Source organism: Paramisgurnus dabryanus, chromosome 15 (assembly GCF_030506205.2).
Source record: "Paramisgurnus dabryanus chromosome 15, PD_genome_1.1, whole genome shotgun sequence".
NCBI classification, from domain to species: Eukaryota; Metazoa; Chordata; class Actinopteri; order Cypriniformes; family Cobitidae; genus Paramisgurnus; species Paramisgurnus dabryanus.
The window spans coordinates 5,600,709-5,655,631 of NC_133351.1; the positions used below are offsets into that span (position 1 = coordinate 5,600,709).

Genomic DNA, 54,923 nt, shown 5'->3' on the forward strand with positions numbered 1-54,923 from the left:
TGTCTGCGCACCGAGGTAAAAATGTTCTTCCGCCATACAATATAGTTCTCATTTTTTATCCGCTTAAAAAATCCCCACGTTTTATTTTAAGCGCCCATACTTACTTGTGTAACTACTCATGTAACAGTCTTTAAATAGGGAAAACATGGAAGTGTTTGGTGGCTTTTAAATTTATCCCTGTTTGGATCCCTGTAAGGAATGAATGGGGCTAGGCTATGTGCATCACACGTTTTGTCAAAATACGTGGTTGCTGCAGACGCTTTAAAGGTGTTTATAATAAAAAAGACTCTCATGTTTGCTAAATACTCGTTTAATCTCATGTGTAATAAGAGTTTATGTTAAGTTATTGTCTTGTGATTATTTTGTAAACGTGAGCATCTCTTTTATCATACATCCTTTCGAAGCGTGTGCAGCTGGAAGGTATTTTGACATGACGCATGATGCACATACAGCGGGGAAAACAAGTATTTGACACATCAGCATTTTTATCAGTAAGGGGATTTCTAAGTGGGCTACTGACACAACACTTTCACCAGATGTAGCCATTAAGCCAAATATTGAATTCATACAAAGAAATCAGAACATTTAAGTATACAAGTTGAGTCATAATAAATAAAGTGAAATGTTGTATGAATTCAATATTTGGCTTGATGGCTACATCTGGTAAAAATTTTGTGTCAATAGCCCACTTAGAAATTCCCTAACTGATAAAATACTTCAAATACTTATTTTCCCCACTGTAGGTTCACATGATGCAAGGAAAACACATTTTGACATGAAGAGCCACACACGACACTCCGAACACATGATTACCGAACAACTTCCTAAAAAAACATTCCTCTTTTGAAGCACACTTACAACAAAAAGAAAATTGCCAAAATACTTCATGCATTGACCTTTTGTTTTAAAAAGTGAGTTTATTATTCTATCCAATACATAAAGGATGGCGCAAAAAAATCCTGCAGAGTAGGAATGACCCATTATGGGTCACCATGACAATAAAAACAAGACTTACTTCTGGCCTCCTGGTAGATGCAGAGAGCTTCAGGATTGACCCGTACACGACCCACAGCATCGGAATCAGGCTCATCCCACGGGACCAGCCATGGGTCAGCGCCGTGATCCAGCAGCAAGCTTACAAATGCAGGTTCGCAGCCGTGTCTCAGGACCGCATCCAGAAGACACGAGGCCAGGCCTCTGGTCAGCACCTCTCTGCTCACGGGGCCGGTGTAGTTATAGTCTGGGTTGGCACCAGCCTGTAGAAGCATCCGGAAACAATGGAGGTGGTGATACGCAGCGCTGATGTACAGCGGACAGACCACCAGAGTTGTCAGAATGCGGGCACTGAACAAGGGTCTGGGGCCGAGCTGGTGGTCTACATCGACATCAGCATTAAACCTGTGTGGCACATAGCAGCTAATGAACCATAGTGATACCCAAGTAAATACAAAAAAATGTGAGTTTTGCATTAACAGGAATAAGGTGTTATTATAGATTTTTCCCACCTGATCAGTTCTTGTAGGATGTCCACCCGACCCACGCGTGCAGCGTGGTATAAAGGGGTACTTCGGTGATGTCTGCTGCCATTCGGATCAGCGCCAGCTTCCAGAAGGATTTTCACACAGTCCAAATGGCCATTAACCACAGCCACATACATAGCGGTCTGCCCCTTCACGTCTACTAAATCTACTTCGGCTCCCTGGGAGATCAGGAAATGCACACATTCGCTGTGACCGGCCGTGGCAGCGATACGCAGGGGTGTGCAGGGCAGCCACCCGCAGCACCATACTGACTTTTCATTGATCCGCCTAAAACACAATTCAGTGTGATTTACACAAGCCAGTACACTAAAGAGAGGTCAATCAATGGAGAACACAACAAAAAAGACTGGCGCATATTTTATGCATATTATGCATATAGAAGATGCTTTTATCCAAAGCAACTTATAAAAATGTATCATAGGGAGGCAAATTTTACATACCCTCAAGCCATCCTAGGTGTATATGATTTTCAGCCAAGCACAGTCAAAGTTATATCAAACAATATCCCGCCTGGCTTTTTCCGTTTTGTAATGGCATTGAATAGTGCCCCATTTTTAAAGTCATATCCATCCATGCATCAAAAAAAAAACAAATCCATACAGTTATTAAATGTCGTCTGACCTCAGCTCTCTCATGATCACTACAGTTTATAAAGTTTAAAATATAAATGCTTCCTTACAAAAACCCATCGCTTCGCCTCTGAAGACATTTAAAGGGACACTCCACTTTTTTTGAAAATAATATGCTAATTTTCCAGCTCCCCTAGATTTAAACATTTGATTTTTAAACAATTGATTTTTACTTTTTTGGAATCCATTCAGTTGATCTTCGGGTCTAGTGGTACCACTTTTAGCATAGCTTAGCACAATCCATTGAATCTGATTAGACCATTAGCATCTCGCTAAAAAATAACCAAAGACTTTTGATATTTTTCCTATTTAAAACTTGACTCTTCTGTAGTTACATAGTGTACTAAGACCGACGGAAAATTAAAAGTTGTGATTTTCTAGGTCGATATGACTAGGAGCTATACTCTCATTCTGACGTAATAATCAAGGACTTAACTCTTTCCCCGCCAGCGTTTTTTTAAAAAGTTGCCAGCCAGCGCCAGCGTTTTTCATGATTTTCACCAAAGTTCAATGCCTTCTAGAAAATGTTCTTCTTTAAATATATAAACATACAATATATCAAATGAAAGAAAAGAACCTCTGCATTAAAAAAAAACTTTTAATCCCATCTTCATTAGTTCTTTTTTTATCATCCTTTAAATTATGGGTAGGTTTCTTCAAAAATACCACATTCTAACTGTTTGCCCTACCTGGTGGATAATAGCGGAAATACAGATTGCTGGAAAAACTCGTCATCGGCATGGAAGGGTTTTCACTTAATTGGCAAGTTAGCTCATCAAAGGTGGGGAAAGAGTTAATATAACTCTGTGTTCAGCTAAAATTAAGAAAGTCATATAGAAGGATGGCTTAAGGGTGAGTAATATATGGGCTAAATTTTATTTTGAGGCGAAATATTTCTTTAATCACACTGAAGTCTCACTGTTTAAAGCTGTCTTCTCGCAGGAGAGTCCTTATAGTCTCCAAATCTCCCACATAGGCAGCGTTATGTAGACGCATGTCCTCACACTGTTCCAAGGGTTTATCACAGAACTGCTCCTGGAGCCATTCCTTCAGGTTACGCCCTGAGATCACATCAGATCAGATACATAAGCTACATCAGTACAATACAATACATAGGTACGTGTCAATTTGGTTCCTCTCGACGAAACTTCGAATTACCTCAAGCGACGTGCGGAGTAAAACCATTCTTGAAATTGTAACTTACATTTAGTTTAATTGCTAAATTACAAGTGAACGAAATTTCAATGAATTTGAACAACGGCGCAAGGGTTGTTTTACCACCCGCAAAATGAAAAACAATGGGACAAAATAAGGTGATGATTTTCGAGTTTCAAATGGCCGGTAGTTTGTTATTCTCTTGAACCTATAGACATGGTCTTGGTGTCATCGTAAAGGTTTTTTCAAGCTCTTTCTATCTGAACAACTAGTTTTAGCATTTATGTTTTAAATTTTTGTCACATACCTACAATACATCAAGCTTTGGAGAAATGCTTCATATTTCTACACTAATGCAATGTGCATTGTATATAAAAACCCTACTGAGAAATCCAGCTAAGACCACCATAAGCTGAAAGCTGGTTTAGCTAGTTTAAGGTGGCAGTTGCTGATCCTTCAGCCTGGCAAAGCAGGTGGGTCAGCTGGTCCAGCTAGAACATCTTAAATAGTACCCAAAACACATCTAGACCAGCTTTCTACACCAGCAAAACCAGCTAAAACCAGATCACCAGCTTATGTTTTATTGTTTTAGTAGGGAAAGAAAAATTAACACTGATAAACGAGGCTGAAAAGCTGTGAATACTCTGCTTACTTTTCATAATATTATGTTGATTCTGCTAATAGTGACATACCAGCTTCAGTAGTGTTTGGGAGATGTGACACAGTCACCAGTGGGCAGCTCATACTGGGTGGATCATCAACATCTTCTCCAGCATCAGCCATTATCTGCTCCTCAAATTTCTTCTCAGTGTGACATAAACTACAATAAAACACCAAAATTAAACACGAGGAAAGACCTAAACTACCGCGACTGTCAACACAGAACTGTCATCGTGATATTTTTAGCAGCATCATCAAGTACCTGCGGAATTGCGTTATGTTTGGGCTCCTCTGATTGGACCTGAGGGCTACGGCTCTGTTTGGTCTGCTCTGATTGGACCTGAGGTCTACGGCTCTGTTTGGGCTGCTCTGATTGGATTATTTTGCTCTTCCTGGTTAAGGCTCGTCTGCTCTTAAAGCGATAGCAGCATCAATACCGAAAGATGATAGATTTGTCATTTTTTGCGGGAACTACCCGTTTAATTGTGTATAGAATTTTATTATAGTAATACAGTATTTTTATGATCATTTTTAATGATTTTTATGATTATTATGTTTATGTTAAAATTCTGTAATACAATGTTTTTTCCAATTTCAATATACAGAGGCAGTAAACTTTACACTGCAATAATGCATGCATATACTTCGTTATGCATTATTATGGCAAGGATGATCCCTAAATGTAATTAACCTTTTGCACAGGAACCCTTAAAATACATATAATTTATATACTTTGTTCTGTTGAATCAAGACACTTTTTAACTCTGTTAGATAAATAGTAATTTGTGATATTACAAAAATATCTTATTGTTTCCAAACTTAAATATTTTTTATTACAAATTTTGAAAACAACTGCTACATCCAACCAACTGTATGCAGACTATCCCGCTTAGTACACATCTTCTTAACTACATAATTGGACAGAAAGTACTGATCATTTCATTTGTAACAAATTTAAACTTTGAAAAACGTGAAAAAAGAGATTGTGGAGCGATACATTAAATTAGGGCTGTCAAAAGATTAATTGCGATTAATCGCATACAAAATAAAAGTTTGTTTTTGCATAATATGTCTGTGTGTGTGTTGTGTGTAATTATTATGTATATATAAATACAAACATACATGTATAAATTTAAGGAAAAGTATATAATATAAGTATATAATATAAATAAATAATATAAAAAATATCAAAATCTAAATAAATAAATATATGCATGTAAATGTTTCTCAAAATAATTACATACAGTGGGTGCGCACACATATATTATGCAAAAAATAATAATTATTATTTTGTATGCGATTAAAGGCGGAGTCCATGATGTTTGAAAGCCAATGTTGATATTTGAAATCACCTAAACAAACACGCCCCTACCCCAATAAAATCTGGACCTTCTGTTGATAGACCCGCCCCACACATACGCAACCCGGCATTTGATTTGATTTGATTGGCTATAAGTGTGTTTTGGTAGTCGGCCCGTCTCCTTTTCCAAACCGTTTTCAAACATCGTGGACTCCGCCTTTAATCGCGATTAATCTTTTGACAGCCCTTCATTAAATATATATTTTATATAAACTTTAAATATGCAATTTGTACTAAAAATATATTAGCTACATAATGGATGCTTCAACAATTATTAACCATGAAAAAGTAGGCTATTTCAGAGAGCTGGGTAATAAAATTTCAATATTACACTGTAAAAAGTAAAAAGTTGGATCAACTTTTAAAATTACCTCAATTGGTAATACTTTAAAAACCCTAAAGTGAAATTTTAAATTCTTTAAGTGTTACTAATTCAAGTAAAGTTGATGCAACTTTTCACTTTCTTTTTTCAAGTTTTTTGTGTCGCAGTAATGAGAATATAGGCTATAAACATATTTTCTGTATACATTTATGCTTTTGGCAGACACTTTTATCCGAACTGACTTACAGTGTATTACAAGGTGTAACATTTTTTTTTTTATCATCACAGGTGTGTTCCCTAGGTTTGAACCCATGATCTTTTGAGCTACTAGTGCTAACACAAAACAGTCAAGAGCAAAGTCATGAAACATTCAATTTGGCGTGCACCCTTGGTGGCAAGATGTGTTTCATTGGCATGAAAATAACATTACAATACAAAATATCACAACGCCATAGGCCTTTTTAAAGCAAAATTAACTCTTTTTTGTGGTGAAAATGATCATAACAAATTCCTGAAAATGTTACCCATATAGTGCTTGAGATATACTGATCCTGTTGCTTTAATAACCAGACACAAGGAGACCTGAAACCGGCCCCTCAAGAGCTCAGCCCAGCATCATGTGAAGTTTGTGGTTATACGCAAAGCTCGATTCTCTTTAACTGTGGTAGGTGACTTGAGTTCTGTCATTGTTGAAAGTTTATTTCGAAGAGCCGCAGACGCATGCCTTATTGCTGCGTGACGACAGCTGAACCATGCACCCTGGGCTACGGGCTCGTGTTAAAATAAACAGGGGACCTGACAGCCCCATGTGTCTCTGGAGAGAACTGGACTATAGGGAGCTAAAATGCACAACTTTCTAAACACAACTTACTCTACACAGGAAAATGGGAGACATCAGTCAGACACCGGCCTCATTCGGCAAAAGCCATTCAGTTATTTGGTTTAACTATTACTTTGGCCTGAAAAAAGTCTCTTCACACTAAAGCAACAATAGATTTTTAACTAGGAAATTCATGTGTGTAAGTGAGAGAGAGAAAAAAAAGAGAGGTTATAGACATTAACATTTTTAATAAAAAACTAGATAGTAAAGTTTGAAGACAAACTTTATGTTGGCTTGAGAAAGCGTAGCCTGAACGTTTAAAACGGTTTGACATAAGTTTAGTTTAGTAGGCTATCTGGCTGTTAGTATGTTTAAGTATGAAGGTAGCATGATTTACCATGAAGCTAGCATGATGTTAGCATGATTAGCATGATGCTAGCATGATTAGCATGAAGCTAGCATGATTCGCATGAAGCTAGCATGATTAGCATGAAGCTAGCATGATGTTAGCATGATTAGCATGAAGCTAGCATGATGCTAGCATGATTAGCATGAAGTTAGCATGATTAGCATGAAGCTAGCATGATGCTAGCATGATTAGCATGAAGCTAGCATGATGCTAGCATGATTTGCATGAAGCTAGCATGATGCTAGCATGATTTGCATGAAGCTAGCATGATGTTAACATGATTAGCATGAAGCTAACATGATGTTAGCATGATTAACATGAAGCTAGCATGATGCTAACATGATTAGCATGAAGCTAGCAAGATGCTAGCATGATTAGCATGAAGCTAGCATGATGCTAACATGATTAGCATGAAGCTAGCATGATGCTAGCATGATTAGCATGAAGCTAGCATGATGTTAGCATGATTAGCATGAAGCTAGCATGATGTTAGCATGATAAGCATGAAGCTAGCATGATGTTAGCATGATTAGCATGAAGCTAGCATGATGCTAGCATGATTAGCATGAAGCTAGCATGAAGCTAGCATGATTATCATGAAGCTAGCATGAAGCTAGCATGATGCTAGCATGATTAGCATGAAGCTAGCATGATGGTAGCATGATTAGCATGAAGCTAGCATGATGCTAGCATGATTAGCATGAAGCTAGCATGATGCTAGCATGATTAACATGAAGCTAGCATGATGCTAGCATGATTAGCATGAAGCTAGCATGATTTTAGCATGATTAGCATAAAGCTAGCATGATGCTAGCATGATTAGCATGAAGCTAGCATGATGCTAGCATGATTAGCATGAAGCTAGCATGATGCTAACATGATTAGCATGAAGCTAGCATGAAGCTAGCATGATGAGCATGAAGTTAGCATGAAGCTAGCATGATGCTAGCATGATTAGCATGAAGTTAGCATGATTAGCATGAAGCTAGCATGAAGTTAGCATGATTAGCATGAAGCTAGCATGAAGTTAGCATGATTATATAAGGCTTTGTTTATTCCGTTGCTAGGGTACTAAGTTTGGTTGCTAGGGAGAACATTGGCATCCCATAATGATTACACTTCAAGCCACAAGTAAAACGGTCCAACCCCTGTGTCTCTACGATGTTCAGATCCAGAGATATAGACCCTTTTACTGTTTGTACACAATGATGACGTGGCAGCGTATGCGCGCGCATTTAGGCAACGGAAGTATCGTAAGAATCAGCAGTGAAGCAACACAAACAGTAAGTTATTTTAAAAAAGTTGACTTTATCAACATTTTCAACACAGCTACCAGATCCGTGTACTATAGTGTATTGGATAGAAGACGTTAGCAGATGGCCAAAAATAAAGTTGCCAGATACATATATACGTATATTAGTATATTATATTTGAGCAACCAAACGCAACAACCAGACAATTTGATGCTGGGAAACCGTTTTAATAAACGTTCTGAGTTGCTACCACGTTAGAACCAATGGGGAATAACACTTCTTCCGTTGCCCAAATGCGCGCGCAGGCTATTTGATCACGTGAGCTGTAAAAGGGTCTATAAGGCTTTGTTTATTATGTTGCTAGGGTCTTCATATTTTGTTGCTAGGGGCGTGGCTTAATACCTCAATAAGAATCCTAAGAGACTGATTGGATGCCTGAGTAAAATGAGCCCACCCCTATGTCTCTATGACACTCTGGTGCAAAGATATCCATCTGGGCTTTTTATAATGGTAGTCTATGGGAGATGTTGCTAGGGTACCCAAAATTGTTGCTAGGGGCGTGGCTTAATAGCTCTGGGGTGATCCTAAGAGACTGATTGGATGCTTGAGTAAAATGAGCCCACCCCCATGTCTCTAAGACCCTCTAAAGTGAAGATATTCCATCTGGGACGCTTTTATTCCCTTTTATGGGCATGTTTCCTGCCCCATTATAAGTCAATGGGAAAGTTTGGGGGCCTCTTACACCCCAGGGGTACAGCTTACACCCCATTGTGAGGTATGTTCTTACACAGCCTGTCAGCCTCCTTAAATGTGGTAAGCCACAAGTTTCTACAAGTTTCTCACTCGCAGCTTTGACCCGTCAAAGTTTGTCTCAATGTTAAGTCAATGGAAATTTTGGGGTGTTTCAGCGCCCCGTTTAGGAATTCGGAAGGTCCCATCAGTTAGAAAAGATATAGCACACCTCGTCAGATCAGACCGAAAGTCTGTCCAAAGTTTGATGGCTGTAGCTTGAAAGCTCTAGGACGAGTTAGAGTTAGAAATTTTAGTCTCAGAAGAAAAGAAGAGGGAATAATAATAACTAGATAGTAAAGTTTGAAGACAAACTTTATGTTGGCTTGAGAAAGCGTAGCCTGAACGTTTAAAATGGTTTGACATAAGTTTAGTTTAGTAGGCTATCTGGCTGTTAGTATGTTTAAGTATGAAGGTAGCATGATTAGCATGAAGCTAGCATGATGCTAGCATGATTAGCATGAAGCTAGCTTGATGCTAGCATGATTAGCATGAAGCTAGCATGATTAGCATGAAGCTAGCATGATGCTAGCATGATTAGCATGAAGCTAGCATGATGCTAGCATGATTAGCATGAAGCTAGCATGATGCTAGCATGATTAGCATGAAGCTAGCTTGATGCTAGCATGATTAGCATGAAGCTAGCATGATGCTAGCATGATTAGCATGAAGCTAGCATGATGTTAGCATGATTAGCATGAAGCTAGCATGATGCTAGCATGATTAGCATGAAGCTAGCATGATGCTAGCATGATTAGCATGAAGCTAGCATGATGCTAGCATGATTAGCATGAAGCTAGCATGATGCTAGCATGATTAGCTAGCATGATTAGCATGAAGCTAGCATGATGCTAGCATGATTATCATGAAGCTAGCATGATGCTAGCATGATTAGCATGAAGCTAGCATGATGCTAGCATGATTAGCATGAAGCTAGCATGATGCTAGCATGATTAGCATGAAGCTAGCATGATGGTAGCATGATTAGCATGAAGCTAGCATGATTAGCATGAAGCTAGCATGATGCTAGCATGATTAGCATGAAGCTAGCATGATGGTAGCATGATTAGCATGAAGCTAGCATGATGCTAGCATGATTAGCATGAAGCTAGCATGATGCTAGCATGATTAGCATGAAGCTAGCATGATGCTAGCATGATTAGCATGAAGCTAGCATGAAGTTAGCATGATTAGCATGAAGCTAGCATGATGTTAGCATGAAGCTAGCATGATTAGCAGGAAGCTAGCATGAAGCCAACATTTATTGCGTTGCTAGGGTACTAAGTTTGGTTGCTAGGGAGAAAATTGGCATCCCATAATGATCACCCTTCAAGCCACAAGTAAAACGGTCCAACCCCCGTGTCTCTACAATGTTCTGATGCGGAGATATAAGGCTTTGTTTATTCCGTTGCTAGGGTACTAAGTTTGGTTGCTAGGGAGAAAATTGGCATCCCATAATGATCACACTTCAAGCCACAAGTAAAACGGTCCAACCCCCGTGTCTCTATGATGTTCTGAAGCGGAGATATAAGGCTTTGTTTATTCCGTTGCTAGGGTACTAAGTTTGGTTGCTAGGGAGAAAATTGGCATCCCATAATGATTACACTTCAAGCCACAAGTAAAACGGTCCAACCCCTGTGTCTCTACGATGTTCAGATCCAGAGATATAAGGCTTTGTTTATTATGTTGCTAGGGTCTTCATATTTTGTTGCTAGGGGCGTGGCTTAATACCTCAATAAGAATCCTAAGAGACTGATTGGATGCCTGAGTAAAATGAGCCCACCCCTATGTCTCTATGACACTCTGGTGCAAAGATATCCATCTGGGCTTTTTATAATGGTAGTCTATGGGAGATGTTGCTAGGGTACCCAAAATGGTTGCTAGGGGCGTGGCTTAATAGCTCTGGGGTGATCCTAAGAGACTGATTGGATGCTTGAGTAAAATGAGCCCACCCCCATGTCTCTAAGACACTCTAAAGTGAAGATATTCCATTTGGGACGCTTTTATTCCCTTTTATGGGCATGTTTCCTGCCCCATTATAAGTCAATGGGAAATTTTGGGGGCCTCTTACACCCCAGGGGTACAGCTTACACCCCATTGTGAGGTATGTTCTTACACAGCCTGTCAGCCTCCTTAAATGTGGTAAGCCACAAGTTTCTACAAGTTTCTCACTCGCAGCTTTGACCCGTCAAAGTTTGTCTCAATGTTAAGTCAATGGAAATTTTGGGGTGTTTCAGCGCCCCGTTTAGGAATTCGGAAGGTCCCATCAGTTAGAAAAGATATAGCACACCTCGTCAGATCAGACCGAAAGTCTGTCCAAAGTTTGATGGCTGTAGCTTGAAAGCTCTAGGACGAGTTAGAGTTAGAAATTTTAGTCTCAGAAGAAAAAGAATAATAATAATAACTAGATATTAAAGTTTGAAGACAAACTTTATGTTGGCTTGAAAAAGCGTAGCCTGAACGTTTAAAACAGATTGACAGAAGTTTAGTTTAGTAGGCTATCTGGCAGTTAGTATGTTTAAGTATGAAGCTAACATGATTAGCATGAAGCTAGCATGAAGCTAACATGATTAGCATGAAGCTAGCATGATGCTAGCATGATTAGCATGAAGCTAGCATGATGCTAGCATGATTAGCATGAAGCTAGCATGATGCTAGCATGATTAGCATGAAGCTAACATGATGCTAGCATGATTAGCATGAAGCTAGCATGATGCTAGCATGAAGCTAGCATGATTAGCATGAAGCTAGCATGAAGCTAGCATGATGCTAGCATGATTAGCATGAAGCTAGCATGATGCTAGCATGATTAGCATGTAGCTAGCATGATGTTAGCATGATTAGCATGTAGCTAAGCATGATGCTAGCATGATTAGCATGAAGCTAGCATGATTAGCACGTTGCTAGCATGATGCTAGCATGATTAGCATGTAGCTAGCATGAAGCTAGCATGATGCTAGCATGATTAGCATGACGCTAGCATGATGCTAGCATGATTAGCATGAAGCTAGCATGATGCTAGCATGATTAGCATGAAGCTAGCATGAAGCTAGCATGATGCTAGCATGATTAGCATGAAGCTAGCATGATGCTAGCATGATTAGCATGAAGCTAGCATGATGTTAGCATGATTAGCATGAAGCTAGCATGATGCTAACATGATTAGCATGAAGCTAGCATGATGCTAGCATGATTAGCATGAATCTAGCATGATGCTAGCATGATTAGCATGAAGCTAGCATGATGTTAGCATGATTAGCATGTAGCTAGCATGAAGCTAGCATGAAGCTAGCCTTATGCTAGCATGATTAGCATGAAGCTAGCATGATGCTAGCATGATTAGCATGAAGCTAGCATGATTAGCATGAAGCTAGCATGATGCTAGCATGATTAGCATGAAGCTAACATGATGCTAGCATGATTAGCATGAAGCTAGCATGATTAGCATGAAGCTAGCATGATGCTAGCATGATTAGCATGAAGCTAGCATGATGCTAGCATGATTAGCATGAAGCTAGCATGATTAGCATGAAGCTAGCATGATGCTAGCATGATTAGCATGTAGCTAGCATGATTAGCATGTAGCTAGCATGAAGCTAACATGAAGCTAGCATGATGCTAGCATGATTAGCATGAAGCTAGCATGATGCTAGCATGATTAGCATGTAGCTAGCATGATTAGCATGTAGCTAGCATGATTAGCATGAAGCTAGCATGATGCTAGCATGATTAGCATGAAGCTAGCATGATGCTAGCATGAATAGCATGAAGCTAGCATAAAGCTAGCATGATTAGCATGAAACTAGCATGATTCTAGCATGATTAGCATGAAGCTAGCATGATGCTAGCATGATTAGCATGAAGCTAGCATGAAACTAGCAAGATTAGCATGAAGCTAGCATGAAGCTAGCACGAGGCTTGCATGATTAACATGAAGTTAGCATGAGAATAGCATGATTAGCATGAAGCTAGCATGATTTAACGTGAAGCTGGCATGATTAGCATGATGCTAGCATGATTAGCATTAAGCTAGCACTATTTAGCGTGCAGCTAACAAGATTTAACATGAAGTTAGCATGATTTAGCATGAAGTTAGCAAGATTTATTATGAAATTAGCATAAAGCTAGCATGAAACTAGCATGAAGCTAGTATGACTTAGCATGGAGCTAGCATGAAGCTAACATGACCCAAAGACCCAACCCCCATGTCTCTATGATGTTCAGATCCAGAGATATAAGGCTTTGTTTATTATGTTGCTAGGGTGCTCAAATTGGTTGCTAGGGGCGTGGTTTAATACCTCAGTAGGAATCCTAAGAGACTGATTGGATGCCTGAGTAAAATGAGCCCACCCCTATGTCTCTATGACACTCTGGTGTAAAGATATCCATCTGGGCTTTTTATAATGGTAGTCTATGGGAGATGTTGCTAGGGTACCCAAAATTGTTGCTAGGGGCGTGGCTAAATAGCTTTGGGGAGATCCTAAGAGACTGATTGGATGACTGAGTAAAATGAGCCCACCCCCATGTCTCTACGACACTCTAAAGTAAAGATATTCCATCTGGGACGCTTTTATTCCCTTATATGGGCATGTTTCCTGCCCCATTATAAGTCAATGGGAAATTTGGGGGGCCTCTTACACCCCAGTGGTATAGCTTACACCCCATTGTGATGTATGTTCTTACAGAGCCTGTCAGCCACCTTAAATGTGGTAAGCCACAAGTTTCTACAAGTTTCTCACTCACAGCTATGACCCGTCAAAGTTTGTCTCAATGTTAAGTCAATGGAAAGTTTGGGGTGTTCGAGACCCCCGTTTAGGAATTCGGATGGTCCCATCAGTTAGAAAAGATATAGCACACTAAGTCAGACCAGTCTGAAGGTCTGTGGAAAATTTGGTGCATGTAGCTTGAAAGCCCTAGGACGAGTTAGTTGCCGAAATTTTGGGGGGAGAAAAAGAATAATAATAATAATAATAAGTTTAATAGCAATAACAATATATTGGCTTTTTCAAAGCCAACATAACTAGATAGAAAAGTTTGAAGACAAACTTTATGTTGGCTTGACAAAGCCTAGCCTGAACGTTTAAAACAGATTGAGAGAAATTTAAAACAAGTTTAGTTTAGTATTATAACTTTCCGTAAACATGATACCAAAAGTTACCATGTTAGCATGTTTAGCACTAAGTTAGCATGATGCTAACATGAATTAGCATGAAGCTAGCATGATGCTAACATGAATTAGCATGAAGCTAGCATGATGCTAACATGAATTAGCATGAAGCTAGCATGATGCTAACATGAATTAGCATGAAGCTAGCATGATGCTAACATGAATTAGCATGAAGCTAGCATGATGCTAACATGAATTATCATGAAGCTAGCATAATGCTAACATGAATTAGCATTGTGCTAACATGAATTAGCATGAAGCTAGCATGATGCTAACATGAATTAGCATGAAGCTAGCATGATGGTAACATGAATTAGCATGAAGCTAACATGATGCTAACATGAATTAGCATGAAGCTAACGTGATGCTAACATAAATTAGCATGAAGCTAGCATGATGCTAACATGAATTAGCATGAAGCTAGCATGATGCTAACATGAATTAGCATGAAGCTAGCATGATGTTAACATGAATTAGCATTGTGCTAACATGAATTAGCATGAAGCTAACATGATGCTAACATGAATTAGCATGAAGCTAGCATGATGCTAACATGAATAAGCATGAAGCTAGCATGATGCTAACATGAATTAGCATGAAGCTAGCATGATGCTAATATGAATTAGCATGAAGCTAGCATGATGCTAACATGAATTAGCATGAAGCTAGCATGATGCTAATATGAATTAGCATGAAGCTAGCATAATGCTAACATGAATAAGCATGAAGCTAGCATGATGCTAACATGAATTAGCATGAAGCTAGCATGATGCTAACATGAATTAGCATGAAGCTAGCATAATGCTAACATGAATAAGCATGAAGCTAGCATGATGCTAACATGAATTAGCATGAAGCTAGCATGATGCTAATATGAATTAGCATGAAGCTAGCATGATGCTAACATGAATTAGCATGAAGCTAGCATGATGCTAATATGAATTAGCATGAAGCTAGTATAATGCTAACATGAATTAGCATGAAGCTAGCATGATGCTAACATGAATTAGCATGAAGCTAGCATGATGCTAACATGATTAGCATGAAGCTAGCATGATGCTAGCATGATTAGCATGAAGCTAACATGATGCTAACATGAATTAGCATGAAGCTAGCACGACGCTAACATGAATTAGCATGAAGCTAGCACGACGCTAACATGAATTAGCATGAAGCTAGCACGACGCTAACATGAATTAGCATGAAGCTAGCACGATGCTAACATGAATTAGAATGAAGCTAGCACGATGCTAACATGAATTAGAATGAAGCTAGCACGATGCTAACATGAATTAGCATGAAGCTACCATAATGCTAACATGATTAGCATGAAGTTAGCAAGATTTATTATGAAATTAGCATAAAGCTAGCACGAAACTAGCATGAAGCCAACATGACTTAGCATGGAGCTAGCATAAGGCTAACATGACCAAAAGACCCAACCCCCATGTCTATATGATGTTCGGATCCAGAGATATAAGGCTTTGTTTATTATGTTGCTAGGGTGCTCATATTTGGTTGCTAGGGGCGTGGCTTAATACCTCAATAAGAATCCTCTGAGACTGATTGGATGCCTGAGTAAAATGAGCCCACCCCCATGTCTCTGTGACACTGTGCTGCAAAGATATCCATCTGGGCATTTTATAATGGCAGTCTATGGGATATGTTGCTAGGGTGCCCAAAAATGGTTGCTAGGGGCGTGGCTTAATAGCTATGAGATGATCCCTAGAGACTGATTGGATGCCTGAGTAAAATGAGTCCACCCCCATGTCTCTACGACACTCTAAAGTGAATATATTCCATCTGGGACGCTTTTATTCCCTTATATGGGCATGTTCCTTGCCCCATTATAAGTCAATGGGGAAATTTGGGTGCCTCTTACACCCCAGGGGTGAAACTTACACCCCAATGTGAGGTATGTTCTCACAGTGCCTGTCAGCCTCTTCAAATGTGGTAACCCACAAGTTTCTACAAATTTCTCGCTTGCAGCTATGACCCGTCAAAGTTTGCCGCAATGTTAAGTCAATGGAAAATTTGGGGTGTTTGAGCGCCCCGTTTAGGAATTAGGTAGGTCCCATCAGTTAGAAAAGATATAGCATAAATCTACGTACCAGTCTTAAAAGTTTTGTAAAGTTTTGTGGGTGTAGCTTGAAAGCTCTAGGAGGAGTTACAGTTAGAAAAAGTGTGGACCAGAAGAATAATAATAACTAGATATTAAAGTTTGAGGACAAACTTTATGTTGGCTTGAAAAAGCGTAGCCTGAACATTTAAAATGGTTTGACAGAAGTTTATTTTAGTAGGCTATCTGGCTGTTAGCATGATTAGCATGAAGTTAGCATGATTAGCATGAAGCTAGCATGATTAGCATGAAGCTAGCATGATGTTAGCATGATCAGTATGAAGCTAGCATGAAGCTAACATGATTAGCATGAAGCTAGCATGAAGCTAACATGATTAGCATGAAGCTAGAATGAAGCTAACATTTATTCCGTTGCTAGGGTACTAAGTTTGGTTGCTAAGGAGAAAATTGGCATCCCATGATGATCAACCTTCAAGCCACAAGTAAAACGGTCCAACCCCCGTGTCTCTATGATGTTCTGAAGCGGAGATATAAGGCTTTGTTTATTCCGTTGCTAGGGTACTAAGTTTGGTTGCTAGGGAGAAAATTGGCATCCCATAATCATCAACCTTCAAGCCACAAGTAAAACGGTCCAACCCCCATGTCTCTATGATGTTCTGAAGCGGAGATATAAGGCTTTGTTTATTCCATTGCTAGGGTACTAAGTTTGGTTGCTAGGGAGAAAATTGGCATCCCATAATGATCAACCTTCAAGCCACAAGTAAAACGGTCCAAACCCCGTGTCTCTATGATGTTCTGAAGCGGAGATATAAGGCTTTGTTTATTTCGTTGCTAGGGTACTAAGTTTGGTTGCTAGGGAGAAAATTGGCATCCCATAATGATCACACTTCAAGCCACAAGTAAAACGGTCCAACCCCCATGTCTCTATGATGTTCTGAAGCGGAGATATAAGGCTTTGTTTATTACGTTGCTAGGGTACTAAGTTTGGTTGCTAGGGAGAAAATTGGCATCCCATAATGATCAACCTTCAAGCCACAAGTAAAACGGTCCAACCCCTGTGTCTCTATGATGTTCTGAAGCGGAGATATAAGGCTTTGTTTATTCCGTTGCTAGGGTACTAAGCTTGGTTGCTAGGGAGAAAATTGGCATCCCATAATGATCAACCTTCAAGCCACAAGTAAAACGGTCCAACCCCCATGTCTCTTTGATGTTCTGAAGCGGAGATATAAGGCTTTGTTTATTCCGTTGCTAGGGTAATATGTTTGGTTGCTAGGGAGAAAATTGGCATCCCATAATGATCACACTTAAAGCCACAAGTAAAACGGTCCAACCCCCGTGTCTCTACAATGTTCTGATGCTGAGATATAAGGCTTTGTTTATTCCGTTGCTAGGGTACTAAGTTTGGTTGCTAGGGAGGAAATTGGCATCCCACAATAATCACCCTTCAAGCCACAAGTAAAACGGTCCAACCCCGTGTCTCTAAGATGTTCTGAAGCGGAGAAATAAGGCTTTGTTTATTCCGTTGCTAGGGTACTAAGTTCGGTTGCTAGGAAGAAAAATGGCATCCCATAATGATCAACCTTCAAGCCACAAGTAAAACGGTCCAACCCCCGTGTCTCTATGATGTTCTGAAGCGGAGATATAAGGCTTTGTTTATTCCGTTGCTAGGGTACTAAGTTTGGTTGCTAGGGAGGAAATTGGCATCCCATAATAATCAACCTTCAAGCCACAAGTAAAACGGTCCAACCCCCGTGTCTCTATGATGTTCTGAAGCGGAGATATAAGGCTTTGTTTATTCCGTTGCTAGGGTACTAAGTTTGGTTGCTAGGGAGGAAATTGGCATCCCATAATAATCAACCTTCAAGCCACAAGTAAAACGGTCCAACCCCCGTGTCTCTAAGATGTTCTGAAGCGGAGAAATAAGGCTTTGTTTATTCCGTTGCTAGGGTACTAAGTTTGGTTGCTAGGGAGAAAAATGGCATCCCATAATGATCAACCTTCAAGCCACAAGTAGAACGGTCAAACCCCCATGTCTCTACGACACTCTAAAGTGAAGATATTCCATCTGGGACGCTTTTATTCCCTTATATGGGTATGTTTCCTGCCCCATTATAAGTCAATGGGAGATTTTGGGGGCCCCTTACACCCCAGGGGTACAGCTTACACCCCATTGTGATGTATGTTCTTACACAGCCTGTCAGACTCCTTAGATGTGGTAAGCCACAAGTTTCTACAAGTTTCTCACTCGCAGCTATGACTCGTCAAAGTTTGTCTCAATGTTAAGTCAATGGAAATTTTGGGGTGTTTGAGCCCCCCGTTTAGGAATTCGGAAGGTCCCATCAGTTAGAAAAGATATAGCACACTAAGTCAGACCAGGCTGAAGGTCTGTGGAAAATTTGGTGCATGTAGCTTGAAAGCCCTAGGACGAGTTAGTGTCAGAAATTTGGGGTAGAATAATAATAATAATAAAATATAAGTTTAATAGCAATAACAATATATTGGCTTTTTCAAAGCCAACATAATAATAATAATAAGCTTAGATCGAAGAACAGTATGTTGGCTTTGTCAAGCCAACATAATAAGTTTAAGTGCAACAACAGTATGTTGGCTTTCTCAAGCCAACATAATAAAACATTGTTTTAATGGTCATCTGCGTCATTTTCATCTCTGGTCATCGAGCGTTTGACACTTCTAAACAAGCTAAAGACTCCTCAATAATAAAGCATAAAAAACAAAGAATTTAGTCTGTTTAATGCATTAAAACTCAAGAAAAGGAAAACTGAAGGTCCACCTGTTCACGGGCTAAAGGAACACAATTATTTCTGACAGATCCAAGGACCCTCAGATTTGTGTTATCTCCAGAGCCCATGCACAGCAGGAGAACACATGGACATTAGAGGCCACGGGGCCCACGGCCTGTTCGCTCTGACCTAACGTTCACTTAGACGTCTCAGGAGTCTCTCAGGCAGGTGCCCAAGTTTTCAAGTGTTCCAAATCCTGATCCGAAACAGCCTGGTCAACTTTTGCTTTTTGTATCAGTTTAGTCGCAGCTGTTTTGCCCAAACAAAACTTAACCTCATGTGGTTACATACACTGCAAAAAATGATTTTCAAGAAAAAAAATCTGAATATTTTTGTCTTGTTTTCAGTAAAAATATCTAAACATTCTTAAATCAAGATGCTTTTTCTTGATGAGCAAAACAACCTTAGTTTTTAGACCAAAAATATCAAATTTAAGTGATTTTGTACATAAAACAAGAAAAAAATCTGCCATTTGGGGTAAGCAAAAAATCTTGAAATTCTTTCTTAAACACTTAATTTAAGAAAAATTCAAGAAAAATTAGCTTACCCCATTGGCAGATTTTTTTGCTCGTTTTATGCAAAAAATCACTTAAATTTGATATTTAAAAAATAAATACATTTGATAAAAATTATTAATTTAAGTGTTCCTTGATGAGCAAAATGACCTAAAAATAAGCCTAGTTTTTAAACAAAAAATATACCATTTAAGTGAATTTATGCTTAAAACAAGCAAAAAATAAATAAATAAATAAAAATCTGCCAATTAGGTAAGAATTTTTTTCTTGAATTTTTCTTGAATTATGTGTTTAAAAAAAAATCAAGATTTTTTTCTTAAACCATTGGCAAATGATTGTGCTTTTAAAGCAACACTAAAGAGTTTTTGCTCTTTGCTCCCCCTACAGGTTGGAAGCGGAATTGTCCATTACCACTGTCGTAAGTAATTTAGCCTACTGCAGCAAAGCTGCTCTGATTGGATTGTAGGTCTGCCGTAAAGCAAGTTTTTGTAGTTTTCACTCGAACTACAGGACCGCGACCCGACGGTTAGAAACTCTTTAGTGCGGTTTTGGCCGATAGAGGGCTGCAAAGAGAATGTGAAAGTGCCGTTCACCCTGTTTCGAGTGGATGAACGACTGAAACTTTTTTGGAAACGTTATTATAAAGTAAAAAACACTCTTTAGTGTTGCTTTAAGCACAAATTAACTTAAAGGAATACTGTAGTCTATCCATTTTCCATATTAAACTATGTTATTACCTTAACTAAGAAGAGTTGATACATCCCTCTATCATCTTAGTGCGTGCACGTAAGCGCTGGGGCGCGCTGTGACACTTCGATAGCATTTAGCTTTGCCCCATTCATTCAATGGTATCAAACAGAGATAAAGTTAGAAGTGACCAAACACATCAACGTTTTTCCTATTTAAGACGAGTAGTTATACGAGCAAGTTTGGTGGTACAAAATAAAACGTAGCGCTTTTCTAAGCGGATTTAAAAGAGGAACTATATTTTATGGCGTAATAGCACTTTTGGGAGTACTTCGACTCACCTGAAAAATCCGCTCCCCTTCTCCCTCTCATAATGGGAGAGGGAGAGTGTTACTGTACCGAGCCGAAGTACTCCCAAAAGTGCTATTACCCCATAAAATATAGTTACTCTTTTAAATTTGAAAGGAGATCCTTCTTAACGTTACACACTGCACCTTTAACTAAACCAATCAATAGACAACACCATTTATAACAGAAGTTATTACACAGTTTATTACACTTCACTACAAAATTAATATTTATTTGTGAACTATGATACAAACCACATATACACATGTACAGCAAAAAGTATGAATGTGGTAAAAATCGTTTACAGTGTCAATGGTCGGCTCTTTTAAAAAATAAAATATATTTTTCTCGAAGATTCTTAAGAAGTAGATTTACTCAAAATAAATACCAAACTGTATATTGTGTGGAGGTGTATAGCTAATAATACTGCTGAAGTATATAATCTGTATATTATAGTCTGATTCCACAAATCACTACAAGACTTTCTTGCTGTGCAGCATATTTAAAGGCATACACTGCAAAAAAAAAAAAAAATGATTTTCAAGAAAAAAAATTGTTTTTTTTAATCTTGTTTTCAGTAAAAATATCTAAAAATTCTTAAATTAAGATGCTTTTTCTTGATGAGCAAAATGACCCAAGAAAAGAAGTCTAGTTTTTAGACCAAAAATATCAAATTTAAGTGATGTTGTGCATAAAACAAGCAAAAAAATCTGCCAATGGGGTAAGGAAATTTTTCTTTTTCTTTTTTTTAGAATTTAGTGTTTAAGAAAAATGTTCAAGATTTTTTTGCTTATCCCATTGGCAGATTTTTTTGCTTGTTTAATCCAAAAATTCACTTAAATTTGATACTTTTGGTCTAAAAACTAGACTTATTTTGTTGGGTCGTTTTGCTCATCAAGAAAAAGCATCTTAATTTAAGAATTTTTAGATATTTTTACTGAAAACAAGACAAAAATACTAAGATTTTCTTTTCTTGAAAATAATTTTTGCAGTGTAGTTCACCCAAAAATTTAATTTCTGTTATAATTTACTCACCTTCATGTTATTTATTTTGATGAACACATAAAAAGATATTTTGATACATGATGGTAAGCACACAGCTGCCTTATCATTGACTTCCATAGTAGAAAAAAAACAAATATTATGGAAGTATTGTGATAAATGATAAAGATATTTTGAAAAAATTATGTTATGCACAGTTGATGGTTCCCAATGAATTCCATCGTATTTGTTTTTCCTACTATGAAACTCAATGGTTGTGCTCATCAGAAAAAAGAAATTCATACAGGTTTAGAACAAAATGAGAATGAGAAAATCATGACAGAATTAGCATTTTTGGGTGAACTATCCCTTTAAATTCTTCTAAAAAAGTAAAACTTCATGACAGTATCCATATAGCGTGACTACACAGACATGTGATGCATTTCTAAAGATCATGTGCATGACCACCGTTTGACAGATTGGACCCATTATTGCTTTATCTAACACAGTTTCCAAACATTTCATGCTAATCAAAATAGATCTTTGTATAAATGTTATAATTGCTTTATGGAGCTCAGTCTACAGTAGAAAAAGTTCTCACAAGCCTTTTAACAAAATTTGATGCTCAAATTCAGCAAACGGTAAAATTACCATCACTTACAGTAATGGCAAAATTACCCTCTAAAAAGCGTTCTGTAGACATTTTCATTGTCCGAAATGAAAAGCCAGAACATGATTTGATACACACACAGTACATTTGATCAAAGCACATTCTTGATGTAGGTACAATACATCTGATGTCATTTCTTTGATCATATATTCTGCTACTTGAGAAGTTTTTCATGTGTACGGGTTAAATGTTTAATATTACCGTCTCATTCATCAAAGTGCAGAGGTGCTTGTGTGGTGTGTCTCCATATTTTGGCAATTCCTATGCTCATGACAGCTCTATTGCTTTGCAAATCACTCTAGAAACATTATGATATTGCCAATGCTTTCTTTGGAGAGAAAACACCTGTCAATGTGGAAACAACAGATGAATTAAATGCGGAGATGAATTAAAGTCACAAGACTCATCAATATGGGGACCACACAGATTTATCTCTCAAGCAACAAAGTAAGAAGTGCAAAAAGTTTGGGTTTGCTTTTCCTCACACTGCTATCCACCGCTAATCGATCCTGGGACTTGCAGAAGGCACCTGACATGGAAGGGGTTTGAAGACGGTGATCACACCTTGTAAATGTTCTTCAGTACCTGCTCAAAGTCATCTGGGCTGAGATGATTTCGACGGTCAGTGCTTTAGGTTTCATTTGGGGTGTGCTGTATTTCACGTCTGTGAGGAGAAGCTAATGCTGGAAACCATCTTCTGGATCTTCTCCTCGTTTTTTAGGATGTTGGATTTGACTGCGCAGATCTTGTCTTGTTGGTCTTTGATCGACTGCTCCAGTTCAGCGAGTTCAACCATCAGAGGTTCCACAATGCCGTCCGTGATTCTGTGATGGATTAGAGAAGATTACACGTTTACATGCACCAAATAATGTCTCAATCAGAGAATTATTTTCAGTAAAAATATCTAAAAATTCTTAAATGAAGAAGCTTTTTCTTGATGAGCAAAATGACCCAAGAAAACAAGTCTAGTTTTTAGACCAAAAATATCAAATTTTAGTGATTTTGTGCATAAAACAAGCAAAAAATCTGCCAATGGGGTAAGCAAAATGTATTTGAAAATTTTTCTTAAACACTAAATTCAACAAAAATTCAAGAAAAATTTGCTTACCCCATTGGCAGATTTTTTTTGCTTGTTTTATCCACAAAAAAACAAGACAAAAATACTAAGAACATGTTTTCTTGAAAATAATTTTTTGCAGTGTACGGACAAATGTTTGAGCGTTCTGGGTACCTTTGTTCCTGTAACAGAGCCTGTGCATTCTCTTTGTTCTCCTTGTGCCAAGTCTGCAATTCATTCTGCATGGAGTCCATGTCTTCCTGGATGTAGTCCATGATCTTGCCCAGGGGCAGAGCGCTGCGGCACACCGTCTGTATAGAGGATCGCAGGCGATCGATTTCCTTCGCCACCAGTTCACGTTCCTTCCTACGAGACGCCTCTGACACCGATGTCCGATCCTGCGGAGAGAAACCACAGGGAAAATATCAGCCATCGATGGGCCTTTGAGTCTCGGAAACCGCTGGAGCCTCACACAAGTGCAAAGCGGGCATCCCGCCAGCCACGTCGAAACAACTCTCTTCCATCTGTGGTCTGTCACACTGGTGGTCTGACAGGCTAAACAACATGCAATCTTAGAGAAAATGTACAAAGCTATGCTTTAAAAGGTCCTAATATGACAATTAAGGTACTGACATGTATACATTTTAGGTATTAACTGCCGGTTAATTGTCTAATAAATTGTGGCAATTAATTGTCTGATTTATTGCTTTGACATTTAATTCTCATACATGTTTTTGTTTCATGTTCATGAAATGATTTTTACACTGTTGTGATTATTTAAATTAAATCTTTTGCAAGGTTTACCTGGCAGTAAATATTAATACACATAACACATACTTGAAAAGTAATTAATTAATGAATATATCTTTCAAAATCTGAAAATCCTTCATAAGAAATAAACACAATAAAGGGTCTGAAAATAACTGAAAATAATTCTTTACTGCACTGCAAAAAAATGATTTCAAGAAAAAAATTCTCAGTATTTTTGTCTTGTTTTCAGTTAAAATATCTAAAAATTCTTAAATTAAGATGCTTTTTCTTGATGAGCAAAACGACCCAAGAAAATAAGTCTAGATTTTAGACCAATAACAAATGTAAGTGATTTTGTGTATAAAACAAGCAAATAAATTTAGTGTTTAAGAAAATTTTTCAAGATTTTTTGCTTACACCATTGGCAGATTTTTTTGCTTGTTTTCAGCACAAATTCACTTTAATTGTATTTACAAATAACAAGGTGTGCAGTTAGTAAAACAAACTCTTCTGCATCCACTTTTATATTGCATTAGTGAATTACTTTTAGGACACATTCACCAAACAATTAGTAAAGGACAAAAAGAAATCGGCTGATGAAAAGACTAATGGGACACCGTCCAAAGTCACTCCCAGCACAGAGGATTTTAGATGAATGAGGTTAGAGGAAATCTATACCAACCAACAATATAGTTTAAAAAAACACCAGGGAGAAGTCTGCATTTAGTGGTTTTCAATGTCAAGGCTACAAATGTTTAGAATTTCAAGGCAGAAATTATACAAACCTTGCAATGTATATAAAGATCAAAACGAAAGAGACATGGGATCTATAATGTGAGAGAGTGGTTACTGAAGGACTTCTCTGTATGCTGTGTGGTTGGGGGGTCTCGGTCCGCTCCAGTCACCCTTCAGTCTGACACAAGAGTCCCCCCCCGGCACACAGGGCCCACGACTGTTTACTCAGCTGGGGCCACAGGCTGTGTGTGGCAGTAGGCCAAACCGGCCTTATTCACACTCCCGCTCAGACACACGAGCGCACACCCTCACGTGAGACATGACTTTGTTTGTTTTAGTAACAGGCTATGGCAGTGAAGTTATTTTACAACGGTATTCGGTAACAACTACTTCACATTTACCTCTTTTCAGGCTTAACTCCTCAACCAATTCATGTCATTCTGGCCAGAGACACCAACACTTCCTTGCGGGGAATGTCAAACTATTACACATGTGCTATATGAAGTCACACTGTAATGAGTGACATAGTAAAATACATTCATAAAAATAACATTGTAAAAATTTATAGAAAAAAATATTTAGGGAAAAGTTGTCATTTTATAATTTATTTATCAGTTCAGAGCAAAAATGGGGTAAGCAAATTTTTCTTTAACTTTTCCTGAATTTAGTGTTTAAGAAAAAAACTTTTGCTTACCCCATTGGCAGATTTTTTGCTAGTTTTATGCACAAAATCACTTAAATTTGATATTTTGGTCTAAAAACTAGACTTATTTTCTTGGGTCATTTTGCTCATCAAGAAAAAGCATCTTAATGTAAGAAATGTTTGATATTTTTTACTGAAAACAAGACAAAAATACTAAGATTTTTTTTTCTTGAAAATCATTTTTTGCAGTGTGGTTGCCAAACTAGGGGGCGCAAGATGGTGCCAGGGGTCCCCCAGTTTTATGACATCGGTGCATTTAAACCTTAAAAAAAAAATTAGGCTACAAACCAACACCAATATATTGTACTGTTTAAGATTGTTTTATATTATGAATTCTTTTGGAGGGGGCGAATGGAGGCACCCTACACAAGGGGGTCGAAGTGCTGCAAACTAAGTGCTCTTCCGCCATACAATATAGTGCTCATTTTTTATCCGTATAAAAAAATCGCCAAGTTTTATTTTTTGTGCGCACATACTTACTCGTGTAACTCATGTAACAGTCTTTAAATAGGGAAAACATGGAAGTGATTGGTGGCTTCTAAATTCATCCTTGTTTGGATCCTAATGCTGCGTTCAGACCCGCCGCGGTAGAGGCGTCAAGCGCGAGTGATTTCAATGTTAAGTCAATGTTAAGATGCGTTGACGCGGGCCTAGAGGTCTCGTGGCGTGAATGAGGTGTTTAGCGTGGCGCGGTAAGCGTGATTCCGCCTCATTCGCAAATTGAGCGTTGACGTGGCAAACGCGCGAGTTGAAAAATGTGAACTTTGGGGGAAATCCGCGCCACGTTAACCAATCAGGAGCTTGCTCTAGTAGTGACTTGATTACAGGAAGCAAGCGGAGTCGCAGAAGCCCCTCCCATGACGCGAATTTCTGCATGAATGTCTTGATGACTAGAATTTCACGCGCGAATGAAGGGAGAAAACTCAAAATGTTCAAGGGGCAAACTAGACGCGGTAGACACGAATTTGACGCCTCAAACGCGGCTGGTGTGAACCCACGGTAAGGAATGAGTGGGGGCTAGGCTAAATGCTAACAGTCACAACGCTTAAGATAAGTCCATGCATTGGAAAAATTAAGAGCACGCATTGAAAAAACATAGGTATGTATTAATTCATCTAAGTTGAGGTAAGAACATAGTCAAATATTGAAAAACTGTGGTGTTTTCCTTTAAGATGCAATATACTGTTACACATGCGTTTTCTTTTTCAGCAGTTTTACTGTCTCTTAAGACCTAAAGGTCGTATTATGAGGATACTTGCAAAGACTGGAATTTTGACGCATGTCTGTATTTAAGGCTAATACAGCGTCAAAAATGCTCAATAAGCAGCGGATGCGCGGCTTGCACATTCCTCTCACTTATGGCGCTTTTCCATTGCATAGTACCCCACGGTTTAGTTTAGTTTGGGTCGGGTCAGCTCACCTCACCTCACTTTGACGTGGTTAGCTTTTCCATTGAGTTTAGTATCACTTCGTAGTGGGAGGGATTATAGGCGTATTGTTATATTTGCGCTGCATAATGCTGTGACATCATACAAGTGAGAGCGCCGTTGTACATTCCCATACATTCATTTATTTATCAGTCCGCCACAAAATTAAAATTGGCCACAACAAATAAATGTTTGCTCATCGCGTTTATCACTACCTCGGTCTCACATGACAATTTCTGTTCAAACACCTGTGGCGTCATTCGACGGTGCTCCGTTGAGCCTCATTGAAGTTGCATTTAAGAATATATGCGAATGTGCGCGTCGCGAATGTTCCGCCACAAACTGCAAGAATGGAAAAACTGTTATGGTGTCCCTGATTCTCAACCTGTGGATGTTTTTTATCGCTAAAAGGGAGTTTGGGAACTTAGCAAAGCACAGAAGACAACATGTTTCCTCGAGACAGCAAGCTAGCACTAAGGTAAAGCTAATATTTACATTATAGCTATGACGCTGTAGTGACGAGTCTGTCAAACCAATCAGTGATCTACAGTGTTTTCGCGTCACGTTTGGTATCAGCTCGGATCGCTTGGAACCCCAACCGAGGTGGTACGAAAAAAAGTACCGGGAACTACGTACTGCACCCAATGGAAAAGCTCCCAAAAGTAAGCTGACCCGACCCAAACTAAACTAAACCGTGGGGTACTATGCAATGGAAAAGCGCCAATAGAAACAGCGCGCGCATATAGCACTGTTGTTTCTGTTTCATTGGCTTAGAATCACTTGTTTTAAAAACTGTGAGGTTAAATAAGTCTACAAACATTACGTTTTGTGCACAGTAATGTGACGTGGGCGCGTAACCTCGATTGAAAAAATACTATGAGTTAAGTATGTGCGCTCAATCTGCACAGACTGTTTAAATTCGGCAGCAAAAAAGGTGACTATAAATTGTAAAACATAACCCGCCAAACTGGTTAGTGATTTGTGTGACCCTGTCGCAGACACCCCCCTCACCCCTCATTTTCAAAACCTAGACGAATCACAAGAATGACTTATTTTGGATCTAAAACAACGAATTTCGGCGAAAGGTGACAAGTTCGCACCCCTGTCAAACAGTCCTAGTTAGATATACAGTAGGTCAAACGCTATTAAGAGTGAAAAAGAGAAATCTGTAAATATTTTTGTAAAGAGCCAGCCTCTAATCATCTGTGTTTTGAAACCAAAGTTTATTATTACAACCTAAATTATCTAGTTACATCTATATCTAAATCTTTTACAAGGATTCACCCAAAATTTTAAATTCTGTTCAACGATTAAGTTGTTTCACACCTGTATATATTACTCGATTTATTTAAGCTACATTTAATAAAAAAGTTTTTTGTTTTGTTTTTTAAATAGTTTTGTTTAAATGTAGCTTGAATAAATTGATGGCGACCAGTTACCTTAAAAAAATTTAGTAAATTGAATGAATCAATATCTTCAGTGTTTTAGTGAACTAAAATGAAGATGTTTTGAAAAATTTTTGTAACCAAACAGATTAGGGGCACCATTCACTTTCATAGGATTATTTTTTACTATTGTGGAATTTAGGGTTGCATAACGATTAATCACAATTAATCTATTGCAGAATTAAGGTTTTTGTTTACATCATATATGTGTGTGTACTGTGAATAATAATTATGTATATATAAATATGCACACATGTATAATTTTAAGAAAAATAATTATATATAAAGTATTGATATTTATATATAATATAAATTATACATAAATATACAAATATATATACACACATGTAAACATTTCTTAAATATATACATGCATGTGTGTGTATTTCTTTATACAAAGTTATTATACACAGTACACACACATATATGATGTAAACAAAAACCTTTATTCTGCAATAGATTAATCAGGATTAATCGTTATGCAAACCTTTTTGAAATCAATGCTGCCCCACACTCTTTAAAATATCTTTTTTTGTGTTCAGCAGATCAAAGTTATTTTTCAGGTTTAAAACAACACGATGGTTAGTAAATTATATTATCTCACAAGTGTGGTTCTCAAAAAGACTGAGAATCACTGCACTGGTATAGAAAATATTGTCAAACGGCTATAAAAAGACACTGGCAGAACAAACACACATCTATACGTTATATCAAACAGCCCTAGTTAGATATACAGTAGGTCAAACGCTATTAAGAGTGAAAAAGAGAAATCTGTAAATATTTTCGTAAAGAGCCAGCCTCTAATCATCTGTGTTTTGAATCCAAAGTTTATTGTTACAACTTTACCAAGTTCAGTAACTATACTGCAAATACATCAAAGGTTAACTACGCCGCTTTGCTCGAGAAATCAAACAAAACAGTTGAGAAGAAAGACTAAATTCATTCTTTCTCCCTCTCTGTGGTTTACAACTGTGTTCGGATTGAAATGTCTAATAGTTAACTGCAATGTGGGTGGTTTCTTCGGCCCCTTAACACCCCCTCTACACAAACACCAGCCAGCCCATTCGGCCCACCGTCTGTGGAGCGCGAAGGCCAGGCCGGATTCGCTCTGTTTGCCGTCCTCCTGCACCTAAAAAAACCCTCCTGCTTTCTGTCTCTTAGGATGTAAATCAATCGTTCACATGGGCTCTCATTTTCCTTTCTCTTCAGTCACACCCAAGAAAAATAAGTTTTGAGGACAGTTTTTCCCATTATCTGAGACAGTGACAGAAGTGGAGTCTGTGTGCTGCCGGGGCAGGTGGCTTTCAGAGACTCTGAGCTCTGAACTCACCGGAGTCGGGATCAGAGCCTCTCGAGTGAGGACGCTTCATTACCTCTCAGTTTCAAGCCTAATTTGCTTAATGAAGAAATGCATGAGAAATGCATGCTTCATAGAGTGCTGCTGAAGACAGAAGCAGAGTTCTGACAGAGAAAAATCACTCCTATTGAAATTTCTAAAATCTTACAATCCTCCAGAGGATGACTAATTTGAGAAAAGTTCATTTACTTCTGGGACGCAGGGTGACACTAAAGGGTGAGATCTAAAACTCTACAATTCTGATATCATTTACTCATCCTCAGGTTGTTCCAAACATGTAAAAATACTTTCTGCAAACAGGGTTCCCACACCTTAGTTAACTTCAAATTCAAGGACCTTTCAAGGACTTTCCAGGTCCAATACCCTTAAATTCAAGGACTAAATGTGGGGACACATTTCGAGTGAGAGCAAGGTTACATCGTGTTACCTTTTAAGATACATTGTTACAGTTCCCTTTCGAGGGAACTCGCGCTGTGTCACTGCGGTGACACTTTGGGGACGCCTACAGGGGTAAGTGCATCTGAATGTGTTTATCAAATTCAACCAATGGTGAGGCTTAATGACAAAGACAGGGTGACGCGGGAGCCAGAAGTATATCGCTATCTGAAATATTGCCAAAGATGGCGTTACAGGGACACAGGAAGTATGGCAAGCGAGACGCAGCGTCTCGTTCCCTTCTCAGGAGACAGTTACATAAGTAATCCGAGACGTTTTAATGGGTCAAACACAACTATGCAAAAAAGCATCCCATTTACACAGGGAATAATATGGATTTTCCCCCCCGGAAAACTTCTTGCATAAAATAGATTCAAGCACTTTCAATGACCTGTATCTATGTATGTATATTTTCAAAAACTTCCCAGGGCCTTGGATTTTCCCCCTTAGATTCACAAACTCAAGGATTTCAAGGACTTGTGAGAACCCTGTGCTGAACACAAAAGAAGATATTTTGATGAATGTGGGGCACCATTGAATTTTGATTGCCCCTAATCTGTTTTATGCCGAATTCAGACTGCATGATTTTCAAAGTTGTCGGGTCACAGATCTTTTCACACTGCATGACTATCTGGGCTAGCATTCAGTCGCTGCTGTTTTCACACTGCATGATGGATCAGCAGGGGGTTTCACACTGCATGACTTTACCATAGGAAGAATCACCGACAACTTTGTCCCGGTCCGCAAACTACGTCTCACATTCACATGTACACGAGAAGTGAAAAAGAAAAAACGCGAGGTCCCACGTGCAAGACCGGAGTTCTCACGTGAGATTGGTATCAATACTCCTCCCCGAATTTCCAGCTGCCCTGTATGTTGATCTCTCATTGGCTGTAGGTCATCGCCAATGTTATTTTCAATCAGAACACATTTCACACGGCATGATTTTAAACCATCGACAGATATCTAGCATGCCAGATATCTAACGCGTGTTAGCAACTCGTCTGCAATTCTCTCAGATCGCATCTTTGATAGTTCACACGGTTTGATTGTCACTCGCGTGAAAGAGCACCAATTTGCCTGTGATTTCAACGCTATCTCACGAGAATTTGTACATATTTTACGAGTTGGCTTATTTGTATTAATTCATACGATCACATACGTAAGTTTTGGTACGATTTGCCTTGACCCCTGTGACGTTGGGGTTAGGGGTTCGGTTTCGTTGTTTTTTCATGAGAATCGTATGATATTGCACAATTAATTTGTATGAATTGATACGAATTAGACAACTCGTAAAATATGTATGATTTCTAAAGAGATCAGGCTGGTGATTTCGGGCATTTGTCTGCGATTTCAAAAAAACATATTGACTAGTCAAAATCTGGGCTAAAATTGTGCAGTCTGAACTAGTGTATTAAAGTAAATTCTATAGATGTGGAACAGCTTGACGGTGCAAAAATAAATCAAATTTGGGTGAACTATCCCTTTAATGGATATAGATGTAACTAGATCATGATTCTCGCAAAATTAGACTTATGAGGTGTCATGAAACATTTTGATAAAAAAGTAAATGCAAAGTAAATCAAAATAAGAATACAGTTACAAACATATCTTCAGGTACTATTTTGCATATGATTTCAAATGACATCATACAAACCAATTTTTTGTTTTTTCCACATTTCATTACCGCAACGTGTCCATGACTGGATTTGGGTTCTTTGACATGGAAATATTTATAATTAAAAAAATCTAAAAAATAAAAAGCTTCATTGCATGTTATATAATAAACAGTTACAGTAAAGAAACATCTGGTATTTGGTGATCATTGGTAAATGTAGAGACAATAATAAGGAATATAAATGTGTCCAAGACCAATTTTCTCATCCTCTGCAACAATTTTCAATCATTGTTTAAGCTCTCAAGGAACTAATATTTAAAAAAAAATTGTTGTAAGGGACATAATTGACTGTGACACTCAAGATGGCTGCCAGGTAAGCAGTTCGTATTTTTTCTCTACAGATAAGAGTGGAATTTTTGTTTGTCATAGTACCTAGACAACTTTTTAGTTCTCATTACTGAAACATGAGTTTGTAAATGCATATATTTAATGTAATATCATGTTGCGGTAATGATAATTTTTGATAATTCTATAGGAAATATTTTTTTAATCCTATAAAAATAATGGTTATAGTTAGTTCAGATCTTTATGTGCAAAAAATGTCTTCAAGGGCTTTTTAAAAAAAAATTCTGATGCTGGACACCTTCTAAATCGGGATTTCGTGAAAATCACCCATTTAGGTTGAACTTTGAAGTCAAAAGATTTATTTTTCACTGCAAAAATACTGTTATAATGACACATTTAAAGCTGTGTCAGCCAATTGTTCAACCAAAAAATGCATTCTTACACCAAACTGAGCTGATTTCAGAGCCTACAGTAAATGTACCACTTTAACTTTCTCAACTTTAACTCCTATTAAAGCCCTTTTTGTGATTGTCTCCAATGCCGCCTGCACAACCTTTTAACAAATGCATTATTTAAGCTACTGAGCAACAGTATCGAACCCAGATAGTTTAGACAGACACGAAGGGTCTGAGGTCGCTGCCCCTGCTGTTTATATGCTACTGGTATAAAGCTCCATGGTGGGTCTTTGGCTCCATCACTGGGCTCATAGGGGACAAGATTAATTGTTTAGCAATGTTTAGGGGTTTCCTCCTCTGGGAAAACACGATCCCCGTCCAGCAACATCATAAAAATAGCTAGGATGAAGTGATGTGCAAAAAGGGGGGTCATGTGCACAGGACGGAAAGGTCGGTGTGGCCCCGTGGGAGTCACTGTTGGGATCTCTGCTCTTTACTTGCGTGCAAAGCGAACAGCCAAAGAGTCAAACAACAATAGTATTGTGTGTGACAGTTCGACTTATGAGAACCAGGCAGCGGTTACGAGAGACTGAAAAAATAGGCTAAAACATAACCAATTATGCTATCCGACTTCAGAGACTCGAGCGGGTATTTTACCGTAACCCTGAGGTCATTCTGTACGGATGTCAATCGTCTCTCCGTGAGGGCACGACGTTTGGAGGAATGCAAGGAGTCATTTCCTTTACATTTCCAATGAAAAGGTAGATGTTTACAAAGACACGGGCCTAAAGGGACGACTATTTATTTTCCTGCCTGTTCTGCAGAAAGCGCGCTGGCGTGGCGTTCACTCAACAGCAATCCATTTGTGTGCCATGGGGTTTATTTATACATCGCAAACCTTCATCAAGGCTAATTTGATGGCGAAAAAGAGGGAAAAGGAAAGAGAAAAAAATGCTTATGAAAACGCAGCTGCTGTCAGGGGCCAGTACTCTCAAAACAAAAAGACGACCTACAAGAAGTATCTTACGATAATATACACGTGATCTGGAGGGTCGCGGCCTGTGAAACGTACGGCAAATTCTTCAGTGAAATGCACAGTGAGGGGAAACGAAAAATTTAGTTTCTTTAGCAAAACGACAAAATAATGGTACAAAAGATTGTAATAAATGAAGTTCTGTTGACCCTGCCGGGGTAAATCTTTACTTATGAAGCGGAACGGAAAACTCATGCTAATAAAACTGAGGAATGAGTCACAGGCTCTGTTTCATTTTAAGAATTACTATTAGTCAAAACTCGGAATTCTGTGGTCGTTCCGAAGAAACGGTTGATGCGCGGGGATCTCCGTAAACTTCAAATCTAATCATGAAAGCTCATATTTGCGGGGTGAGTTATAAGTGCTGTAACTTCAGATCTGTCAGGATGGGATGAGGAAGCTCATCACTTACATTTTAAAACCTTGATGCTACGCTGTGATTACAGGAGAGCAGGCGCTTTATTAGGTTGACCTTCGCCCTCTTTCGAGTCAGGAAGGAAGTCATTACAGGTTTTTTGTGTACAGCTGACTAGACAGAGGAGGTTGCAGTGTGCCGGTTAACACGTCACCCCTTGTTAGCGTTCGGTGCTCTGGATAACGCACCTCACAATAAAGGAGGAGAATGTACAGAGCTGATGAGCTTGAATGAAATCAATTAGGAGACAGCACCACGCAGCTCTCCAGTTCCAGCTCGGTGCCGACCTGCGTCTGATGGGGGGAAATCTAATTTGATTATTTGGGATTGAAAGGAAATCCATTCTGATTGTTTTGAAATCAAGAATTTAGGGGGAAGAAACACCCTCTGTGGATGCCAGCTGGGAGCAGCTCACTTTTTCGGGCTGAGTCGAACGCCAAACGAGATTATGTTGGTGGTTTATGCCCGTTTGCTGACCAGGTTTGAGAATCAGGAATCCATTATTAAACCAGGATCCATATTTCGGAAATACCAAAAGTAATGGATGAAGAATTCATTGGCATTGTGATAAAGGAATAGTTTTATAATTATGGACTGCAGTATTTGGTTCACATCCAAAGCAATCAGCTGTAGATTTCGGATGACATTAATAAAGTGCCGTTTTGGATCAAAAATAATATCCCAGAAATGTCAGACTTTGGCCCGGTTTCACACACTAGGCTTAGCTTAAGCCAGGACTATGCCTTAATTTTAAATAATTTAGACTTTAAGGATTAGTCCATTTTCTTAAAAAAATCCAGATCATTTACTCAGCACCATGTAATCCAAAATGTTGATGTCTTTCTTTGTTCAGTCAAGAAGAAATTATGTTTTTTGAGAAAAACATTCCAGGATTTTTCTCATTTTAATGAACTTTAATGGACCCCAACATTGAACAGATTTAATGCAGTTTAAAATTGCAGTTTTAACATAGTTTCAAAGGACTCTAAACGATCCCAAACAAGGCATAAGGGTCTTATCTATTACGAATTTACGATTTTTGACAAGCCAGCGCGACCTCATGTAAATGTGTAATGCCGTGAAAAGGTCACGTGTTACATATATGAAATGCACATTTGCCGACCATTTTAAACAATAAACTGATACAATGACATTAAATATTATCATTCGACATACAACAACGTCGAAACGGTCCTCTTTCTCCACACTTGTAAACACTGGGGCGTAGTTTCGCATACATCATCGGTGACCTCTTGACGTGATGACGTTTTGCGTGAGGTCGCGCTGGCGCATCACAGGACCGGATATAGACGAGAAGTTGTGGTTTAAAAGTGCATATTTTTTATTTTTCTTGTCAAAAATGACAATCGTTTTGCTAGATAAGACCCTTATGCCTCGTTTGAGATCGTTTAGAGTCCTTTGAAACTGCAATTTTAAACTGCATTAAAACTGTTAAGTGTTGGGGTCCATTAAAGTCCATTAAAATGAGAAAAATCCTGGAATGTTTTCCTCAAAAAACATAATTTCTTCTCGACTGAACAAAGAAAGACATCAACATTTTAGATGACATGGTGGTGAGTAAATTATCTGGATTTTTTTTAGAAAATGGACTAATCCTTTAAAAAAAAAAATTCAGTTTTTTGTAACTCAGTAACAACCAACAATATATACAAACATCCCACAGTTGTTAAAAATCTCAGTGGGACACCAAGTAACAAATATTTAATTGGTAAGAACGGTGCCATTGTTTTCCCACAAATGTTTAAGCTTCACTAAGCAGAACAACACTTCACTAGGGACCACAATTACTTTTCTCCACTTCATTTACTGAGATGCTTTGCAGTGAACTGATGGTGCACTGGGTCAGGCCTTGAAAAAAAAAGACAACACGTCCCTGAGGTATTGTTTACAAGCCAAAAACTGTTGATTCCCGTGTTAAAGAGATTTTGAAATGTGTTTATGTGACCCTGGAGCACAAATCCAGTTATAAGTCACACGGGTAAATGTGTGGCACTTGCCAACAATACATTTTTTATGCATGGAGATATTTATTAATTTCCTACCATAAATACATATAAAAAATGTATTTATCATTAGTAATATGTGTTGCTAAAAACTAGCTGGGACAACTTTAGAGAGGCTTTTCACAATATATTAGAATTTTTTGCACCCACACATTCCAGATTTTCAAATAGTTGTGTCTCGGCCAAATATTGTCCTATCCTAACAAACCATACATCAATGGAAATCAATTTCAAATGGTTTTGTGTAATCCTGTTGTGAAAGGCAAAACTTGGAAGGTGAGAGTTAAGATGTAACAGTGCTGCCACCTAGTGCTTATGATTGAAATACAAGGTCTTATGTCATCTAAAAGTAAACATTATATCAAACCTGTTCCTTTGACTTCGGAGATGATTCGTAATCCTTCTTGGTCTCCAGAATTTTTTTGACAAGTCCACCTATAAACCAATGATAATAATTCATGAATCATAATAATCAAACACACAAATACAATTCACAACACAAAAACATAAACTGTCAACTTTCTTAGACTTTTTCTCAAATTTCTAAAACTTGATATGAATGACATAATAGCGTGTTGAGGAACAGACTCAGATACTTATTGATGACACTTTCATCAATGTAATTTTTGCTACTATGAAAAGTCACACAAGTTTAAAAGAATAAGATAATTAAAGGGGACATATCATGAAAATTTGACTTTTCCATGTTTAAGTGTTATAACTGGGGTCCCCACTGCTTCTATCAACCTAGAAATGTGAGACAGAACAACCCAGTAACTTAGTTTTGGTTAACCATTCTCATAAAAAATAGCTCATTGAAATTTGGCTCCCCTTGTGATGTCAGAAGGGGACTTATCCAACCACAGCACTGCCATTTAGTGCAGAGATCAGCTCATTTGCATTTAAAAGGATACACCCAAAAACTGCAAATTGTAAGTTGCAATTTTAACATGCTATAATAAATTACCTATATGGTATTTTGAGCTAGAACTTTACATGCATACTCTGGGCACACCAAAGATGTATTTGACATCTTAAAAAATCTTGTGAAATGTCACCTTGAGGGTAAAAACATCCTCTAAATGTTAGCACATGACTCACCGTGTTTATCTCCTGCTTTCAGTTCAAGTGAATTGTGCTGTAAACGAAAAATAAGTCAGTTAGTCTAAACCCTTCTGGGTTTTTCTTCTAAAAATAGCATGCATATAAGTAAGAGAGATGTCACACTACCTGCATCTCAGGTATGTCAGTGGGAGGAAGAGCTGCCTCCTCCACCACAAACTGTCCATCTTCATCATCCTCATCTTCAGAAAGCTTCTTCCCATCCATGATGACCGCTGGGAGGGGCTTGCCACTGCCCTGTCTGAGAAAATAAAATTTTTTGCTTAAATATTATCAGGTCATTTTGTGACATCACTCATTAAGTCAACTGAAAGCATCCCCTACCTGTGGTTAACATACATATCATGAAGACATTTGATGATGAGAAATCTCTCACCTTTCTGCTGGGGTCACATCAGTGTGGCTCTCCTGTCGCTTCACGCGTGGGGCCGCCGGTCGGGCGCTGCTAGGCCGTGCTAATCTTCTAAAAACATTGAGGGGAATAAATAAACATGAAATTCAAGTTTGCTTAGATATGCATGTGAATTTGTGCGTGGGGAGTTTTTAGTAACAGCAAGTTCTTACAAGGGTAAATGCTTACAAAAACAGTGCTTAGAGTAAGCGCAATGGTCTAGCTGGGACTGATACTGTATCTTGGGGTTTGACAATGAAGTGAATTTTTTTATTGTTTCCTAATCTTTGTAAGTCGCTTTGGATAAAATCGTCTGCTAAATGCCTAAATGTAAAATTGTAAAATGGAGGATTTGCATGAGAGAGTTTTACTGCCAAGCAATCTCTCATGGGAGCTTATATGATACACTCCATCCACCCACAAACACCACACCACATTATCACATTCTGATAGTTATCACTGGGTGGGAAATGGCCGAATGTTTAAAAGAAAGGATCATTGAGAAAGAAAAAGACATGCAGACGGACAGAAAAAAAGAAAGGACAAAAGAAAGAATGAACAAAAAAATGACAAAAAGAAAGAAAGTATTACCTGTTTGTTGTATGATATGGCACAGAATCTGTCACGTCCCCGTTCACTACTGGTTTTTGTGCTAAAGGTGTTTCCCCTTAAAATAAATATTATAAATGTTATACTCTGAATAATTATTTTGAGTGTTATAACAATGCATTGCAACATTAATAAAACTAAGCTACAACATACAAAATAAATAAAAAACTAATGCTGTGTCTGAAACCGTTCATCGTTCCCTCCTTCACTATTTCCACTATAGCGAATGACATTTGAGACCACCATATGGGGAAAAAGTGAACGAAAATGAGTGACCGAATTCATATCAGACAATGTTGTAAATATCATGGGTCAGAGAGTTATGTCATATAATTTATAATTAAACAACACCAGTCCTGTTAACACGAGGATAAAATGGGATGAATGCTATTTTACCTAAACACAAGAACTAACAGAGTAAAATAATGTAGGAGGTTCTCTTCTAGAAATTTAAATTAGAAGTGTTTAACATGTCAAAAGTATACATGACTATTAATGATTACTTTAGACAACTTTGCTTACCTCCTTCACTGTCAGACTCATCTGAAAGAGAGGACAACAAATCATGTTATTTCAATCAAACATTTGCTGGATACATTGCAGGGTTGGACATTAATGCTTGTTTGCTTGTTTAGGACAAGTAAATGTTTTGGATGGGCAAGTACAAATCCCGACCGGACAAGTAACTTGAAAACGCCCGCCACAAAATTTAAACTTTTGCACAGGTTGCACAGATTTTTCATGACAGGTTGTCTACACACATCTGTGGTGTCAGTCACTCTGTGCGCTGCCCTGATCCTACCGGACCGAATATAGTTACCAATTGTTGACTTATCCCCCATTGGATGTGTCGCCACAAATACACTGTAAATTTGTGGAAAAACGAAAAAGTCAATGCAAAAAAATATTAAAACTAACTAAAGCCATGTTTTATACTAGAGGTGCCCAAACTAGGGCCCTCGGGCCAAAGTTGGCCGGCAATGACCTTTAATTTGGCCCGTCATGTAACGTAAGATAAGAAAAAAGGATAACTGTAATTGACGCAGATGTTCATATTTCTATTTTCTAGAATGTAAATTTTTTTTGTTTTATATGTACATTACAAAATAGTAATTTGAAATTAAATGCAAGGAATTAAAGTCCATTTTTTATGTATATGCATACTTGAAGGTGTATAGCAGGCATCACGAAACTCAACAAACTCAGATACTATAGGCTAAAAATGGAGAGGTCGAGACAGTGGCACACCAACAAAAGGAAATTTAAAAAAGGTTGGCAAAATTAACAGTTAACTTTTAAAAAAATGCATTAGAACACAGTTATTTTTTAAACATTAGAAAATTATAACTTTTATTTTAATATAACATAGCAACATTTACTTTCGGCCCACGGCCCTCAGTCAGGTTAGATTTTTGGCCCTTGGCAGGAATAATTTTGGGCACCCTTGTTCTATACCAATCAGATACAGTATAACCAAATTGAAATAGCAGAAACGTTGTTTTTTTATCTCCGGGCAAATCACTTTTTTATTTGGACAAGTGATTGACAAATCTACTTGTCCAAAGGACAACCACTTGACAATGCTTAATGTCAAGTCCTGCATTGTTTTAAAACCAGAATAATAATCCTGTCTGTTTATAATCGTACACCCTAACTCTCTTCCCACCATTTATGAGTTATCTCGTCAATTAAGAGAAAATGCTTCCCTGCCAGTTTTTATGGCAATCCATATGCGGCTTTATCAAAAAAAAATAAGTATCCATGCATTCAAAAACAGTAAAAACTCTGTGTTTGTTTTGAGGATCGCTTTGAATCTGATATCTAACAAAAGTTCTTAACAAAAATGCAATTATCTCAGCTTTTTTTTCTTTTTTGAAAGCAAAGGGTCTGCTCTTTCATTTGATATATTGTATGTTTATATATTTAAAAAAAGAACATTTTCTGGAAGGCATTAAACTTTTGTGAAAATTATAAAAAAAATGCTGCAACTTAAAAAAAACACTGGCGGGTAAAGAGTTAACAAATAGTAGTATTACATAACATTGTCCAGAGATTGAGCTTATCAATATCAATAGGGATATATCCCAGACCCGATTTTGAATGAAAGGCAGTATAAAGTCGGTTTCTGTACCTTGAACGCCTGTTGTGGGCAACCGACGCTGCCCTTTAGCCGACGAAGGCCTTGGGATCCGGGAAGGACTTTCGGCCTGCAAGGAATGAGGAAGGAAATCAAATTATTAAAAAACTCCGAGATCCGAGATGCATATGTCCATCATTTTTCAGACAAACACATTTACAGTTTTTTTTAGAAAATGTTTTAGATCTTTCAGTTAATGAAATGTAAAGTTACAGGGTCCACTCCTTCAAGTCCAAAAAATTAGCATCCATCCTTCACAAAAGAATGCAGAGCCACGATGATAAACAAAGGCCTTCTGAGGGTAATCCACACCGTTTTGTTGTAGAAATGTCCATATTTAAAACATTTTAAACGAAACTAGCGTCCGGTAACGCCGCCATCATAGACTCCTCTGTATTCAGGAGAGAGTATAGTAGTTATTTTCATTTATAAAGTCTTAAATGTGTATATTTCTACAACAACAACGAGCGGATTACCCTCAGAAGACCTTTGTTTATCATCGTGGAGCCGTTTGGATTTATTTTGTGAAGGATGGATGCACATTTTTTGGACTTGAAGGAGTGGACCCTGTAACTTTATATCTGATTGACTGAAAGATCTAAAACATTTTCTAAAATAACTGAAAATGTGTTAGTCTGAGGTTTTAAAATCGTGGTTTAATATCATTTTTGGCCGAACTATCCATTTAATGTTCATTTAACTTTAAGCAAACTGTTGTCAGTAATAACATACATTTAAATCTACAGTAAGTTACTGGCAAACAGCTGCCAATAATACTGTAATTTCTACAGAATTTTTTAACAAACTTGTACCTTGATGCAAATGAAAACAATTTCACCTGGGAAAGACAGGCATTACCTGAATTTCAGAAAGATCTGCGGGCTAAATGAAGACAAAACAAAATGACGAGAAACTGTTAAAGGGACAATAAGTAGGATTTACCCCCATCTAGTGGTGAAATTGTATTTTGCATTCAAACGATAGTGCTCTCTAGCGCCTCGCTTTTCCAAATGCCTTGTCCGTTTCAGCTGGTTCACATGTTCTGAATGAAAACGCATTGTGGAAACGCATTGGTAGGCTAGTGCCTTTTGTCCCTTTCTGCTATTATAGTTTATCAGTATGGCGGAACGACATTGAAGCCTCCTTGGACTTACTCGTTCCATGTAAGTAAAGAGAAGAAATTCTAAGCTTACAAAGAAAAGTCAGATCACTAGCCGAGGTCATTTGACACCAACAAGGACATATTTATTAATAAAGACATTGATTTTGATTAATAAAACACTTAAAACCCTACTTACTGTCCCTTTAAAAACACTCAAAACACATTAAACATTACATTTTCATCCGCACTTGCTTTGAAAAGCCATACCACTAGCCGAACCAGCAAAGCTCACTACTGCAAAAAAAATAAAGTCTTTAAAGAAGCTAAAAGCACACTATTACTAAAGCCATATATACGTAGTCAACTTCAGAGAAACAACTCGTAACCCACAAAACCAGTTAGGCAGATTGAAACACCACATAAAGCCACAAAATCATTATTAAAACAAAGTTAGTAAGGCAAGCCTAGCTATCACTTTCAGTTTTAGGGATCTGAATAAGCCCTAACCCTAAGTATTAAGCTAAGGAGGTTAACTTGTCCCATACAGTTGACCTAAATCACAGCTTAAACTGTGCGACTTATTGAGGAGAACTTAGTGATTTTTTGGACTGGCAGACATCTACATCTAGAAATTAATATAATATAATTAAAGACACTTGGTAGAGGGCTCTTTTGACTTGGACTATTAAACAACCGGTTAGCAACCATCCATAAAACCACAGCCACCTACAAAGCAATGGGCTTAAAGTATGTCCAGGTTAATGGTGTGCCATAATGGTGTGGCAAGTTTTGACATGTTTTTTTGGTTGGCAGTTTGTATGCATTTTCATTTAAATCATTTTAGATTTTTGTCATCACTTCAACATATATCCTGTATTATGTTTCAGTTGCTACTTAGTTTAACAGCTGTCCTGTAATGGCTCAACTTACCAAAGCCAATTTTTACTCTTTACTTGCACTTGGCAAGTGTTTATTTCACGCCTTACCTACCATCCCTGCACAACCAGAATGATGAATATGCAATGCTATTATTCTAAAGTGAAGCAAAGCAGCCTTAAACATGACATTGGGGCTAGACTTGTACCTCCAGTTCACCGCCCCCAGGCTCCAGGTTTGAACAACACAAAAGACACGAAGAAAGAACTATGAGGAATGTTACGTCAAAAAGCTTTGTAGATATAAAAGCATGTGATCTTAACACGTTCCACCCGTCTTTATATACTACATGTAAAGGGAGTAAACAGACAGGCTGCACAGGGTTATAGACGAAAGATCAATGTACCTCTTCTGGTTGAGCTTCAAGGGGTTTACTGGCTTCTTTTGGGTGAGGCTTTGACTTGCTGATCTCTTCTGCTGCCCGGATCTAGAGTAAATGTTAAGTTATTTACATCAGTGTACTGCAAGCGAAGAAAGGAGATCTGGATGATACATAAAAGTAATAAAGGTAGAAATGTGTCAGTGTAGCTATAATGTTTAGCAGCGCATTGGGAAGCTGTATGGAATAATGTGAAAATAAAGTGCAGCAGGAACAACGTATTTTTTTAGGCCAACCCAGAGGTTAGTGGGACACTGGTTCCCTCACCAAAAAGCCAATTCATTATCCCATAGACTTTTGGGTTATCTCAAAAAATAAGCTCTGTGTTTATGACAAACGTTTTGTCCAACAAGATCATCTTCACAGATGAACACAGCTTTTATGAATTTTGAAGCCTAAATGCGTTTACTAAAAATAAAAAGCCAATCGTAGGGGCGGATTACACCAAACGCATTTATGGCAGTTGCAGGCGCCTTTTTTGAATAATTTTTTATTGGCAGTGAGCGTTATGCACGCTGTTTATGCACGCCGAACATGCGTTTTTGAAGGAGCGCTCAGAGCCCGAAGAGCGCCCGACGTCATTCGCATTTTTTCATTATCCAATCTAATGAAGGGAGAGGTGGGCCTTCCTTAAAAAAAAAAAAAAAAAAGTCAGTGCAGCGAGCCTTGCGTTTCCAAGGGTTTAAAATGCGTTTGGTGTGATTGGCCCCTCCCTATTCAATTTCAATTCAATTCAATTTTATTTATATAGCGCTTTTCACAATTGTCAATTGTTGCAAAGCAGCTTTACATGAGTAGCTGTAGAGGTGAACACTGAAAATCAATACATAGTATAAGAAGTAGAATAAAGCGGCTATGGATAAACCGTGTAAGCGAGCGTATTAATAATGTCACGTATACAGTAAAGTGCTAAGTTAAGCCAAAGTTGGCTGACTCTCCCTGGGACTAAAAAACCCCCCTAGGAGAAAACCCGGTGGGGAAAAACTCCTAGAAGGACAAAAAACCTATGAGCGTACTATACCACTCAACATCAGCATCATCACCACCAACCTTCCGACAGCTGTTTCAAACATATCAAACACATTTTAAGACAACTGTTCAATAATGGGCGTTTCACATGGTAGGCGGCAACGGCAAGTGTTTAGTTCTTTTTCAATAGGAGACGTGCGGAAAGTGGCAAAACGGGGGTTACAGAAGTGAAGCGGAATTGGTCCACACGCCTTGCTCGTGCTCCCAAAATCCTATTCCTTTTGCGGACACGGCTCTTCATGGCAGGCGCCATTGAAGATAAACAGATTGGCAGTAAATTCTGCACAAAACGCTTCCACTACACAAGAAAAGCTGTAGCCGCGCGTTTTCGCCGTTTGCGCGTACCGGGTGAAACGGCCATGATAAGGAAATAGTCCGTGGATGAATGTTTGTTGTGAATTGTGCCCATGTCACGCTGTTTTTGAGATCTTTTAACATTTAAAGCCCTCAACAAAGTCTGTAGTCCCATGTAGCAACTTGTTGGCAACCACCTTTTAAAAGAAACTTTAAAAGTGTAAAAAGGCAGAAGTGGGGGTATTACTGGTGTGTTTTGTCATAAAACGTGAAAATATCTTGGGCTTAAATTAATCCAAGAAGTTATTAATGGAGTTTAACCAAAATCCCATTAAAAAAAACCATTGACTTCGTGACAATGGAACCGGAAGTTCTAAAATGCAAACTCACTTTCGGTTTTTGCATACAAAAATACGTCATCCCTGTGGCACTCTACAAGAGCAGGATGTGACCCTAAAAAGTTAGGACAAGGATTAAATTTATATTAATGGGTGTTGTTGGGTAAATTTGACCTTTTTTTCCAAAAGTGCCCGATAAAATGTGACACTGAATTTGAAACATCACATTGTACTTTCTGCATCTATCATTAAAGTATTTATTAGTTATACAGTGGAAATTAGTAGAAATGTGAATACTTGGTTAGCATGTTGATTTACGGTGTGTGCCCCTAAATTTTCTGTTTGCGCCCCTAAAATTTTCAGTTGGGGGCCACTGTGCTCCTAGTGAAAAAAGTTGATCTGGAGCCCTGATATGGACACCTTATATTGATAATGGATGGGTTTCATATACACCTAGAATGCATTAAAGTGAGTAAATTCACAAGGGGAAACTGAAATGTCAGACCTTTCTATCGGCTTTATCCTTCAGCTTCTCCTCTGTGTCTCCGTTTCGTTCTTTTTCTCTTTCTCTCTCCCGTCGTTTCTCGCGCTCACGATCTCTGTCTTTATGAGATTCCCGTTCCTTCTTCTTATCTCTTTCTTTCTCTTTTTCTCTCTCCTTCTCCCTGTTACGTTCTTTCTCTTTATCACGCTCTTTCTCCCTGGTCTTGTCTTTTTCCCGGTCACGGCTCTTGTCTTTGTCTCTGTCTTTCGCCCGGTCTCTTTCACGTCCCTTGTCGGGCCTCTCTGCGTCCCGCCGTCTATCTTTATCATCCCTCCGGCTCTCTTGATCTTTTGGTTGATCTGAATGGTTTTGCTCTCGGCTTCCACTGCTCTCCTTGATTCCTTTCTTGTCCTGGACAAAGCAGAGACAACACCTTATCATCTTTTTCATATAGTTCATATGGTTCAATGGTTATAAACACACATCATATAATGAATTTTCCTAATCATTCTGATGGTTTTGTGTGAACGTGTCACACTTTAAGTTGTTAAAATACTGATAAACGTATATTAATATGCAAACTTGACAGTGTCTTAGCTAGACGTGACAAAAATATTTTGCGATTGATCGGAATCAAGTTTCAGCAAGCTATAATCAAGCATTCCCATCACTCTCAAACCCGTAATTACAAATTGCAAACTCAAAATTGTATAAATGGTTTGACTTCTTGCCCCGTGTCTGTTTAAACATCATAAAAACAAAATATTGATGGCTTAAATTAACAAAGGAAGCAACGTCTACACATATAATTATTTGATGTACTATTTTTTAAAGGCATTGTTGCGTGTCTTCAATATTTTGCCGTTATTACCAATAAAGACAGCTCAAGGAAAGCAGCTGAGGAATGAGTATTGATTTAAGGCAACAGAAAAGTCTGGTTTGACTGAACCTGTCAGTGCAGAATGAAGTCTCACCTCCTCTCGATCTCTGTGGCGTTCCCGACCCTCTCTGTTCTCCTTGTCTTGAGATCTGGAGGTGCTGGGCTTCCCCTTCAGGTCCAACTTTTCTCCTCCTAGCACCCTTTTAACAGCGTCATCACTGGTGAGCTGAGATAGAGACAGACAAATCAGCACAAGCCCAAAAACTTTGCACCCAGAAAAAAATGGGACAAACTCAGTGATTTTCCAGTCCATGGGTTGCCATGTATTCTGTGTGTCATTAACCATTCATTTGTCACCACTGTACCATACCATGTCTTTATGTCTTTTCTCTTGCCGTCTCGTGAAATATCCCACACATAGGAAAAAACATTACTCAGCAAAACGTTCACACCTGTTATTTGCCCTATAAGCATCACTGGGCTCACTTGATAATTCCACTGGCGCTGTCACTTCTTAACTTTCAGAAAAGCTCAAGGGTGCAATTAAACGAACATGGCTATAAATTACACCTCGCTCGGACATCATTAGTCTTGAGTCATTCACTGGTTAAATGGCTTTGAGTGAATCCTACAGGACAGGAGTACCATATCGGAGTGCTTTTTAATGGCAGGACTGACCTTGTTGAGGCAGCACTTAGCGATGGCTTGCAGAAGCTCGTTGGTCTTCTCTGGTTCATGTCCGGCTATGATTCGAGCAGGTTTAGCAGCCAAGGGCTCTCCACTGACCAGCATCACCACATCGATAGCTTTCTGGAGGAAGGCTATTTTTGAGTCTTTATCCTGCAGGATACATGAAAGAAACTAAATTTTAAAGAGCTGAATGTAACTGCAAAACATAATGATTGCTTTCATCACTTCAATGTGACAACACATTGATTACGTAGAATGAGATCCATCCATACGGATAGATACTGACAGTTTTGCTTTTTGTTTCAAATCACGTCATTATTTTTTCATGAAATCCTAGAAGTGCAAAGCGTACAAACTGCGATCCTGTTGTCATTGAGACCCAATTCAAAATAATAATACAGTATGAGTACCGATGCATTTTTCCGTCCCTTTTGATTGCTAGGATATAATCTGCCCTGATCATTGGCTGTTTTTAAAGTGCACCTATCGCCATCGTTAACTTTGGGATTTGTACCTTGTAGCATATCGTTAACATATACTAATACACACCAAAGGAAATGTAAAATCCTGATAATACCTGAAGAGTTTGGTTCCAAAACGCGATAAACAGCATTTAAAAAAAAATTTGTTACCACCAAAATCAGTTTTGTATCAGGTCAGTATTAAAAGGTAAATTCTTAATTTTCTGTCATCTTTTCTCCTTTTTTTCCCAAAACACAATAAACGCCAGTCCTCCTTCTCTGTAGAATGCAATAAATCCGCTAAACAAATCACAGCGCACCATTCCACGCATTGTAAACAATAATGGCAGCACTTGAATACACACAGAGTCCTAGTTTTCCTCATCTACTTTGTACTTGGTGATCAACAAACAAACAAAAACAAAATAATACTTTAAAATAATAATAAACCTGTGGTGTTTTTTTGTGACGGGGAACAAATGTAAGCACACAGGCAAATTTTTTGATCGCTGTCAAAAAAGTTTAGCGACGGCGTCCCAAGGATGACAGCAGCAATGACAGTGTTCTTAATATGACAAAGTGTTTCGGTTAATGCCATTAATTTTATTTTTTTAATCAGTGTATACCACTAGTCAACTTAATGAATATAACATGGGAAAGATGAATGCACATTTATATACTGATTAATTAGATTTATAGCATTTTGAAAAATATTCTCCATTTTGCGAGAAAAAAATCTTTTTTTATAATAAATCTTTGAAAATCAAATTATGGATTTAAATTTTTAATGTTATTATAACCTAAAGATGCTATGTGAAAGTTTTCAAAAGGAAATAGTGGTTTCATCTTGTCATTTTCTTGGTATAGAAATCCCAAAATTAGTCAAAATGGATTTATTGCGTTTTGGAACCAAACTCTTCACTTGCTCTTTAAAAAATAGGCTAATGTCCAATAGGGGAAAACAGGTTTTATCTGCCATTGCAATATATCAGTGCATCCCTACTTTTACATCACAAAAACAATCATGTTTCAGGAACATCAATCTATCAGAACCTTTCATAGTTTTTTGTTGCTTTAGGCTTAATTGCACTGATGTATGTGTACATAAAGTAGTCCTTGTGCTTTAAATAAAACTATGTACATATATCATCAATCATCAACAACAGAAGCTTGATCATGTGTCCCCTTCATTAAACTCCCATTTGTTTCTGTGTTTCTGCTTTGCTGGTTCTAATGAAGTGTAACTGTCCATGTTGTCATTTAATGTGTTTTATACTTGGTGAGGTAATAATGAGCTCCCAGAGGCAATACAACCTGAGCGCTAATGTGGGCTGATGTGATTTTATACATTCAGCAGTGTTTAATATCAATCTACAAGCTACAGTGCAGTGTATACAGTGACAAGGTGTTTACATAACTAAAGCTAAAGGTTTGACTCTCACAAAGTAAATTAACTAAGCCATTTTAGGACATTTATTATTTCCCCACAAATTCCCCTTGCATCCAGATGGTTTTTTTTCTACCTCACATGTAATCTATTTTTCCATAATACAGTAATTGTTAGTGTATTACGATAAAAAACAATTGTAATTCATTATAATTTACCGTAATGAAATACAACCCACAAATAATTTTTGTGAGACTCAACCAAAGTCTGCAAAAATATAATATTCTGTTTAACACGTATACATCTGTGATGGATACCCCCAAATAAACTCTGGACCACACAGGTGTGGGAAGGGCATTTATTATGTATGTTAGGACATCAAAAGCCACAGCTCTCTGAGACTGGCCAGCATTTGGAGAAGGATCAGACGTGCCCTCCTCATTTTACCCACAGTTACCTGCTTCTCTTACAGGGTCACAGTGACACCGATCCGAGTGTAGCTAGTTAAAGCAACTATAAGCGTTTAGCTGGGAGGTTTATCACACCCCATGTCACACTGATATGTGGGACATTGGCACGCTATCTAAATGGAGAGGGTTGAGTTACACCTGTGTATCTAATCGATGTCAACACCTAAACAGCACAAACACACAGAGTCCTTTTGACATGATAAATATCTTAGGTTAGGATAAGGAGAAGAGGTTAGACATGAATCCATAATGCTGTGCAACAGACAAGTACAATGCTTCAAGTAAATAAAGTGATTTCTTTAATTCTATTTTTGTGTTAACTTTTCTCTAAGAAACAATTAAGTAAAAGGTATCTTTATAAAAGTTAGGGAAATAAAAAACAGCAAAACAAAAATCTACTTAAGCCCTTTTTTTCACAGCGTCTGAAGTTCGCAAATTAGCCGTGACCACGCGCATGCATTTTTTTTTTTTTTACTTAATGTTTATTAATTTTTAACAAAAATAACATACACACATTAACACATATAAAGGGAGAAAAAAAAACAGACATAAAAAAAAAAAAAAAAAAAAATACATAAAAAAAAAAGGGGGGAAAGAAAATAAAAAAATAATAATAATAATAAAAATAATAATCCTCCTCCCTCCCACCCCTCAGGTAGTGTATAGCAACATCATCAAATATAAAAAAGGCAATACAACATTCAAGATATGTCTAGCTGTCCGAGCTCTAGAGTTCTTTTAGTTGAGTCTGGTAAAATGTCAAAAAAGGGGGACCAGATACATCTAAAGGTGTCCATATTACCCTTAAGTGATGAACTAATTCTTTCAAATGGAAGAATTCTATAAACCTCTTGGAACCACTGATGGATTGATGGTGGTGTGTCTTTAATCCAATTAAATAAAATACATCTCCGGGCAAGAAAGAGCAACTTCTGAGCAAGAATCAAATCCCCTGATGCAATTGTGTTATTTTTTTGTACTAGACCTAGAATAAAGAGCCAGGGATCTTTACATATAGAATAACCAAATATAATCTGTAATCTTCTTTGAACCTGGCTCCAAAACCTTGAAATTAAAGGACAGAACCAAAACATATGGCTATAAGTGCCAATGCAACTTTTACACTTTGAACACAATGCTGACCTTTGCGAATTAATTTTATTAAGAATGTAAGGGGTACAATGCAAACGATGGAAAATTTTATACTGTGTTTCTCTTGCTTTATTACAAATAAATATACTGCCAAAATACTTAAAGGCCTTCTCCCACTCTTTATTTTCAGGAACACCACCAAAATCTCTCTCCCACACGTTTTTAAAGGCTGAGACATTGGCACCAACATTCTTAAGAAATAAAGTATAAAATACCGAAATTACTCTTTTTAATTTATTGTCTCGAATTAATAGATCAACAATTGGTGATTTTGACACAGTAGGAGAGGAATCTGGAATCTTAGTTAGTATAAAATGTCTAATTTGTAAATAACAAAAAAAATGCTGCTTTGGAATATTAAATTTATCTTGCAGCTGCTGAAAAGATAACAACATATCACCATCAAATAAATGAATAAGAAATCTAATTCCATTGTCATACCATTGCTGGAATAGACTATCCTTCACACCAGGAAGAAATTGCTGATTCTTGATGATAGGTGTCAGCAAGACTGGGGAGCGATCTTTACCAAAAAATTTACAAATATCTCGCCACACCTTCAATGTATTCTGAAGAAAAGGATTGTTTTTCATATTCGGAATGATTTTACTTAATGTACCAGTAAGCAGACTGGCTGGAGAGTATGGCAAAGTAAAAAAAGAGTCAATATTCATAGTAGAGTGCATATCCTGACACCAATTTAAAAAGATTCTAGCATGACAGGACCAATTGTAAAAACGTATATTAGGGAAGGCAAGACCACCAGCTTCTATTGGTAATTGTAGCTTAGAAAATTTCATTTTTGGTTTCTTTTTGTGCCAAATAAACCTTGAGAAATGCTTTTCTAGATCTTTAACCATATTCTTGCCAATATAAAGTGGCGTCATCTGTAATGGATACAATAGTCTGGGAAGGATATTCATTTTAATTAACCCTATTCGACCCAACCATGATAAAGGTAAATCCATCCATCTATCAAGGTCACCTTTAATTTTTTTTACCAAGGGGGTGATGTTGAAATGTAATAACTTATTTAAATTTGCCGATATATAAATTCCCAGATAACAGAACCCTTCAATTGACCACCTAAATGGAAAATCAGGCAAATTAATATTACCAAATGCTCCAAGGGGTAATGCTTCAGATTTGTTAAAATTAATTTTATAGCCTGAGAAAGAACTAAAAATATCTATTATATTAATGAGAGCTGGCACCGACTTCTCAGGTTCTGCAAAGAATAATAAAATATCATCGGCATATAAAGCAATCACATGTTTAGCCCTATTAATTTCAATACCCACTACATCAGCATGGTTACGAATAGTCTCTGCCAGTGGTTCAAGAACCAAAGCAAAAAGAAGTGGAGACAGGGGACAACCCTGTCGAGTTCCACGGTTCAAATTAAAGGCAGGGGAGCGCATGCCGTTGGTCAAAACAGCAGCTTGGGGTGACTTATAAAGTATTTGAATCCATTTCACAAACTCATCTCCCAACCCAAATCGCCTCAGCACCTCAAATAAATAAGCCCATTCCACACGATCAAACGCCTTCTCGGCATCAAGAGAAACTACCAAAGCTCGTTGTTTAGTCTGGTTACAATATTGGATGATGCCAAGGAGGCGTCTCACGTTGGTAAACGACTGCCGATCGCGCACAAATCCGGTCTGGTCTTCCTTAATTAAAAGAGGCAAAAATGTCTCTAATCGTCTTGCTAAAATTTTTGAAAGAATTTTACTATCTGTATTAATTAAAGAGATAGGGCGGCGCGCATGCATTTTTGATAATGACAAGATCATAAGGAGCGCTGTTCTGTCATACTGGTGAATGATCTCAGCTTCAGCGCGGATAGTGACAAGCTCCCTGATCTCTGCTTCACTCCAGTTTGCCGTCATTTCTTGACGTCAATGTTGATCTGCGTTTAAAACCCTGTTTCAAAGAGCTGAACTATTACTTCTTGTTACGATGATATGCGTTTCCTCACTATGACACGGCCCTTACGGCATTGTTTGTACCTCTTGTTCACGCATAATGCTTTCTGTGAATGTTACTAGGTCCTTTTTACAGGAGCGATCCCAGAACATTTACAGAATGTGTTTGTGTTCACACAGAAGCCTCTCTTCAAATTTTCTGAGATCGAAGTGCTGTGTGAATGGGGTTTTAGTGCACCTTGAAGTGCTTAACATTTTCCATTTTAACAATTTACTTGAAATAAGCTTACCTTCACATTATCTGACTTCATCTCTGCTTCTTCATAAAGGCCCTTCATAAAGCCTGTGGTACGAATTACCTGGAAAAATTGAAAAACATAATTTTACTGCCAACTCCTGGAAATCTTTTAGAACCCAAAACAATTTAGAAAAATAAAAAAATACACTCAAATCACATTAATGTGTATTTTCATCAGTAATGTGTGTCAAAGCAAAGCACACACCTTGTTTTACAAAGCCGTGATAAACTATAAACCAGGGGTCTCCCACCTTTTTGTGAGCAAGAGCTACGACAATGGATAAAACAATCTGGAGGGTTACTTTTTTGTTTATAGTCTATTCAAAACTTTTTTGTTTTACTTGTTGATTTTATTTTATTTTACTTGTTGATATGTTTTAGTATTGTTTAAAATTTTAACATGCGTAAACCAAGCCAAGCTAATATAAAATATATAATAAATAAATATTACAAAGGAGACTATTAATAGAATGTGCTTTGGGCACCATGTTGGAGACCCCTGCTATAATCTATGTTAATATCTTGACAGGGTAGCCTGTTTCAGTATATTTTAATTTACTTTAGGTTGATCACACATCATTTCGCTTTTCACATTTACAAAAAAAGGACATTACAAATATTCATTTGAGTTTAAATTAGGGCTGCACAATACTGAAGAAAAACGCAATATGTGATAACTTAAAAAAGATGTGATAAACAATATGCAATATACGATAATGCTTTAAGTACATAAAATGAATTTTAACTTTTTAAAATATGCTTAAAAATCATAAATATATAACAAACATACATGTTTTACATTCTTTCTTGATCGCTTATCATCTTTAAAGCATACACAAGCACTCATTCAAAAGCCAGTCTCTTTGCTTAAACTTTGACTATTATACTATGAAAATATAAAAATTATTTCATTATTGGAAACTATTGCGATATGCATATTCCCACGTGCACATCTGCGATATTTCTGTGATTTGGATATGTTTTGTAGCCCTGGTTTAATGACATGAGAGAGACTAGAGTAATATATGAGACATAAAACTAGCACAGCTATGTCAGAAGTTGTCTGACTGGGACAACATTGAATGACAGTAAGTGGTCCTTATTATAAAACTACAGAAGATGACAAGTATGAGGACATCGGTGGGTACGCTGTCTGTGGATGGATAGTGTGACCTTTAGGGATTGTGGTGATTGTGTCTGTTTATTTATTCTTACCTGAACCTCAAACACAGCCTCCTCACCTGTCCTCTTCTCTGACCTAATACTGAACCATTTCTAATCTTACATTATCTTAAAAAATAGATTTAAAGTTGAATATTATCCTATTACAAAATCAAAACTAATGTTTTGAAAATTAAAAACAGACATTATACAATTTGCAAACCAGTTATCTGATATTCTGCCACCGGTATATCATAATGTTGTCTGTATATGCCTGTAATCCTGGACACCCAGATTGGAAACCCTCGAGTTTTGTTTGCATAACCATGTGGACAACGCATGCATAGTTACCAGGTAAACATCCCAATGACTCAACAACAGCTATGAATTTAACTATTATTAAACACAATAAATCCAGGCTGTCTTTATGAAAAAAATAATGACACCGTTTCATTGCAAGAAGTGTTATTTTTATTTGCAACTTCGCCATCATCAGCATCAGCAAAACCCTGACACTAATTCAAACCCCTTGACTTTATCTCATAAAATATGAAAGCTCATTTCTTTTAAATGTGAGACAGTTCAGAGACCTGACACAAACAGACTGATATATCATAAAGTAACGTTATATTATTTCTTTCAAGATGTGGACATTATGAGCAGGCTACCTTAGCAAGCTAGCACGCTTTGATAAACCGAATTTTAAGCATCTAGGGCTGAATATAAAGAAAGCTAGTAAAATAAAACAGCAATTATATAATAAAAACGCATTTAATAACTCACCTCACTGAATATGTCGTGCAAGTATCGAAACGGAGGTTTACCGAGGAGTTTTTCTGTCAGTGGAGGTTTTTTGATCACTTTTCCCAACGTCTCTTGGGTCTTTTTGGCCACTGAATCGTTCATGGCAACAAAGTGAAAAGGTATTTGGTTGAAATTATGTTTCTTAACTGAATTATTTCGGTTAGTGTTATGCTAGCTGCAGATTTCCGGTCGCTAAACTCTGCTGTTGCCTTGACGATAGCTTTCTGTCCCACAATCCACCGCTCCGCTGCTTCTGCGCTTGCGCGAAACCCGGGCAGACGTCATGGGCTATAGGTCACCAAGGCAACAACTAACAACTGGAGAGAAATGTTGCTGTCCAACAAATTTATGCCAGGCCTTTCTTTTCTTTTGTTTCGTTATCTGTTTTTGTACCCAGACCAAACCTGGAATTCATTTTATTATTGCTACCTGTCACAGACACAGGCACATAAACGTGGACTGAAAAAATAACTAAAGCAAAATAAATAAAGTACAATAGGATATACAAATTTCTTATGCAAAGTTGATTTAATATACTACCAAACCATCATGTTTTTCTATATGGTTATTCAGTTTTTTTTCTAATAAATTAATATTACTTATATTAACTATTTTTTTACAAAGTTACATTGTTACAAAGCAGCTTTACATGAAAAAAGAAAAAAGAAACTAGAGAAATCAGGAAAATAATGAAATATATAATAGGATATATTCATAAGAGTATTGCTAAATCTATTATCCTCATAAAAGAGTTACAATCTACTGAACTAATATACATTTTCTTCAACTTTTGAATTTTTTTATTTCAATTAATAACACTGTTAAAGGAAAACACCACCGTTTTTCAATATTTTACTATTTTCTTACCTCGACTTAGACGAATAAACATATTTTTTAACTGCGTGCACTTTTAATCTTTGTACAGCGCCTCGTGAATGTGTTAGC

The 54,923-nt window shown here is 37.7% G+C and overlaps 2 protein-coding genes across 4 annotated transcripts in view; both read right to left on the reverse strand.

Moving 5' to 3' along the window:
• The window catches only part of asb1 (ankyrin repeat and SOCS box containing 1), a 7,616-nt gene extending 3,352 nt beyond the window's left edge, over window positions 1-4,264 (reverse strand). The window contains exons 1-5 of one of the 2 annotated variants that reach the window (XM_065252260.1): window positions 4,248-4,264; window positions 4,018-4,145; window positions 3,090-3,231; window positions 1,506-1,808; window positions 1,016-1,398 (exon numbers count right to left, since the gene is read on the reverse strand). In XM_065252260.1, coding sequence (XP_065108332.1) covers window positions 1,016-1,398; window positions 1,506-1,808; window positions 3,090-3,231; window positions 4,018-4,108 — 919 coding nt within the window. In that variant the 5' untranslated portion in view covers window positions 4,109-4,145; window positions 4,248-4,264. The other variant, XR_010526971.1, reaches the window with a different exon arrangement.
• Window positions 4,265-21,437: 17,173 nt separating this feature from the next.
• traf3ip1 (TNF receptor-associated factor 3 interacting protein 1) lies at window positions 21,438-54,212 on the reverse strand. 2 transcript variants are annotated; one of them, XM_065252258.2, is made up of 16 exons: window positions 53,958-54,212; window positions 52,006-52,074; window positions 46,306-46,467; window positions 45,722-45,853; window positions 44,769-45,158; window positions 42,570-42,650; window positions 41,044-41,067; window positions 40,180-40,255; window positions 38,571-38,591; window positions 38,031-38,106; window positions 37,425-37,511; window positions 37,157-37,289; window positions 37,028-37,064; window positions 36,294-36,361; window positions 23,419-23,642; window positions 21,438-23,011 (listed from the first exon to the last, which is right to left on the reverse strand). In XM_065252258.2, exons 1-16 carry the CDS (start codon window positions 54,078-54,080, stop codon window positions 22,846-22,848), a joined length of 1,869 nt encoding a protein of 622 aa, XP_065108330.1. In that variant the 5' UTR covers window positions 54,081-54,212; the 3' UTR covers window positions 21,438-22,845. The 2 variants fall into 2 exon arrangements, with proteins under 2 accessions (XP_065108330.1, XP_065108331.1); XM_065252259.2 differs by lacking the exon at window positions 41,044-41,067.
• Between the last annotated feature and the right edge of the window lie 711 nt (window positions 54,213-54,923).

What these genes read in the sequence shown, in the direction of transcription:
- traf3ip1 (XM_065252258.2), bottom strand. Translation starts at nt 54,080, where the DNA reads ATGAACGATTCAGTGGCCAAAAAGACCCAAGAGACGTTGGGAAAAGTG. An exon ending in GAAAGCAGGAGATAAACACG is followed by an intron (nt 36,362 to 37,027) that starts GTGAGTCATGTG and finishes ATTGGTTTATAG; the next exon opens with GTGGACTTGTCAAAAAAATT. An exon ending in CTCCGAAGTCAAAGGAACAG is followed by an intron (nt 23,643 to 36,293) that starts GTTTGATATAAT and finishes TTCTCTCCGCAG; the next exon opens with GATCGGACATCGGTGTCAGA.